General features: G+C 34.8%; 1 pseudogene; it reads right to left on the reverse strand.

The window, feature by feature from the left end:
- Nucleotides 1-39655: 39655 nt before the first annotated feature.
- LOC114496327 lies at nt 39656-43294 on the reverse strand (annotated as a pseudogene).
- Between the last annotated feature and the right edge of the window lie 28795 nt (nt 43295-72089).

Consider the following 72089-nt stretch of genomic DNA (forward strand, 5'->3'; position numbering starts at 1 on the left):
ATATTAACAATGGCCTCTTGAACTCTAAGTTCAAAATGAGATGATAAAAGAATGATTTACTTTTCTGAAATCTTCCTTTCTCCCTTCTTGTCATTCTTCAACTGGCACTCTCAGAAACATTATGGTCATTTCTACACTTCACAGTATGAGATTGATATTTAGCTAAAGGAGATAATGCTTGTATCAAATTCAGGAATGAGGTGGGGATGGAAATGCTACTTTTTCTAGTGTGGTGAGTTTTGTGGAGTAAAGCTAATTGTCATGGCTAGCCAACTATGTGTCAGGCGTTGTATGAAAGAATAGTTTTTTGGTACAAAAATATATCATCGACCCCTTCAACCTTTTTGTCCTAAGCCTTTCTTTTCTTCAGTACTAATCCAATTCATATTTTAGAGTTGCCAATAGAAGAGTTACAGAAATAATGACTAGAAAAAATTCAAGACCATGACTTGTTTTCTCACTTGTATCAACTCATATTTTAGCAGTTACACAGTACTTGAAGAATTTAGGTTTCATGCAGCAAAGGGGGATTTTAAACAATTTAAAATGGTTAGATTTATGCTGGGGACTGATAAAGTCTAGGCATACATATACATAGCATTTTTATCCTAATTTTAAAGGGTTTGTTAAAACTCAAATGATTTAGGGACTTGGGAATTCTCACAGTTTTAGAGAATAGAATTTCCTAAACCTAATAAAAATAGGGTGGTCAGGGTAGACCTCATGAAAAAATGATAAAGGCAGTGTGAACAGAGAATTGAAAGAAATGAGGGAAGAGTCATGGGAACATGTGACAACTGAAGGAAAATTTCAGCCAGAGGAAATCTCTAGAGAAAGGTCCCAAAAAGGAAATGTATCTGGCCTTTATAGAAGAGCAAGGAGGCTGAGATGGAGTGAATGATGCCAGAAGAATTAGTCATGAGGTCAGAGAGGTATTGGGGCCAGGATGGGAGTGAGATATCATGGGTGGGGTAGGTCATTGTGAGAAACTGTAAGGATATTGGCTTTCATTCTTAAGAAAATGTTTTGCTAAATGCCCTTGCATATAAATTACCAACAATATATCATTCATATACTTAGGCTTATCTACAGAAGGGTTGGTATTTATTTTTCATGAAGAATTGGATAATAAATATTTTAGGCTCCTAGGCTATATGGTATCTGTTGCAAGTACTCAACTCTGCTATTGTAGTGCAAAAGGAGTCATAGGCAATAGGCATAAAGTGGACATGGTTGTGTCTTAATAAAACTTTATTTACAAAAACATGCAAGCAACCCACAGGCTATAGTTTGCCAACCTTCAATTTAGAGGATTAGTCTGATTTATTTATAATTATTCTAGGAAAATTATGCTAAGGAAAAATAGAGAAGAAGTTAACATTGATTGATTATCTACCATGTACCAGCTTGCATTCCAGGTATTATATACACGTAGTTTTCTATTTCCATCCTTATTATTAGCTACTTGTCCAAGACAGCTTTATGTTTCAGGAAAGTAACATCTAAGGCTTCCTCCCTAATTCTGTCTTACTTGTATACTTCCTCAATGTATTCTCCCACCATAACCTTTTAAAACATAATCATACAAAGTTTTTAAATAAATAATAACACTGTTTATATAATATCTTCTAGAAAATAGAATAGAAGGGGTCAGATCCCAAATTGTATTATAAAATGATAAAGCCCCCCCAAAAGATTTATAGTTTTAATACAATTGCTATCACAATTCCAACAGGATTTTTTTTGAAGATACAGACAAGATGATTCTAAAATGGATATAGAATGACAAAAAATATTTTAAAATTTTCGAAAAAGAATAAAGTTAGAGAAGTCACAATACTCAATGTTAAGACTTATTTATGGCTACAGCAATCAAAACTGTGTAGTACTGGCAGAAGGATAGTCAGGTGGACCGATGGAACTGAATAAATAAATACATACAATTGACTTTCAAAAGAAAAGAACTGATCTTTACTCAGCCTTTCCTATGACAATTATTGTATCACAGTCATCCTTTTAGTTGGTTGTAGTGTAAGTGCCTGACATTAAGCTCTTGATTACCAAAGTATTCCCTACAAAAGACATCTATTGAATAAATGTATTTCCAGCTGTATGACACAGCAACTAGTAAAACAACCAAAAAATCTGCCTTCAACCCACAAAGTTGCCCTTTCAGAAAACCCTAGGCAACCTAAATAACTGACTGCTTGTGTGACCTTGCCTCCACTCTCTCATGCTTTAATTCTTGTTCTTTTGCTTCAAATTAACCAATAATTACCAACTCTACAAACCCCAGACTTCCTACCCTCATAACCTAATAAAGGCACATCCCCAGGTCCTTCCTCCTCACTCCCACCACCAAGATTGCTCTGTGGGCCCTGGGCATTCAGTTGGTTACCCTCCAGGACCTGTGAGTAATACACTTTGTTTTTCAAAGTTCCCTGTTGAAGTTCATCTTATGGTCACAATAAGAAGCACAAGGGCTGGCTCTGGTGGGGGGAAAGTGTGTGGAGGCTCACTGTGAGTATATGGGCCAGGCCAGTGCTTCAGGCATTCAGCTGAGAGCACTACCATCAATAGGCTGAGACTGACAAAACATTGATCAAACCCCAAACTGTAATAATCCTTGATTCTGCTGTTTCTCAAACCTGGCTCATATTACACATTTACTTACTCTATTGAACCTTTTTTTTTTTTTTTGGCTTAATGTGTCAACTCTTTCTTTGAGGCATATCCAGATACTGACAACTTCTTACTTCCTCTGCTGTTGTTACCTTAGTCTGGAGCATCATCATTTCTCATCTAAACTGTTGCAATAGATGTGTAACTGATCTCAATACTTCTACACATTCCTGCTCTGTGGTCTATGAGCCAAACAGTTGCCAAAGGAGTTATTTAAAAGGTAAAGATCCATTATATCAATTTTTGACTCAGTCCCAAATGGCTTTTCATCTCATTGAGAGTGTAATCAAAGTCATGACCATGAGCTTAGAAGATCCTGCATGATCTAACTGTGCTTCCACAATCACTCTGCTCTCAAATACTCTCTCCTGTTAACTCTTCTGTAGTCACAGTGGTTTCCTTGATGGTTCTGGAACATCTAAATACCCCTACCATCATAGTTTATGCATTTGCTATTTCTTGTGCTAGAAATTGTTTTTCTCCAGGACTCAGAAAGATTCATTCCCTCACTTCCTTCAGGTCTCTGCTAATATGGCATCATATCAGAGAGACCTTTCCTGACTTCCTTATGTAAAAGTAACCTGCCCATCCTGACATTTCCAGCTCCTCCTACTTGCTTTACCTGTTTCTCTACTTTTGGAATATGTAACTACAAATCAATTTACATATATATATATATGTAAATAAATAAAATTTAACTTTCATGAAGGCAGAGATTTTTGTCTTTTTGTTTATTGCTCTGTCTCCATAATCTAGAACTGTCCCTACCATATCACAGGAACTCAATACATAATTTTTTAATGAAAAATTTAAAATCTACAATTTCTGACTTTTATGAATATAAATTTTGAAAGTGCTTTTAATAAATAATTTAAGCTATATGAAGTATTTATTCTTTTTATGTCTTTAACATAAGCCAATATTTTAATCAATTTTCCCGAAGTTCTTTCTAGGGTAGATTCATTATGAAACTCATAATGCATATTTTCTATGATGTATCATTATTACACTGAGAGTCTAGATTCCATGCTCAATAGGCTGCTTATTTTCCTTTAGTCCTTTACCAAACATTAATAAATGCTACTTCTGGGCTTGTGCTGGTTTTGCCATGTGTTCTAACTAGTCAGTTTTAGCACAAATACACTTAATTCAAAGAAAAATCAATGAATTGATTTGGGGATTTCTCCCCATTCAAATGTCTATATTGTTGCTTGGATTGACAAGATCATGCATTTCCATTTTGAAAAGAAGATGACAAATATTTAATAACAAATACATCTTTCCTTTTTTATAAATTCAAAGACAAATATAAAACTTAAAGTAATGATTGATAGTTGTCACACTATATAGAACTTCTGTCAAGAGACTTCTAAATGGAATGGAGAGCCTTTGACTTTTTTTTTAAAGATTTTATTTATTTATTTTTAGAGAGGGAAGGGAGGGAGATAGAGAAAGAGAGAGAGAGAGAAACATCAATGTGCGGTTGCTGGGGGTCATGGCCTGCAACCCAGGCATGTACCCTGACTGGGAATCACCTTTGACGTCTTTATGAAAAAATCAAAAATAAGAAACAAGGTTGGAGTGTCTCAATAAATTTATGTAACATAAGGGCCAAGAATTGGTTCTTTTCTATTCAATGATAATGAGACTAAAACAGTAAATTAAACAAGACAAAATTTTAAATGAATGGGTAAGCATCCATTATATACATAATTCTGTAGGAAATTATGATCAGCAAAAAAATGCTTCTTAAACAAAGAAACTGTTTACACTTAAGTTGTCTACAATCTAGGTTATAGTACAAGCCAAACCCACAACTCCCACCACATGACAACAGATGAAAGAGAGACAAATTATTACTGAGTTTTGGGTTCCAAAGCCTCTTAGGGACATTGGGAATTTGTGGGGAATCTAAAGAAGGGCCGCAGAGATGATTAAAGAGTATAAAATGGAACCTTTGAGGATAGGTTAAAGGAATTGGGATTATTTAGTTTGGAAGTGAGGTGATTAAAAAGTGGTTTCATAATAGCTTTAAAAAATACAGTGCTAGCTAATTGATTATAGTAATTAGCTATTTTCCATTATGAGAATAAATGGGAAAAATATGCTACCTGACAGATCTGGGTTAAACATATAGTAAGGAGGAGTTTTAGAGCTTGGAGATAGCTTGGATGCTCAAAGCATGATATGATTTCTTTTTGGCTTATTTAATCTTTAAAAATAATGTAGGGATCTATACAGCTGACATGCAAGGGCAGAAAGTTAAAATCAGTCATTTTTAAAGGCTATAGCACCAGATAGTTTCTCAAAATATTTTCTAGATATGTGACCCTTTGACATTGTTCAACATTTGCCATGTTTTATAAGAGGTTCAGTGTCAATTTTGAATAAGAAATCCTGCACCTTTCCTTCTCATCTTTAATTTTCATACAACATTAATTATCTCTACAGATTGAAATTTTAAGTGATTAGTATTTTGTATTCACTATAATCAGGCACACAAAAATATCACAGAGGATTGCATTGTTTGTTTTGTTTAGGAAGTATTTCATAGTTCATTGGTAGATGATGTATAGTCTTTTGGCAAGTGAAGCCAGATTGACAATAAAAATTACTTCCTCAGGGATTGCAATTTATCTTACATTTATTTTTTCCAAATAGTTTTTATAGAAAAATATTAAGTATTCAGGCTAAGTTTTACTTTTTACTTATTAAAGCCCAGTCATAATAAAAGAAATGTTTAATGCAGGATTATGAAACTAATTTTTTTCCAGTTCAAAGGCTGTAGTTCAGTTGAAAGCTCCTAAGAGGGGGTGCTCTGACAAAAATCATCAAAGCTCTTAAAGCTTGAACAAGCAAGTTTGAATCCTTCCAAAGAATTTTGAAACAGCCTAAGCAAACCCAAATTTATTTAAAAACACAACTCTCATTGTTTGTTTTTTTAAGTGGGTTTTCTTCTTGGCAACAAATTGCCTGAAGTTTTAATAAAGTTGGTAACTTAAATATATTTATGAAGAAATTGGACCGACTCTAGGGAAACTATTCACTAGAAAATTTTAGAATGATTGCATTTTAAGTAGTGTTTTCTTTATGAGGTAGAATTAAATTTCTGCGGAGCAAAAGTGCTGTATATGCCTTATCATTGGAGTATGCTTTGAACAATCTTAAATGGGATTATGTTTCTCATTAATGAAACAAATAAATCTGAATTTATTTTCTAAAAAGACAAGATATTCCAGTAATAGTGTTTTAAAATACACTCCTGTGTACTTACCTACATTACAGTATCTTGCAGTAATAGAAATCTTGGCCATCAAACATATCTTTATTAATTTTCCACTGTGCACATACAAATAATAGCCATGCTCAGCACAAACTTTCTAAGTTTTTAAACCCCCATCACTTCCCTATTTTTTCTTTATTTACTATAATGTTAGAACCAGCACTTTAGCCACCTTGTTGATACAATAAATCATGCATGTTAGAGATAAAATTGTTTTTTATTCCATGAAACTGTTTATATTTAAACTGAAAAAAATTAAAGAAGGAAAGAAAATAAATCACTTTACTCTATTTTTACCTATCTCATATTTAGATGTCTTACTCTTGGGATTTAAAAATAATAATAAAAAAACACTCAGTATTAAAAGAATGATTTAGCCATGGTGGTGATGAGATAGATGGTATTCTGAAAAGGAAAGTTTAACTGACTTCTGTACCTCTGTTTACAAACTCCTATTCGGTAGCATTCTGTTGTCAAGTTGCAAAAAGTATATTTCTAAGAAAATTGGGAGTTTTGTTCAATGATAAAGATTCATGTTGGAGAAGTGTGATTCTTCCTGAATATAATACATGCAATGAGAATAAACTATTCTTTAGATTCTTTACATTCTACTCTACATTTGTTGGGATTTAAAAAGTTGTCCACCCAAATAAAATTATCACCAGTTTTTTTTATCTCTGAAGTTTTCAGGGATTCAATTCTACCTAAGGTTCCACTTAGGCAAAAATTAAATTTCCACCCTTGTCAGCTGGGTAGGCTTCCACAGAGTCATAACAGGAGAGCTTAATCCAGATGGCAGTATTAGTCATTCACAAATCTATTTTTTAAAATCTTTAGGTGTGCTTAGAAATAATAATATGGTATTTTTATATGTCAGGCTACAAATTGAAGGCAGACTATGTGGCAGAAAATATAAATTCACGGGTCAGGTGACAACCTACATTTTTTCTCTAAATTTACAAATAAGATGTTTCTAATATCAAAGGAATTATTTGGCTCACTATTGAATTGCTATTAAAAATGTATTACTGAGAAAACAGACACAAATCGAGATTCTTTAAGAAATAGAATTTTGCTATATTTTCTATTATTCACAGTAAGAGTTAGCACCATTGAATTAAATCTAATGAAAAATAAATTTTAAATGTCTTTGTTCTTGGGAAACTTATGAGGAAGAACCCTGATACACAAAGAAATACAAAAAGAGGTCAGGTACAATATGGCAGGGTAGAAAAAGACCCAGAACTCAACTTTTCTCATGTACAACAAAATATATACCTACATATAGAGCAATTCCTCCTGAAAACCAACTGAAGATAGATTGAACAGCTTCTGTACAAGAAATGAGAGAGTGACTCAATAGAGAAGGGGCAACCTACGGTAGGAAAGGATATCAAAAAGGGGTTTGTATGAAGGCTTTCCTGCCTTGAAGCAAAGCAATAAAACAGCATTTTAAAGAGTACCTAGACTATATTTGAAAAAATCCATTTACTAACTCCAAGGCAACTGCCAACTCTAGGGAACTATTAGAACCCAAATAAAGATAAATCCAAAGAGACCCACATCAAAAAATGTCTAATTAAAATGGTAAAATTTAAAAAAAAGAGAATGTTTTTGAAGGCAGCAGTAGGAAAACAGCTAATTGCATACATGAGAACCCCCATGAGTCAATCAGTTGATTTCTCAGCAGAGACCTTTCAGACCAGAAGAGAGTGGCAGAATATAATGAAAGTGCTAAAGGAAAATAATCTACAACTTAAAATATTCTACCTAGTAAGGTTATTATTAAGAATTAAAGGGAAGCTAAAGAGTTTCCCAGGATACAAACGTTTCAGGATACAAAATTAATATAAAGACATCTGCAGCTTTTATACACAGTGTATGAAATGGACAATTAGGAGAAATTGATAAAACAATGTCATTTAAAATTGAATCAAAAAGAATAAAATACTTAGGAACAAATTTAACTAAAGAGGTGAAAGAATTATATTCTGAAAACTATAAGATACTGATAAATAAATTAAATATCACACAAACAGAAAGTTTTACCCTAGATAGAAAGAATTAATATTGTTAAAATGCTCACATTACCCAAAGCAATGCATAGATTCAGTACAATGCATTGTATTGTATCAGTACAATACAAAGTACAAATGACTTTTTTTTTTACACAGAACTAGAACAAAGAATCCTTAATGTTACATTAGATCACCACAGACCACCAACTAGCCAAGGCAATCCTGAGAAAGAAGAACAAAGATAGACATAGCATGCTCCCTGGTTTTACACCATACTACAAAGGTATGCATAGCAATTAAAAGAAAATGGTACCGGCACAAAAAGAGACATATAAATCAATGAACAGAATAGAGAGGTCAGAAATAAACTTACATGTTCAATTAATCTATGGAAAAGAATGTAAAAATATACAGTGAGAAAAAGACAATCTCTTTAATGCATGGGGCTGGGAAAACTGGATAGGTATGTAAAAAAATAAAAATGAGACCACGTTTTCATTCTACAGGCAAAAATAAAATTCACAATGGATTAATGACTTAACTGTCAGACTTGAAAGCATAAAACTCTTGGAAAAAAACATAGGCAGTAAACCCTTTGACATCATTCTGAGAAATAATTTTTGGGTATGTCTCTCTAGGCAATGGCAATTAAAGCAAAAATAAACACATGGGCTTATCACAAACTAAAAATCTTTTGAAATGCAAAAGAAACCATCAACAAAACAAAAATACAACTTACTGAATGGGAAAAAATATTTGCTAGTGATATATGTGATAAGAGGTTAGTATATAAAATATGTAAGGGACTCACACAACTCAATTTCAGGAAAACAAATAATCCAATAAAAAAAGGTCCTCAGTAGATATTTTTCCAAAGAAGAGATACAGGCAGCTACCAGACATATGAAATTAGGCTCAATCACACTATCATAAAAATGCAAATACAAACCACAACGACATATATCTTACACCTGTGAGAATGGCTTTTGTCAAAAAGTCAGCCAACAATTGTTGGCAAGGATGCAGAGAAAAGGAAACTCTATGCACTCTTGGTAGGACTGTAAATTGGTAAAGTCGCTATGAAAAACAGTATAAACATTCTCCAAAATAATTAAAAATAAAACTACTATGAAACCCAAAAATTCTACTTTTGGATACTTATTCAAAGAAAAAACACCGATTCTTAAAGATATATCTGCCCCTATGTTCACTGCAGCATTATTTATAATAACCACAACAAGGAAGCAACCTAGGTGTCTATCAGTAGATGAATGTATAAAAAGATGTGGTACATTTATACAATGGTCTATAACTCAGCCATAAAATAATGAAATCTTGCCATTTCGACTACATAGATTGATATAGAGGTTATTATACTAAGTGAATTAAGTCAGAGAAACAGAAACACTCTATGACTTCACCTACATGTGGAATCTAAAAAACAAAACAAAGTAGAAGAACAAGAAAAACAAAACAGATACAGAGTAAAATATAGATAACAAACTGCTAGTGTCCAGAGGGGCATTAGCAGATTGGTGAAAAATGTGAAGAGGACTAAGAGGTATAAACTTTAAGTAATAAAATATAAGCCATAGTAATGTAATGTATAGCACAGGGAATACAGTCAGTATCATAATAACTTTGTAGCGTGACAGATGGTCACTAGACATATTGTGGTGATCACATTGTAATACATCATTTTGTCTATACCTGAAACTAATATAATATTATATGTCAACATACTTTAATAAAAAATGAATTAAAAAGAAAAGTAACCAAAGAAAAGGAGAAACATGGAGGGGAGAATGTCATTTGTTGTAATGTAGATAGTGAAGGGAGAGAAAAAGCTGTAGTAATATGTTTAGAACAAAGTGTTCTTGAGAAATTGCCAGACAGCCTTGAGATACAGTTTGATTTGGAAGTAATTCAACCAATACCTAGATTTAAAAGACAAGAGTTTAAAGCACAGGGGGTGTGGGGCACTGGAAGATTATATGGTAAATAGAAATGAAGCTTGGGAAATTGTCTTGCAATGACAGGAAAATGAGTGAAGGGGAAGTGAATGCATGTGTACATAAAAGCTGTCCAATCTTCTCCTCTGTATCCCATAAAATAATGCTCTTATGATGTGTGCAAGAAATGTCCTATGTAGAAGTATAAAGTAGTCATAAATATATGCTAAAAATTTTGTGGCAGTTAAAGAAATTTCTGATGGTTAAAACAAAAACATCATGCTCTTATTAACATCACTTGGGTGGAAATAGCTTTTGGCCATCGTTATATCCTTGCTGCTTTTAATTTCTGAATATACTTGGCACAAGCACATGACAATATCATGAATCTTCATAAGAGCAGTGTTTATAGACATCCAAAGAAGGCAGTATATATGACACACACACAGATAACACATAATCTGTAGTCTAAGCCTATGCCAAATTCAACCTCTATTTTTATTTTCATTTTCATTAAAATATATGTGTCATGTAGTATGACAAATATAGACATTTATTGAAGACACACAACTCAAGAAACATTGTAGAGAATACAATGATGCCTCAGTTCCCCTCAAAAGAGGCACCTTGGGACCTCACACAGTCCTCCCAGACCTCTCAGACCTCTTCCCTCTCTCAAAACATTCTGCAAAATCCTGTTTTGGAATTGCAATCAGCTGCCTCCCCATATTTTCTCGAATCTTATGGATAATCTGAAATCTCTTCCTTTCCAAAGGTGATCTTGGTTTTAGAAAAAGACAAGTCACAGGGTGCCAAATCTGGGCTGTAGGAGGGGCTGAGTCACCTGGGTAATTTGATGTTTTGCCAAAAACCTCTGCACAAGACATAATACATGAGCAGGCACATTGTTGTGATGAAGCTTCCAATCACCAGCTGCCCATAGCTGCAGTAGGTTTCATCATATTGCATCTCTCAACCAATGAAGAACATTGAGGTAGTACTCTTTATTAATAGCTTGGTCTGGAGGGGTGTGCTTATGAGGGACAACACCTTCCCGATCAAAAGACACAGGTATCATGGTCTGGATCTTGCTGCGACTTTGCCACACTTTCTTCAGCTGTGGAGAACCAGGCGACTTCCATTGGAATAACTGGGCTTTTGTTTTTGGATCACAGCTGTAGACCCACAATTCATCTCTAGTTATGACTTTCTGGAGGAAGTCCTGTTCATTGGTAGTGGTTTGAATCAAGTCATTACCAACTGTAACACGATGTCCCTTCTGCTCTGGTAACAGAAGATGTGGAATGAATTTTGCCATGACATGATTCGTGCCAAGATCCTGCATCAAAGTCTTGGGCACAGTAGTTTTTGGAATCCCCAGACCTGCTTTTAGTTCTTGCACTGCCAGAGTTGCCAGTCTTCGTTGATTGCAGCCTATATAGGTTCAACATTCTCAGGTGCCCTGCTTCTTGCAGGCCTTCCAGAATATGGATCACTTTCAACAGATTTTTGGACATCTTTGAACCATTTATGTCACACTTGTATTTGCTCTGCACTCACTGCATTGTGCCGGAAAGCCATCTGAATCATCTGAATGGTTTCCACAGAGGGGTGTTCAAGCTTAACAGAAAATCTGATGCAGATTCATGGCTCTACTTGCTCAGTCATTTCGAATGCAATGGTTACACAGTACACATGCTCACTCAATGCCATCTACAGCCCCCACTGAGTAGTACAGTGAAGTTGTCATTGTTCACGCATACACATTCCAGTCCACTCTCCTTGGCTGCCAGGTTATGTCAGTGTTGCACAAACTGTTCTCATTATATTAATAATGGCTGGACTTTTTCTGGGCAGACCTCATGTGTCACACAGTATAAAGTAGCTGAATAATTACACAGAACGCATCTATTTATTCTTACTCCTGTTATTATCACAGGGTCTATTATCTAATGCTTCCTTGATAAATATTTATTTGATGAATAAATAAATAAATTGCATTGTAATTTGACTGTTCCTCCATTCAGAAACTTATTTATTCAGGAGATCTTTCCCTACTTTCTCCCTGGACTCTTTTGACTCCTGGAGTCATCACACAACTGCTAAGCATCTCCCTGTATAATCTTTTCTGTAAATTGAATTAAGTAAATGTTTTCCTACAGAACAAGTCATTAATGAACAATTTAAAAAATGTCATACTCCACTGAACAATTGTATCTGTTATAACATAATGGACACATTTTTATGGAATTTTGGATATCCTGTCTTTTGGTCAAAATGCATCTTCATGGTATAAAACTATTTAAGAAACTCAACTGATTAAACTCACATGCCTTTCCAGGGAATCTAACTGGAACTGATGCTAAGGAGAGGTTTGTTAGACTTGCAAGAACACTTTTGATTATGAAGAATTTTTACAATATTTTATATTTTGAAATTAATATTTATTTGTTTAAAAAAGCTGGTATTTAAAAAATTATTTTATGCAGCAAGGCTGCAGATTGGATTTTCTGAGGCAGAGTTTAGTGTTCAAGATGCATCTAAGGGAGTATCAATGCTGTTAGCCCAGTCTCTGTGGAGGGTAGGGAAATAAAGCAGGTGTGGGCAGAGGGTAAAGTTGGTAGCTTCGGCCAGCTCTACTGGGAGCTCTGAAGTTCATTGTCATGTCACAACTGTCTTGCTTTGGCCCAAAAGGGCTAGTCTTGTATACCTATGCTTTGATCATCAATGCACATGGAGTCTCCCAAAAGAAGTGATCTTGAGGGCAGTACCTCTCTGCAGCAGCAACAATTCAGGGGGCACTGCCAGCCAAATGAAGTTTCCTGACAACATTTATAGCCATGAGGACAAACATCTGTCCTTGAAGGAGATCTGTATGTCATGTCTTCATGTCCATGACTTAGTAATTTATTATTTTGTTATTTTTGGTTTTTTTCAAATAAAAATTACTAATATTGAATACAGACTATGGCTAGATACTATAATGCATTCTAAGTGCATTATCTCATTCAGCAGTATAAAAAATTCTATAATCTACCAAAACTGGGCTCTATTTTACAGATAAGAAAACTTGGACATTTCACAAGTAGATTTCTGAAGGACATGGGAATAGAATTTGGACCCAGAGTCTCTAGCTGCAGATACAGAACTTTTTAACCCTACAGTACAAGCTACTTTTCAAAAAGAATGCAAAATAGCATGTGAGGCAATAAATCATCTTGAAATCTCAAATGCAGTTTTGGTTCAGTGTACTTGTTTCCATTTAGATTTTATTAAGGTGAATTACAATGGTATGAAAATTTTTTTTCTCTAATTGTGCTATTGGACATGAGAGGGTGACCCTTGTAATGATTAATGTTTGATGTCAGCGATAAGACAAATACAAATAAATACATACAGCCTCATATGGGAAAAAAAGCCAATATCTCCATTTAAAGTGTTACATGTGTAAATGAGAGATATAAGAAGGCAGAATGATGGAGAGTCCCTAAAATAATCTTTTATATTTATACCTCTCTCAGTGACTGATGGTAGATATAATGCTCTGAGTAAAACACACACACACACATATACACACACAATAAAATTGAGTTTTAAAGATCTAATTCTCAATGATAGGTCATGTTTATGAAACAATTTAAAACATATTGCCATGGATTTGGCAGGCATTTGGAAATATTTTATAATTCAGGAAATATACTGTGTATTTATTTCCCTAGAGATATTTTATATAAATTGTAACCAAAATTTTAAGAACTAATTTCTAATGTTATTAGAAAAGAAAATATCTAACCATTTAGAGCTATCAGTGTGTGGACTACTTTCCCACAGGATATAACAGTTGAACCAACCCTAAAATTATTGAAACCAAGAATGTACATAGCCCACATAATAGGTATAGAAAAAACAGGACAGAATAAGTTGCCCTAATGGTTCATTTCTATTTCTGATTTCCTACAATGAATGGTTATAAATGACATTAAATAAAAACAGAAAACAGTAAATAAATGCAGCTTATTAAATCATTGCAACCCATCAACAACTACTATGTTATTTTATTATAAGGGTTACCCATTTTATTATAAATGGTTTTATAAAGTTACCTAAGGAATTTAATATAATATAACAATCTTTAAAAATAGAATAAAATAAATGTATATGAAAGGGCTTATAAATTTTATATCCCCAAAGAAATTATGTCTAATATATTTACATATAATTGTACTCTACTCACACCATTTTTTTAAATACAAGAGGTCTGTCTGGAAAAAGTCCAGCCATTATTAATATAATGAGAACAGTTTGTGCAACACTGACATAACCTGGCAGCCAAGGAGAGTGGACTGGAATGTGTATGCGTGAACAATGACAACTTCACTGTACTACTCAGTGGGGGCTGTAGATGGCATTGAGTGAGCATGTGTACTGTGTAACCGTTGCATTCGAAATGACTGAGCAAGTAGAGCCATGAATCTGCATCAGATTTTCTGTTAAGCTTGAACACCCCTCTGTGGAAACCATTCAGATGATTCAGATGGCTTTCCGGCACAATGCAGTGAGTGCAGAGCAAATACAAGTGTGACATAAATGGTTCAAAGATGTCCAAAAATCTGTTGAAAGTGATCCATATTCTGGAAGGCCTGCAAGAAGCAGGGCACCTGAGAATGTTGAACCTATATAGGCTGCAATCAACGAAGATTGGCAACTCTGGCAGTGCAAGAACTAAAAGCAGGTCTGGGGATTCCAAAAACTACTGTGCCCAAGACTTTGATGCAGGATCTTGGCACGAATCATGTCATGGCAAAATTCATTCCACATCTTCTGTTACCAGAGCAGAAGGGACATCGTGTTACAGTTGGTAATGACTTGATTCAAACCACTACCAATGAACAGGACTTCCTCCAGAAAGTCATAACTAGAGATGAATTGTGGGTCTACAGCTGTGATCCAAAAACAAAAGCCCAGTTATTCCAATGGAAGTCGCCTGGTTCTCCACAGCTGAAGAAAGTGTGGCAAAGTCGCAGCAAGATCCAGACCATGATACCTGTGTCTTTTGATCGGGAAGGTGTTGTCCCTCATAAGCACACCCCTCCAGACCAAGCTATTAATAAAGAGTACTACCTCAATGTTCTTCATTGGTTGAGAGATGCAATATGATGAAACCTACTGCAGCTATGGGCAGCTGGTGATTGGAAGCTTCATCACAACAATGTGCCTGCTCATGTATTATGTCTTGTGCAGAGGTTTTTGGCAAAACATCAAATTACCCAGGTGACTCAGCCCCTCCTACAGCCCAGATTTGGCACCCTGTGACTTGTCTTTTTCTAAAACCAAGATCACCTTTGGAAAGGAAGAGATTTCAGATTATCCATAAGATTCGAGAAAATATGGGGAGGCAGCTGATTGCAATTCCAAAACAGGATTTTGCAGAATGTTTTGAGAGAGGGAAGAGGTCTGAGAGGTCTGGGAGGACTGTGTGAGGTCCCAAGGTGCCTCTTTTGAGGGGAACTGAGGCATCATTGTATTCTCTACAATGTTTCTTGAGTTGTGTGTCTTCAATAAATGTCTATATTTTTATAGTGCATGGCTGGATAATTTCTAGATGACCTAATATACTCACATAAATACCATAAAAATTTCACTTGAGATTAATGCTTTGAGGGTAAAAGGTACGTATTTCTTTGCACTATTTTACAGAGGGGATTTATCCAATCCTCAGTTGACCAAGGAAATGGAAGGTGATGCTGGATGAGTACCACTAGGGCATATGAATTTGCTACATTGTGACATAGTTATTTTGAGCCATTAATTGTAAATTCAATGACTGTATATTAAGTAATATCTGAAAACTAGTGAAAATGAGAACACAATTATCTAAAATCTATGGGACCCAGCAAAAGCAGTCCCAAGAGGGAAATACACAGTATTACAAGTGTATCTCAAGAAATAAGAAAACTGTCAACTAATATAACCTTACACCTGAAAATGAGCAAAAGAACTATAAAAAGAAAAAATAAACAAAGCTCGAACTAGTAGAAGGAAGAAAATAATAAAATCAGAGGCAAATGAACAAAATAGAATTAAAAATACAAACCAGCAATGAAACCAAGACATAATTCTTTCAAAGAAAATAAAATTGATCAACCTTTAATTAGATTAATTAAGAAAAAAAGAGAGGAACCAAATAAGTAAAATCAGAAATGAAAAAGGAAAAGTGACTACTGGTACCACAGAAATACTATGGATTAAAAGAAAAAACTACAAACTGTTATATTCCAAAAGTTAGATAATCTTGAAGAAAAATGGATAAATTTCTGGAAACATAAAATCTTCTAAAACTGAATCAAGATGCAATTGGAAGTAGGAACAAAATAATTATAACAAATCAATTTAGTAATCAAGAAACTCCAAACAAAGAAAACCCTGGGATGAGGTGGCTTCACAGTTGAATTTTACCAACATTCAAAGAAAAATTAATACCTATCCTTTTCAAATAATTCCAAAAAAAGAAACAAGGTGGTGATGTCCACCTTTACCACTCTTATTCAATGTACGATTAGAAGTTCTAGCCATAGAAATCAGACAAGAAGAAGAAATAAAAGGCATCCAAATTGGAAAGAAAGAAGCAAAACTGTCATTATTTGTAGATGACATGATACTACACATAGAGAACCCTAAAAATTCCATCAAAATAAAAAAACTACTAAAACTGACAAATGAACTCAGTAAAGTAGCAAGATACAAAATCAATATTCAGAAGTGAGCTGCAATTTTATACACCAACAATGAACTGTCAGAAAAAGAAACTAAAAAAAGAATCACATTTACAATTGCATCAAAAATATACTTTGGAATAAATTTAACCAAGGAAGTAAAAGACCTGTATTTAGAAATGTATGTACAAGATATTGAAGAGAGAAACTGAAGAAGATACAAGGAAGTGAAAGCATATACTGTGCTCATGGGTAGAAAGAATTAACTTCATCAGAATGACCATACTACCCAAGAGCAATCTATAGATTCAATGCAATACCTACTAAAATACCAATAATGTTTTTCACAGAACTAGAACAAATCTAAAATTTTGCATGGAACCACAAAAGATCTCAAATAGCCACAACAATCTTGACAGAAAACAACAGGGTGGAAATATTACATCAACTGATATCAAACTATACTACAAGGATGTGTAGTAATCAAAACATCAAGGTAGATGAGTCCAAACATAGAGGGTCCAAAAATAAACCCACACCTATTGGCTAATTAATATCTGAGTAATGAAGCAAGAATATACAAATGAGTAAAGACAGTCTGTTCAATAAGGGAAGTTGAAAGAATAGGAGACACATGCAAAAATTTGAAGTAGACCACCTTCTTATATCACATACAAGAATAAGCTTAAAATGGTTAAAGAGTTAAATATAAGACTCAAAACAATAAATCTCCTAAAAGATAACATAGGCAGTAAACTTTCTGATATTTTTCTTAGGAATCATTTTTTTCTGATATATCTCCTTGACCAAGGGAAACAAAAGAAAAAATGAACAAATGGGAGTACATCCAACTGAAAAATTTTGCACAGCAAAGGAAATTATCAACAACAAAAAAGACAACCTACTGAGTTGGACATGATATTTGCCAATAATATGTAGGATAAAGAGTTAATTCCTCAAATTTATAAAGAACTCATACAACTCAACAACAAACAACCAAAATGATTCAATTAAAAAAATGGGCAGAGAACCTGAATAGATACTTCTCCAAAGAGGGCACGTGGATGTCCCACAGACATATGAAAAGATGCTCAATGTCATCGGAGAAATAAAAGTTAAACCCACAACGAAATATCACCTCACACTTATCAGAATGGCTATCATCAATAAATCAACAAATGTGTTGGTGAGGATGTGGAGAAAAAGGAACCTTCATGCACTCTTGGTAGCAATGCAGATTGGAGCATCCACTATGGAAAACAGTATGGAAGTTCTTCAAAAACTAGTAATGGGACTATCATGAGCTACCAGTTCAACTTCTGAATATAAATCCAAAAAGAACCCAAAACACTAATTTGAAGATATGTGAACCCCTATTTTCATTGTGGGGGGTTATTTGCAATAGCTAAGATATGGAAGCAACGCAAGAGCTCCATTGATAGATGAATGGATAAAAAACTTGTGGTACCTATATACAATGAAATGGAATGAATCCTTACCATCTGAAAAAAATGGATATATTTAGGGGGAAATAAGTCAGACAGAGAAAGACAAATCCTGTATGATTCCAGTTATATGTGGAATCTGAAGAACAAAATTAACAAACAAAATATAACCAGACTTACAGATATAGAGAACAAACTCATGGCTAGAGGGGAGGGATAAAAAAGATAATGGGATTAAGAAGTACAAATTGGTAGATATGAAATTGTCACATAGGGTTGTAGAGTTCAGCATAGAGAATATGGTCAATAATATAATAACTATATCAGGTGACAAGAGGGTACTTTAGTTACTGGGGGAACCCTTTGTAAATTATATAATTATCCAACCATTTTCTGTACACATGGAACTAATGTAAAGCAATACTGAATGTCAATTTTAATTAAAAAATAAAATTAAAAAATAAAACACCGTTAAAAAAAGAAGTAAAATACAATAAATTTATATGCCAAACCCACTAGTATCATTTACCTTAAAACTCAGGAGATGTAATTATTTTTATATGGATTTTTAAAACTGCTAATATGCAGCTGTTTGGATCTTTCCTGTGTGGGGGAGTTGTGCACGTGTTGTAGAGGGTGGGGAAAGAGACATGAGTCAGCTGCAAATGCTGAAAAACAAATAAACATGTACCTCCCTTTGTGTGGTGGGTTATGGTTGAGAACAATGAAAATCTGTCACCAGCAGGAAAACCAAGTAATTGCCTTAACCTGCTAAAGATCCCTTCTTACTCCTTAATCTATTTAAAACGTGACGCTTTATTTCCACCCCCTGCAGCATACTCACAGGTGCAAATGGCAACAAATACCACATTGCTTGAAGGTTCCCGGCAGTGTTCATTAGGAAGCTAGAGAAAAAGATGCTGAATTCATTTGTAAATCCACATAAATAATCTAATATCTGCTGTACTTTCTTTTTCTAAGGAACATTATAACCCATAATGCATTTGTGAAATGCAGCATTGCTTTAACCCCTGGCAAAATAAAAATATTCCATAGGTAACCCACTTTGTGAAGTCACTTCAGCAGATACTAACTTTTATGATATTGCATGATGGTGATTTCTCCCTTTGAAATTTTTGTGGTTATTTTTCTTGGAAACTAATAAAATTTGGGATATTTTTCTTTATTTAAGTGACATAACCTTCACAAAGAGGTCTCAAGGATAAAGGAGGGAATACAATATTTAATTGGTGGTAGTTTCCCATAAAATGTTGATATTGAATATAATCTTTATTAATACTTTTACAAATAAATATGTATGATTGTCATCACAATTATATAGCAAGAGTCTTAAACTTTAGTTAGCACGGCAATTATCTAGAGAATTTGTGAATTTTTTAGACATAAGCTCTTCACTGTTTTGTAAAATATCTTAAATATTCCTCATTAAAAATGTTTGTTTTGTTTGAGAGTAGAAACACTGTAGGCAATGACTATATTTAACAAGTATGGCAACTTGACTGAGCAACACCCTGCCTCTGGTGTTTGTAGACTCACATAAACACACCCATTTATTCATTTAAAACCCCTTGTTGAGTGTTATTGTGGGCTGTTCAGGACACAGAATTGTTTTTAAACTAAACATTAGTCCTTTCTGTAATGAGTAAACTAACTATAAGGAGAGGAGAAGAATTCAAACAAAACATTATATATCTATACTATAAAAATTGTCATAGGAGTGTTACAGAAAAGAATATAGATTACAAAGGGATCCCATTAATCTGTTCCCTGAATTCTAGACATTTATTTCCAAGTGCTAACTTAACATCTGTATTTGATATCTGACATCTCACACTTTACATGTAGAAAACTGAGCCCCTAATATTTTCCAAACCTACTCCTCTTCTAGTCTTCTTCAACTCACTTTGACCAGGACAAAATATATGAAGTCATCTTCAGCTTCTCTCTTTCTGTTATGCACCACATAAATTCTTCAGCAAGTCCTATGGGCTCTACTTTATCCATTGTTACAATTTTATTCCAACTTTTCATCATTTTTTCACTTGAATGATTGCAGTAGTCTCCAAACTAGTCTGCCACTTGATTACCTTTATGTATTTTTAGTACAGCAGTCAGAGTGAAACCATTATAACTAGAGTTTTATCATGTCACTGTTCAGCACAAAACCCTCCAGTGGCTTCCCATTTTTTCTCTGGGTAAAAATAAAAAAAATTCCATGAAATCATGAAGTCTTAGACAATCTACTTGTTTCTTACTTCCATGACCTCAAATATCGGTATTTTCCTTCTCGATCACTCTAATGTGGCCATGCTTCCCTCCTGTCTGTTCCTTAAACACGACAGGTATGCTCATGACTCAGGGCCCCTGCTTGGAACAGAGTCTACATGGCTTTCTCTCCTTCAGATGTGTGTTTAATTGTCACTCTTTGGGGGAAAATTTCCTTAGCTGTTCTTTCTGTGTTAGTCAGGTTAAACTAGCTACTGTATTCCATAGGCCTGAACACATGTCCTGACTTACACACAGTGGACATTTAATTATTAAACTTCAAATAGCACAAGGCAGGTGAATCTGGTGGGGAGGATTTGTGGTTGATGGAGTACTTTTCTCCATGTGGTGATTCATTTCCCATCCTGTGTTCTGCGTTAACCACCCACTATCACAGGGTCTACCAGCTTGCCAAATCTGGCCCCCAAATGTGTTTCTGGTAGGCTCCATAGTAAAAATGCTTTTTTATTTAACTTTTTATATTAAAAGGTTGTAGAAAAAACAGAAATATATGCAAATGTATAAGCTCCACAAAACCTAAACTATTTAATATCTATCCCTTTACAGAAAAACAAAACAAAACAAAACAAAACTTGCTATCCTTTGTAAAGAATCTAGGCTGAAATTAAATGTGGTTATCTAAAAGTCTTAAAGTTGCATGTTTTTTAAATTTCTTTCACTAAACCCTTTAAAATTAAAAGAAAAAGAAATCCTAGTTTGTGAACCATACAAAAGGCGGTGTAGGGCTGGGTTTGGCTTGAAGTCACAGCTTGCCACACCCCGCTCCATTGTCACACTCCGCTCCAGGCCGTTTCCAGGCTTCCATCCCAATAGACACAATGGAATTTTTATTTTATTAGCATTATGGAAACTCAACTTAAACCCCCCTTGTGCTAAAAGAATGGGGGTTGTTAGTTTAGGGGAAGAGGAGAAAGGCGTTTGTTTACTTTTCAGCATCTTTCTGTTGCTTTGACTGGTAGTCACAATCCAGTAGGAGGCTGGTGACTGGTGGGACCCAGGACTGCTGTAGCCAAAGGTCTGGGGCAGGCCTTTGTGATAATTTTCACTTGAGCTAAAATTTTACTTTAGTAGCCTGCAGGGGCCACTAAAGTGCAAGTCAGGACAATGAACTCTGGTAAAAAAGGGACTTTCCCAAGTATGTCCTGATAAAGCATAAGGCACAAAGTGTCTGTCACTATAAATATATATCTCTCTTCTGTGGTCTTTGTATTCATGCCAGCAACATTCACTGTGAATTGTAACATTTCCTTACATGTATGACTACGGGGATAAAAATAACAACCATGTGCTAATAGAATTTATTTACTTTGTGTTGAATGTCTGGCATTCTAGCACACAGCAAATATATGAAATTATAACAGGCTAAACCAGTGACTGCTATTGTTTTGAAAACAGGAGAAATAAAATTTTCCTGAGTGTTGGCAAAAGATATATTTGGGTGGAAAAAGGGACATGGAAATTGTACTTGCCAAAACAAAAAAGTCATGAGGTGAAAGTTTCCTTTGTTCTCCTGTGAATTGAGTTAATATCAGGTGATGTTTAACCTAACAGTGAGGACATTGGAAAAGAAAAGAACCAGCCTGGTAGTATTAGGTCAGCTGACACCAGTCCTCATTTTCATTTTACTCTTTTGTACATGATGGAGATTATTGAAATACCTAGGATTATAATATAGTTAAACTGGCAAAGGTAGCATGTTTTAGTTTAATTCAACACATATTTGTTTAGGGCCTGCTGTGCATTAGGCATGTTGCTAGTAGATATGGACATAATAATAAGAGTTAGGCCATGGACCCTAGCATTATGATCCCATGGTGTATTGGAGATGACAGCACCAGGAAACCTATTGTGATACAACATGGTCATCACTGTAAATAAAATCAACATCACAGAAAAAGATCCCTCAGATGGGAATCATTTGACAGGGGTTCAAGATCCCAATTTCCTATAGTTGTTTTGGGCAAGGTGTGATGGACTTGCTCTGCTGTGTCATTTGTAGTCTTAGAGAAATATTTACCTTGCCAATATGAGAGAGTAGATTGATAATTCATATATATGTGTATATGTTCATGTGTCTGTATATATATATCTATATATATATACACACACACATGACTCTTCATATACATATATATATGAAGAGTTTACTAGATAAATGATGGGGTAGTTTCTAAGTCATAACTTTTATCATTGAGAGAGCTCAGTAGCAAAGTGCTTTTTCTTTCTTTTACCTAACTCCATTGCTAAACTAACCTAAACTACCTTGACATACCAAATAAAATATTAAAAGTACTCAGTAATGTTTTTTCATAGATAATATAGATGTTTGGTTTCAACACCACTTTATATTTTTAATTTACTTTATAAATTTCAAAACTATCACTACAAATATTTACCAACTTAGCCTTCTGACAGCATTTCAACAACCAGAAAGGCCTCCACATTTGTTAAAGGCAGTTTTCCACATTAGATTCTCATATTATCAGTCACAGTCTCATTAAATGCAATAAAAATATATTTTGTTTTAGTTTTAATGGGAAATATATATTTTTTATTTATTAAAATAATTGGAATGTGATTTTTTTCACCCTCTCTCTGCCTTTGGCTTTGAGTTTTTAAAATTCTTTGTATGATCATGCATTTGCACATATTTAACATCCACAAAATACCTTTTAATCAATTATTGGCTATTCATAGTACAGTAATTAGCATGTGTAGAGAAATATATGGTTGCAACATCCACTTGTTAAGCTTGTGACAAACATGCATCTTTTATTTATTGGAAATGTCAAGGGGTCCTTGCAATGTATGTCTAGTTATCAAACGGTTTTAATTTATATTTCAGGTGTATTTTATTATACAATTTAGAATACTTGGAAATGAATTCATTATGTAATCCCATACGATTTGAATTAACAGAATCCTTCTGGTAGCGTATATGAATGTTTTCTCCCGGCTGTGTGTTTACTGTGGCAGGATTAGACATGAGAATATATCTCACAACTGTCAGCATATTCAAAAGGGAAAAATGAATCATGTTAGTGTTAAAAAATAAATAAAAAATAAATTTTAAAAATTGCTTTATGTCATCCTCTAGACAACTATATGCCTAAACCACCAAATGAGGTACTTTCCTTTATAGTTATTTTATTTTCATGTGCAAAGGCTTCAGCAAGTCTGTGCAATTTTCCAGAGTATCAGAAACCTGGTCATCATAGAAGTCTGGGGTGTGTGTGTGTTTCTATCTTATTATCTTTTTAAACAGAGTGAGACTGCTACAAGTTTCTCAGAACTTACATTTCAAAGAATGAAAAGAAACAGAAGAATGTGCCAATCTTAAAGTGGGAGAAGCATGCCTGGATAAGCATCCAGGCATCTGGACAAGAAAGAGCAGTTTACTGTAGAAGGGGAGTCAGTAGCATGGCCTTCAATGATGCGGCCCCATGTGTGGAAGTGTTCCATTTTACTGGCATCGAGCTCTGCAGCATCTTCACCATTTTCTATGCTTATGAGCCAGTCAGTGAAAGGAAAATTGAGTCAGGGCAATTGGAACACAAATGTAAAGATTCTGTTTTGCTGTAAAAGAGTATTGGATAGTAGCAAGACCAAACATTTACAAACACACCATAGCAAGCAGAAACTGGTATTTCTGAGTGTTCTGTATTTCCATCAGCCACAGCAGAGAGCAGCCCACAGACTCTGAGAAACATACATGATCAAAAAACTATGGTACATTTACACAATGGAATTCTATGCAGCAGAAAGAAAGAAGGAACTCCTACCCTTTGCGATAGCATGGATGGAACTGGAAAGCATTATGCTAAGTGAAATAAGTCAGGCAGTGAAAGACAAAATACCATATGATCTCACCTTTAACAGGAACCTAAACAACAAAACAAACAAACAAGCAAAATATAACCAAAGACACTAAAATAGAGAACAGGCTGACAGTGACCAGAAGGGAGAGGGGAGGGAATTTTAGAGGAAAAGAGGAAGGGTTTACAGGAACAGTATAAAGGACACAAGGACAAAAACTAGGGGTGGGTAGAAATGGGAGGAAAGTGGGGAGGACTGGAGGGTGGAAGGGGATGGGAGTAAAAGACAGAAAACTGTACTGGAACAACAATTAAAATAAAAAAATAAAACAGTGATTTGAAAACACACATGCACACACACACAAAAAGAAAATGTGGTTCTAACATCATGGTGCTTAAGATGGCTTTGGATAATTTACAGCAATCCCGTTAGAATTTTCTGTGGAAAGCAAAGCCTCTGTATTCCAATTTGCTTAGGTCAGCAAAAATATCAAAAAAACAAACAAACAAACCAACATCAACAAAAATAACCCTGTGATGAAGCTCTGAAGCTAAAGCATCAGTATGTCCCTTTCACAGCAGGGAGGAAGGTGGCTTTCTTAAAACAGACCTGGGTGCAGACGATTCCTACTTCAGAGATGAAATTGTTGAGTTATAAAAGTGAACGAAGACCAAATGCTTTTTATTTTTAAGTAGAAAGATGTTATAGATTATCTAATATGAACTCCTAATTTTGGAAGAAAAAAATTGAGACCGAGAACTTTAAATTATTTACTTAATATCACAGAGCTAATGACAGATTTTAGATTATAGACTAAATCTCTGATGCTTGAAACAATGTTCTTTCTTACCCTGCCATGCCACTTCAAGTTATTTAGTGCATATTAAAAAAAGTAATAGATTTCAGAATTTATTTCTTGGTTATCAGAGACAAGTTTGAGTAAAATAGTAATTGTGAATAAAATTTGATTCAACTATTTTTAAACAGGTGCTTTCATTTGTAACAAGAAAAAAAAAGAACCTTTCTCTAGTCAACTGAACAAGAATATTATGTGAACAGAAATGCAAACTGAAGCATCATTCAGTCCCCTCTCTCTTCCTATTCTCTGAAAAACCTTTTGTTTCTATGTAGAAATTAGCTAGAGAAAAGAGCCCCTTTGCCTGAAAGGCAGGGCACTCACATTATCAAACTTACTGTTCTGCCTTCCTCTGTCCTCTGCTGCTCCTTTTAGTATTTGGAAGGTATAATTGCATTTTTCTATTGGCATTACATTTGTAATTATGCATTTCCCTTTATTTTCAATAACTGAAGGATGCCACATCCCCCCCCCCCCCCCCCCCAAAAAAAAGGGAAAGAGGAAGAAAGGATGAATAAGGGCAAAAGCAAGAGAAAAAAAAAAAAACAAGAGAAATCACCTTTTGCAAGCTGCTAATCATTGTACAAAGCCACAAAGGACACAGAAGATGGTAGAAAAGTGCTATGAAGCACAGAGAAATAAACACACTCCAGACTATATTGGGGATGGGTCACAGAATAAAAAGCTACCTGGTAGTAAAGCAAGTAGATTGAAAAGAGTAATGGAAATAAAACCCAGAGAGACATCTCACTAAGTCCCACAAGAGAAGGAAAAATGGATTTGGTCATTTCTAGCTGAATGTATTGGATGAGCCAATATGAAACAGAAAGTGCTTGTGGCCATTTTTAGCAACTCCCTCTGATTTCCTCCTGTAATTCAAGAGCTGTCTTTAGTATCACAACCATTCCTTTTCTTCCTCCCTTCCCACAACCTTCTGCTGTAGTTTCCACAACTCAAGTCCCAGAAGATCTTATTTCCCAAATGGACTCTTCAGTGCTCACCATGATTAGTACCAAGGACTGCAATACAACCTATCAACTTATAGGGAGAGACAGTATGGTAACTTTTATTTCCAACTTTAATCTTAGGTTCAAGCATAAAGCCTATAGCTACAATCTTAAGAATAGATCAATGTCAAGGTAGTAAAGGAGGTCAAACTGAATGCAGAGAGCTTGGGGCGGCTGAAAAATCATACCAGGGCAGTAGGTCATCGTAATTCCACTTCATGAATAGTTTACAAAGCAGGGACTGGTGGTCCCCAAGTCATTTAAGGATTTTATTGCTTTGCCAGGCAGCATGTATAGAATCTTGACTGTCAAACATTAACACCTTAAGGGCTCTCTAAGGTTGGTGGAATTTTCAGTTCATTTGTTCTGTCTCTATAAAGGAAATAGAGTTTATAATAGAGAATTTAGTGCACTAATATCTTCATTCCTGGTATCAGAGTAATGTTTGTAACTCTGATGAAATAAGTACAAGATCTGTGTTACAGTGGAAAACACCATGTATATATGGCTAGCATTCAATACATTTCAATAAATTCCACATGTTCAAATATTTACTGATTAAAAGTGTAAAAATGGTAAAAGTAAAGGGATACAGGAAGAATGAAGAAAAAGAAAAACAGGAAGGAATGGAAAAGGGTGGGAGAAATAAGAATGGCATAAAAGAAGGGAGAAAATAAACTAGAAAACAAACTAGATAAGAAGATGAAAGCAGTGGATCTATTAGATTCAACTATAATGACACTGTTGCAGAATTCAATTGTTCAACAGTGAAGTTATTTTTAAAGTTAGTCATCAAAATAAATGACATTATTAAACTTGACGTCACTATAAAATTAATCTAGTCCATTTTGGCAAGCAGTTGAGCTTTAGCTTGTAAGGAAAATGCATAGCTTATTTTCTACAGTTAAAAATGTGGTATGGGAGAATGCAGAATAAAGAGGTGGGAGGGCCAAATGATGAACAGATCTGATCCATGCGCAAAAAGAACTTCACAGATGTAACAATACACACCAAAAATATTTGGCATAGCATTTTGAATTTAGAAGTGATATTTTATAACAGCATGAATTGTTATGGGATGTCTTGTATTCCCGATGACTGACCTTTATGGTCCTACATTTATTTTTTGAGTTAAGTTTGACATTCCAACAAAAATGAAAGATCCCCACAATGAGTGTCTTGAATGTGACACACATATACACACAGAACACACACACGTGCACACAGAATAAAGCAAAATCCAGTACTTAATGAGCTAGTGCCTTTAACAACTGTTTCTCTCATTTCTATTTCTCTCTCCCTCTATCATTATTTTTGAAATTCAACAATCAATTATCTAATTTTCAATGGCATGGGAACTGCCTCCATAATAATTTCAGTGGAAGAGCAGAATATCCCCCTCTATAGTTTTCAGAATTCTGTGGAAATTATGCATAGAAAACACTGGAAGCAGATATAGAACGCATGATATTAGTAGATGATGGATTAGGGGTGATATTAATATTTTCTTAATGCTTCTATGCATTTTCTAAATTTTCTACAATTTGGAAATTACTTTTGTGATATATCATTGTTTAATGAGGATATATTGCTGGTGGCATTATTGTCATCCAAGTGGAAAGGAAAGTGAAACCTGCATTTCATGCAACAGTGACTACTTTTTAAAGCTCTTTGAAATCTTAGGTTTCAGTGAGCATTCTCAATTTTTTTAAAATTTTTTGCCCAGCTGAAAATTTTATCTTACAAATGTTTTAACAATGCCTCCAAGACTGATCAGTACTCTCTAGCAGCCTTCAAGAAGGTAAAGTTTCAGTACTAATTTTAATTACAAAATGTGTACAGATTCAGACACACATACTACTCTTACAACTAGAATTCTAATATACTTTTTATTAAGTTTATTGGGGTGACATTAGTTAATAAGATTATATAGATTTAAAAATAAACCAAACCCATCTGAAGTATGCCAAAGTGTTGGGCCAAATTGAAAATCCATATTCACAATAATTTAATTACATGAATTGCATTTAAAAAAAACACTGTATTGATCAAAAAGTTAAAAATGGAAAACTTTGCTTCAGCTTTTTAGCTGAATTTTAAAATGATAAAAAAATGATACCTGATGGCTAATCCATATGAACATTACCTCACACAGGAAGCTGGCTATTATCTTTTAAAGTATTCATAATACTCATTAAGGTGAAAGGGAAAGGAGAGATAGGAAATGTTTAAACATGTAGGAGTTTAAACAATTTTTTAAATTTGCAATATTATTTATTAATGAATTTAAGATTAATTAATAGAACCGTAAATTGGTAAAACCAAGTAAAATACACCTATTTTTTCCCTCTAGGTTAAGGGAAACTGTTGTAAGAAACTCTTCATCTTCGTGAAAGATTTATCCTCACTTTGTCCTAACACGTGCAGCAGTGTCCTTTTGTTAAATTTTCCTTTTAGGGAAGCTCTCAAATTTCATTCCAGCTGAAATATATATTTAAGAGAGTAAGGAGGAGGTGCGTCTAGTGTAATTTTCCTTTAGAATATCATCTTTGGCCGGAAGCCATGTGTTGAATTAAAGAATCATAATACAGACCCTGCACCTAAGGCACTGCACCATGCCTGAAGAAATGTTCGCTCCAACTGCATCTCTTTCAGAGCAAAAGGTGGAGAAAGAAATGATGTAAAATCATGGTAGGACTTGAGATATACAGTTAGGGAGAGGAACATGCGGACCTCCTGTATTCATATCACAGTCTGTAATATCCCTTGCCCACATGAGGCTGATGGTCCACAAAGCTACCAAAAGAGGCTTTGTTTGTCAGCCTCCTACAGGAATATTCCACCCTAGATAATCACAGAAGAGTGTCTATACTCCAATTTCACACCTAACTTTGTATAAGACAACAAGATGTTGAACAACAGGAATCGCTGACAAATTTCATTATATAAAATATTCCTTTTTCTATAATTTTTCTATAACTTTTCTATAACTATCACTCAAGATAAATTAATAACTAGTAAAAGAAGATAAGTGGTGCTGATACTTTTTTTTTTACCAGAGATTCATTGAATAAGGTTTTTTTAAATAAAATATTTAAAAGCATGAGTTAAAAGCAATGAAAGTAACATACAAGTTGGTGACATTCTGGTGCTACTGTAAAGTCCAGGTGTCCTTGACCTGGCTCTTTTACTACTGTGTGGAAGAAAAATCACCAGGTATGTTTAGAAATGAATTGCTCTGCCAGGCTGCTGTGTCAGGATGATGTAGACATTGTGCATATCTTTCTTTTCTTTTTAAAAGAAAAAAAAACATGAAAAATTATTCTCTAAGGTAGAGATTAGGGTCAGTTAAGTGGGCATTCTAGTCCAGGTTTCATAAGCTTTTCTTCAGAAACCAAGGGATGGCATGCTTCAGGTGAGATGGAGTGCATCTGGGACTTGGGTCTTGCATAGGTTTATCTGCTGTGAGAGCCATCCTCACTCCAAATCTGTCTTAGCAATTTTCTTTTAGAATAGATGCAAACATTATTTCATGCCAATGGGAGCTCCACAGGTCCTTATTCTCTCTTAACATGAACTCCAATGTTTATAAGAGTGGAGAGTCACACTTCATTCTGCCAGCAAATCACTGCTACACAACACACTCCATTACTCGTGTGCATGAACACAAGTGCAGTTTGTATGTGTGTGCACATGCATATCCCCACCTACTCCAGGAATGGTTCCCGATAAAAACATAAAAGTACAACTTTCTGCCTTTATTTTCACATACTCCTAATAAATCTTAAGTCTTACATATAGAATGTAGCATAGAAATAACTCATCATTGTATTAACAGAAGAGAGCTTAGAATAATGTGGGTTTCCAAATGTATTGTTTAATTATGAGAAATCAAACAGAAATAAAAAGAAATAACTCTTTTTTATAGTATCAAGAGGATAGGCTTTGGAATAGTGTATGTATCCAAATGAACTCTTGTAACTATTTGTCTTCCACAAATCATTATCTGAGCACATATTTGTCTTTTGGGTTGACAAAAATCCTTTGCCAAGTCATACGGTGTCAGTAAGAGATTGGTACCTTAAAACCTTTTGTAGTCTTTTTTAAAATTCATGATTTAATACATGTGAAAATAGGAGGCTGCTATCCTAGCAAGTTCCAAGATTGATTTCTTCAAGTTAATTGTTGCCAGCCTCACTTGACATGTACAAACACAATCAATATAGTTATACCACAGATAATCACTCATTAGAAGGAGTCCATCCATTTCAAACACTTATGTGTATCAATTTATCATCTCATTTTTGCGCACACCAGAATGGTGTGTTTACCTTTCAGTGGCATCATTTGAATAGACAAGGTTAATACCAACTTAATTTTACTTTAATGGTAATTTAAATGAAGTGCTTTGATAAACATGAAGCCCTGGATAGTCTTCTGAGGAAATTCAGTACTTCAAATACTTTCAGTATTTGTGATTGAATAAACAGTATAAACAGTTCTGATTTTTTTGATGGATGATTGTTCACACTATTTGACTTGGTCTCCTCCCTTTTATGTGGTATAGTAGCTGACTAACTCAGAGGCGTCAATGAATTACACCCACACTGAACTGCATCTTCTTTTAGTCAAAGTCTGTTGCAAGGGATGTTAGTTTTGTTATCCAGGACTTTTAATATTCTGTTTTTGCATATTATAATTGGGTAATAGAGCACATAAATTGTTATTCCTATTGCCTCTTCCCTTATTTCTTCTCTATGTAACTCTTTTCATTGTTAAAGGATTAGTGTTAGCATTATTAGCTATAAGGCCTTCACAGGCTATACCTAGGAGATCTAGTCTCTCCACTGTGACCCCAGAGCACTTTCCCTATATTCCTCCCATATCACTTACCACATTGCATTAGAACTATCTGTGAAAGTGTCTGTGTGCCTGACTAAATACTGGTCTGCCTATCCTACAATAGCTGAACGATAGTCATGTCTCTTAGGCATGTGAGGAACTTAGTGGGCAGATAAAAAGCACTCTACTGATATTAATAATCATTCATAACTTATGTTTAATACATTTTCATCCTATTGGTAGGCCTGTGCTGTTTTTCTCTTCTATTGTTTTTCTGGTGTCCATAAGTTTCTATGTATCAACCATACCCTTTGGTTTCAAGATCTGAGTCGTGGGTCATCACCTGTGGAATCTGTTATAATTTAAGAAGTGTTTTCAAAATAAATTAGCTTACTTAGGGCTGACATCAACCTAGGAAGATAGGAACTATAACCTCCATTAGGAAAAAGCCAGAGAATGATAACAATGTATAATGTAGATAGCTTACTTATATATTGTGCTTCTTATTTAATCCCCCAACTCTGTGTGAGTAAAGATTTGTTGTTTGTTTTTATTTATTGGTAATTCTCAATACCTGGAACAATCCCTGGCATAGTAGATGCTCAATAAATAATTGTTGAATAAATTTATATCTATCGACATACACACACAATGAACAAATATTACTACATGCTTATTAAATCTACCTCAGTGAAGTCTCCTATGCTTTCTTGATTAATTTCCCCTGTAGTTTCTCTCAGTGGCAGCCCAGACCTTAACCATTCAAATCAAGTCTTTCCCCTCTCTCACCTTCCTCCAGCTGGAAAGCACCTTCACAGAGAATAGAGGTCTTTAGACAAAAACTCTCTGACCCTCTTACCTTTACACATCAAGACAGCATGGTAATTTCACCTTCATCCTTTCCTGACTCCCTTCAAGGCTGATATTTCCAACTACAACCTTATTCTATTCCTCTTCAGCCTCTATTGGAACTTTTTTCATTAAGTATTTCATTTTGCCTGTATTTTAATCCATTTCCTTTCTTCTGAATTGTTTCACAAATGCTGAACATGATGAAGTCACTCTTATAATCTAAATACTATTTCTCCTCTTGGTTTCAGCCTCCTTCTCTTCCTTCACACTCTCCTCCATTTATCTTTGTCCTCACCAGAGGTTTCAATGTCATATGTTTTTGCCATCAGTTTACCTAGTTTCCATCCTCACCAATGGAACTCTATTAATAAACTATGATCTCTTAATTACTAAAACCAATGTGTAGTTTCAATGACCATGCTTAGTTTTTGCAAAGTCTTGAATTCATTTGACGTGCATTTTAGAGCACTTTGTCTTTTGTGACTGACTCTCCTCTTTCTAATCCTACCTGTCTTCCTGACCATCATACTCTCCCCTGTCTATGTCTTTGGTGCTTCCTAATATTTGTTCTCGGTTATTTATTTATTTATTTATTTATTTTTATTTGCCTCCTTGACAATCTTATCTATTCAAGTGATTTGGTTACCATACAAATGTTAATGACTCCTAAATCTAACTCTGATGACTTTACTTCTAAATATGAATCTCAAATCATACATTTTGCAAAATTGAATTCATTATTTTCCTCAGAATCTGTTTAATCCTAAAATTTTACATTTTTTAAAATGACTTCTACAGTTGAAACCAATTAGTTTAGCCATTATTATTTATCTTTCTCCCTTTTTATTATTTATATATCATTGGTTATTAATTCCTCTCGAGTTATACTACAAATAATTGTTATTTCCTTCTCTTCTACTTCTACTGCCTCTCTATTTCTACTTCTGCTGCTTTCATGCAAGCCTTTATCACCTCTGCTCCAGACTATTGCGAAGGTAACATGAAGGGTAGCCCTGAATCTGGTTTTTGTTTCTTGCCATTCATCTACCCTTCATATTGCTGCTGTAATTTTATTGTTAATACAAAAGCCTGAATATCAAATACCCTGATTTAATCTTTCAATGCATTTTATCATCACAGCATAAATATTAAATTCCTTGGCCTGCCTTACAAACCTAAGATCTAACTTGTTCCCATCAGCTTCATCACTCAGAGGTCATTGTTATAGCCTTCCTCTTTTCATTCCCTGCTCTCTTAGTCACATCTGTTCTGCTATATTATATACAGACCCCTATTCATGTCCTGTCTTCACACCTTTAAAAAATAGTTTTCATTAATCCAGAAATGGACTAATGAAAAAACTAATGTCTTCACTTGTCAGTCTCTTTTTCATCTTTTAAGCTAGTCTTTACTTTTTAAGACTCAATTGTCAACAACCCTGTTATCCTTCTCTGACTCCAACCCAAGCATACGTGATGACTTAGTCCTTTGAATATCTACTGTGATTTGTGTATCAACTTAAACCTCTTGAACCAATGACTATCATTTTTCATCTTCATATTTCTAGTGTCTTACAAATAACACACAGTAACTGATAGGTAGCTGTTATTTAAAGACTAGAAATAACCTATATTATAGTATGAGTCATGTCTTATTATTTATTTTCATGAATGATTACTAATTAGTAGACAGTGTAATTCATAATTAGTAGGTAAGTTGAACTTCCATGATTGATCTTCTTCATTGTATTATAAAAATCTTTTTTTCATGTTTTCTTGTGGTAAGAACAGTTAACATGAGATCTACCCTTTTATATTCATAAGTGTACGATTGAGTATTATTATGTAGAAGTGTAATGTTGCACAGGAAATCTAGAAATTAGCTGCATAACTGAAATTTTATGCTCACCGATAGCGACTTGGTTTTCCTCTCCTCCCAATGCCAATAATTATCTTCTTTGCTTCCATGAATCTGTTTTAGATACTTTGTATAAGCAGAATCATGCAGTATTCAATCTTTGGTTACTGGTTTATTTTATTTAGCGTGATGTTCTCTAGATTTATCCATGTTATCACACATTGCAGGATTTACTTCTTTGAAGCTGGGATCTCAGAAAAATATTAGCATTTCCATATTCCTTCCAGAACTGGACATAATTACAAAATTGTAAAAAGAATGTAAATGGCCATCGACAGATGAATAGATAATTAAAAATGTGGTACGATGCATACAATTGAATATTACTCAGCCTTAAAAAGAAGGAAATCCTGAGATATGAAAATCTTATAAAAGCAAACACCATGAAAATTATGGATTTGGGTATATAAAATTAATTTTTAGCTGTAATATAAACTGTTATTCCTCTAGCCAAAATGAGCTTTTAGTAATTATAAACATACCAATGTGATAGAAATAAGCCCCCCCAAAAAAAAACCTAGTAACACACAGATTTATTTTTAGATAAAGTTCAGGACATAAAAGTACAAGCAAAAGTGAAATCAATCAGTAAACATCTTTCTATTTGGGTTAAACTCACAGTGTTTGAAAATGGCTGTGGGTATCTTGGCCAACACTCGGCTGCCCACCTTGCTTGTCCTCGCTTAGATTTACTGTAATGTACACCTGGAAGCTGGGACACAGCATGCTTGTGATTATTTGTGTTGTTATTATACAAAATTAAACTGGTGTATATCTCTAAAAGAAGAGTTCTTAATACCCCAACATTACTTGTATATTTCAAAACAATAATCCTGCAAATAATCCCCTAAATCTTCCAGAACAGTAAAAGCATATTTAAATAAATTACAGGGTACAGTCAAAATCACCAGGCTTATGTTTTCTTAACTACTTAAGTGATGAGAGAAATCTTGATACCAAATATATTATTTTTCTTACACGATGATAATGTTATTCTCATATTTTACCTAAAGTTTCAACTTCAGTACTGCAAAAAATAAGGAGCAAAGCAATACCTACCTTCATACATATTTCTGGAAGAGTCCTACCACACAAATCTGGTATACTTATCTTGGAAAAAAAACAATAGGGACATATTGAGTCTTCATCAAAATGTCAGGAAGTTGGGGTCATATTTCTACCTCTTTTACTTATTCATTATGTGCCCTTCTGTCACCTCATACACACTGCAATGACGTGAAACCTGTTTCTAATATTATGAGGTCTCAAGTGGTAGGTGAGGTGGGGAGCAAATGTGTATGCTGGAAATATGATAGGGCTATCAGAAATATATGCAAGCAGCTACACAGGCAGTGAAACATAAGTCAAGTTCATTCTGCTACAGTGTAAAATAGAATTTTTTCATAAGATGAAAAAAGTAAAACCATGAGAAATTTGTCATATTACTCAACTAATCTTAACATCTCAGTTTTAAATCTTTCTTCTTGCCCTCTTGAAATTATTTATTGATAATAAAAAATGTATACCTTAGCATTGCTCAGCACATACAATGCTTAGCTAGTATGTAGCTGAGTAAAATTTAGTAGTTCAGAACATATGACTTATAGTGAAAGAATTATGGATTTGAGTTTTATTTCATACCTGAGTTGTGTGCTTATGAACAAGATACAATCTGAGCTTAAAGTATCATGAAGCTAAAAATGCATATCATAAAAACACCAGTCTTGTAAGTATTTTTTGTGGTAGTGAGTGCAAGTGTTTAGTACATTACAAAACCCATGGTAAATATAACATGATCTTTAGGTTCTTGTTATCACGATTCAGTTGTAAAGATAATTAATTACCATTCATTAAAGATCAAAATCAGGGCAGAGATGATTCTGAACAAAACACAATGGTACATACACAGTTCTTTGTTGTAGTCAAACTGCCATGATCCATTGGTGAGAGAGTTGCAATACAAATGTGCAGAATTTCTCTTTAATAGAAATTGAAAAAACTTGAACTTGCATCACCATGAGAGGGACAATTTTGTCGATTTGTGGAAATTGTGGAGGTAAAGCAGGTCTGGATTTCCTTCTGAGCCCATGGAGATAGAGGTTGAGATGTACAATTTACTAACAGGTGTTGCTCAGAAATTAGTTACAGACAAAAGGCCTCAAACTACAGGACAATCTGTTAAGTTGAGGAGAAGAGAGCCAGAAAGTTCACTTACTTGAAGATTCATCTTGATATTCATTTTAGGGAGTTACTTAGATAAATTTAGTTATTGAAGAGCTAGAGGCAAAACAACAACAACAACAACAAACCAACAATAACAAAAATCCCCTCCCTGTGCAAGGAAATGGACTGGTAGACTCAGGAAGGTGCAGTTTCCCTGCAACCATTCTCCTTCCCCCAAAGGCAGAAAACCAGCTCACCCAGGGCTCCTCTGAAGACTCACCAGCTTTCCTGCTTCCATGGATGCACATGAGTTATATTCTTGTCTGATAACATCTGCATGCTTCATGTCTTGAAGTGATAGAGGAATAATTAATGGTATGAATTTTGTCAAGCATGTCAAGACCCCCAAAGATATGCAGCATAAATATCTCATGGTTGTATACATTATCCCTTCAGCTTGGTTTGTACCTGGTATATGGAGGAGAAAAACTTGCATTTATCTAATAAACTTACTGATATTTATTTTAAAATAAAATCAGATTTCATTGACTGCATTCCTTGGATTTTGAGAAAAGTAGTTTTTTTAAAATGGTTTTTCCTTCATTTGTCCTCATAAGTGATTTACATGATATACATATTCCTTTACAGAATACTTTAAATCCTTGGAATTGGCCATGATAGCCATTATGTCTCAACATCATTTTTTTGTTCAAGCACATGTGTTCTCTCCCTACAATCCTATAGTCTTCCACTCCTTGAGAATATACAAGAAAACAACCTGTAAAAAAAAGGTGGAAGTACATAAAATAAGGCCTATAAATTCCTATAGGTTCTTAGTTAAACCATTGTATTTTTCTTTAGTAAAAGAACATATTTTATGCCCAGATAATTGAGCCAATATAATGTCATTAACTTCAGTTAAAGAACAATAGCAGCAAGATATTTTAATAAGATGATCAAGCTGCTGACCACAGGGCCAGCTCCTTTCTGATGTACGCACTCCGTCCTGATTCATTTTGAAGGTGCTTACACACACAGAAGACATGCTTCTGTATACCTGTGTTAAGCTGTTCTGTTTATGAGACAGGGAAGCTTTCTGTAGCAGTGTGCTGTGGATATTTCTCCCTGTGCAGCACCACTGAATTATTTAGAACTTGATTTGTCCAAGAAAAGCTTGGCTACACTACAACGACAGAGTTATGCTGTAGAAATGAAATATTGTTTAAGGAATTATTGGTGCAAAAAAGGCAACTAAAGCAGAAGGCACAGTTGGTTTTCCAAATATACATACACAGCACTCACATTTATCATAATTCAAGAGCTTTATGGGGAAAATCTAGCATGTGTTTTGCCCTTATAAAACTGTCTTTATATTCTATGTGCATCTGTTGGCTGGCTTTTCCCCCAACCCCCTTCTCTGCAGCCTTCTGTATTAATTTTTAAGGGTTCTTCTTTTGTCACTTATATTCAAGATAAGAAGAATATTTCTTTTATATTCTTTCCCATTTCCTCATACTCCTCAATATCATAGTGCATGGAATTATCTGTATGAGATGCATTGAATAACATTTTACTTCCTTTAATATGTTTTATAGACCTTTATCTTACTGGTTTTAAATATCATTTCTTCTCCCTTTCCCCATGTCTTTTTCAAACTGGTCATTTTAAGTGTTTGGCCTTCTTGTATACTCACTGCCCCTACAGATAGTCCTTCTTTGCCTGGTTGTGATATGCACAGATTTGTTACATTGTCTTAGTTAAATAACACTAGGCCTCAACTACCCTGGAATATTAACTATGAATAATTGCATAAAGTACAAACTTCACTGCTAGCTATTCAGCCCACAAATCACCACATCGATAACAGATGAGAATCAGAACTGATGATCAATCACATCACTTCTTTCAGCCTGCTGATGATTGACTCCTGCACAGCTGTTGTTCAGTTCACTCACAAAAAACAAAGCATGTACTTGTGTTTCTAACTCCTTTCTCTGAATGCTAAAATCAGGTGGCTTTGTTCAACACTAGGTGCTTGAAGATGGGAATAGACAAACAGAGATGGAAGTGCAGCAAAGAAACCAACATGGTAACACTGGAAATAAAATTTGAATTGAACATAAATGGAGTTCTAGCTGATCCAGGAATCTTGATCATGGTGCCCTAGATGCAAGACTCCAGGGTAGCTGCCTAGATTGTAGAGGTGCAAGCAGAGGAACTTCATGAAGGCCAACTTACTGACATAAATAAGTGTTGTGGTGAAAAGGATGAAGATGTCCCAGAGCAAATGGCACTCATGTATAACTTCACATACAAGGAATTTCAGAGCTATTTCATATCACTGTGAAAACAAAAAATAAATTGTTGAAAGCTGATGGATACTTAGAAAGGAGTGTGACCATTCACCAGACATAGGAAATATTCTTATTTTCTTTTTTATACTGTGAGGAATAAAGCAAGTACTGTTCAAGTGAATCTTGATCATCACTTTATAAAGAACAAAAGCACCATTTTCAATGTTTCTAATGCTTGAAATTACAATGTACTAAATACACATTTGTTTTAGTAATCTTTGTTTTGCCACACATATGTAGTTGGCATTAGGGGAGTTTTTAATGTTTTGACACTATTTTTAAAGGCTGCAGAACACTTGTGGTTTTTCCTCTTTGCTTATTAAAATCACATTGCATGATTTTAGCTTACACAGTCATTTCTGCAGTGCAACACTGCTGTGCAAAGCAAAGGCTGCCTTGCTTAAAAGTTTAAGATATAGTCATGAGCTTCTTAATTACTGAGATATATTCTGAGTAATGCATCATTAGGCAATTTGGTTATTGTGCAATCATAAAGTGCCCTTACACAAACCTAGATGTTGTAGCCTATTACACACCTAGGCTATAAGGTATAGCCCATTGCTGTTAGTCTACAAGCCTGTACAGCTTGTTACTACACCAAAGAACATGAGATTAAATCAAGCACAAGAGAAAATGATGCAATCAAGAGGCATGGTAAACACGACAGATATGAGGCCCCTGTAAAACTTTTTTTAATAAATAGAAAAGGTGCATTCTAAAATAACAAAAGAAAGCTTAGTATAGTAAATACATAAACCAGTAACATAGTCACTTATTATCATTATTAAGTACTATGTACTGTACATAATTGTATGTGCTATACTTTTATAAGATTGGCAGCACAGTTGATGTTTTTATACCAGCAACACAAACATGTGAATAATATGTTGCATTACAACATTACAACAGCTATGATGTCTCTAGGTGATAGGAATTTATGAGCTCCACTATCATCTTATGGAACCCCCACTGTGTATGTGGTCCTTCAGTGACCAAAATGTCTTTAGGTAGATCATGACTGTATAGGAAAGTTGTAGTTCTGTCAGTTCAGTCTCCTAGAGCAAGATTTTATTAATTATTTGAAATATTTGATGTATCGTAATGTCACCACATATACTTAATGACAAATTGACTGATACAAATGGGGAGTATGATTGGGTTTGAGGCCAATTGTTAAACATGTTCTATGTGACTGATGTTTCAACAAATTCAGATTAAGAAAGTTACTGTCCAGGTGCCAAATCTTACCCCATTGGAGAATAAAGTATTTCTATTATTGAAAAATAATATTTTTATTGTAATGTTTTTTATTTTTTTTTGTTATGAATAACAAAGAGATGTGAAATATAAAGTTTCCTCAGGTTTCATTTATGAGTTTCATCCTTTCTCTCTTCATACAGCTTTCTAAAAAATACTTTAAACTTAATCATATAAAGAATGTCTTTTTTCTGAACAGGTTTTATTACACAGAGAGGCTGGGGCTCAGCCCTTCTCGGCTGCTGCTTCCCTCATGGCTGCCAGGACATTGCTCAGTTCTCTCCTCCTCTTGTCATGTATGTGTGTTCCCACTCTTTACTTGATGAATTCCAGGGCCCTCTAGTCCTTAGGGACGTTGAGCTGCTCCATGGCACCCCGCTCACAGAGGGCAAAGCCACACACCCCTCGGATCATGTCCCACATGAACTTGGTGTGCTTAGTGAGGTGCCCACGGGGGCAGCTGTGCCTCGGCTTGCTCACATTCTTTGTCTCTTTGTGGCCCTTGTTGAGGTTCACGGCCATGGGCTAGCAGAGAGCCACAGCTGCCGTTCCTCAGTGAGATACAAACGCCATGTGGTCTCACCTATAGGTGGAACCCAATCAACAAAACAAACAAACAAGCAAAATATAACCAGAGACATTGAAATAAAGATCAAACTAATAGTAACCAGAGGGGAGGTGGAAAGGGTGTCTTGGGGGAAAAAAGGGAAAGGGTCGTTAAGGAACATGTATAAAGGACCCATGAACAAAGACAAATGAGGGAAGGATTGAGGGTGGGATGTAGAGGTGGGTGGGGAGGGGGAGTGGTGAGGGAAAATTGGAGACAACTATACTTGAACAAAAAAAAATAAAAATAAAAAGGAATGTCTCTGTAATTCTTTTGTGCAATAATGCAATTGGGATTATTTTTCAATAAGGTACTTATTTATCCTTTACAAAGTTTTTATATGTAAAGTTTTATCATACAGTTAAGAATGAAGGAAACCCCAAAACATTTTTTTCTATGAACAGGTTTGCACCTCTTTATCTGTATTAGTTCCTCATTGTTACTGTAATTACTTACCACATAATTGGTAGTTTGAAACAACACAAAGTTATTATCATACAGTTTGGAAGTCAGCAGTCCTTCAACCAAGGTGTCAGATTCTCCCCTTTCGAAGAATCTAGGTAGGAGAGCATCCATTAGCTTGCCTTTTCTAACTCTTAGAGGCCTCTTTCTATTCCTTGCTTGTCGGTATCAGAAATAGGGTATCAAATCCTCATGCTGCCATCACTCTGCTTTTCTTCAGCTGGGAAAATGTTTCCTCACTTTTTAAGGACTCATGTGATTAGAATGGGCCCACCAAGACAATGGCCATCTCAATATCTTAATCTTAACGAAAGTTGCAAAGTAAGTTTCCAAGAATCACAACATGGATGGCTTTGGGGGCCATTATCTGGCACAGCACAGTATGTGCCAATAGGAATAAGGAAATCACTATGATTCTCCTGACTCAATTGTTTGTAAAACTCAGAGCTACAAAATATTCTCAGTCATCAGAATTTCAAATTACGCTTTCCCTTCCTGATCTTTCTTTCCCATTACTCCTCAATTGTTTTCTGATTTTATTGTGTTAAGGTCCTTATTGTACCTGCACTTTTACTACAAACTACTAGTTATTTTCTTTTTCCTTTCACTAATAAGAACTTAAACAAAAATAGTACTTGGGATGACTACTTAATACACTTTTTAATTTTCCAAGTAGTGATGTTAAAGGACAGAACTAACAGCATATCAATTGCAGCACAAAACAAAGTAGAGGATGGGCATGATCACAGAATAAAAGGCATCTCTTTCAAAGGCAACAGAAGACCAAACACAGTATGGCTACCTCTATGCTTATTTTTCTACTTTTATTAAAATCCAGATAAAGAAGTTTGCATTTTGACTTAACATATGTGTAATTTTTATGTGAATGTGTTGACTTGATATATATTGAATAACTCCACCTGTAGTGAAGACTGAATGACCAAACTATTTTGGTGGTTTATATTTATTCTCTTTCACATGGATAACTGATGAAAATAGAAGTAATACACTTCTGCATCACTGAATTTGAAATATTTGCCCTTCAGCTAAATATTTAGTTGATTTTTCCCTAAAATGTCTAGAGATTTTTGTACTGTGTGGATACCATTTTGGAAGTGTTTAAAATAGAAATTACACATGAGGATATAATTGGGCTGGAGGTACAATTTTCTGTTGCACCTAAGAAGTAGCAGAAAAATCTAAACTCCCAAGGAAGAGAAGACTGAAGAGATGCTTAGAGGAAATCAGTGGTGATAAAACAGGTGACTAAAGAGAGAGAAAGATAATCACCTGTGCTTGCAGGGACCACTCTAATTTGTTTCCAGTGCCTGGTAAAATCCAGTTTTATATTTTCAAGCTTGAGTTCCATGTGTTTTTTCTTTCTTTTTAAATTATATTCTATTGAGTATGCCATTTCAGTTTTCCTGATTTTTCCCTCTTTGCATCCCTCGACCCAGTCCCTCGTCCTCTCTCTCAGGCAATCCCTACACCATTGTCCATATCCATAGCTCATGCATATGTGTTCTTTGGCTGTCCTATTTCCTATACAGTACTTTGCATCCCCATGACTGTTCTGTAACTACCAAATTGTACTCCTTTCATCTTTTTTGTCCATCCTCCTAACCCCCCTCCCATCTGGGAACCATAAAAAGGTTCTGTGTATCTACGATTCTGTTTTTGTTCTGCTTGTCTCTTTATTTTGATTTTTATATTCAATTGTTAATAGATATGTATCTGTTGCCATATTATTGTTCATATTTTTATCTTTTTCTTAAAGAAAACCTTTTAACATTTCATATAATGCTGGTTTGGTAATGATGTACTCTTTTAGCTTTTTCTTATCTGAGAAGCTCTTTACTGTCCTTTGATTCTAAATGGTAGCTTTGCTGGGTAGAGTAATCTTGGGTATAGGTCCTTGCTTTTAATTACTTTGAATATTTCTTGCCAATACCTTCTAGCCTGAAGTGTTTCTGTTGAGAAATCAGCTGATAGTCTCATAGGGGCTCCCATAAGCAGCTTTTCTCTTGCTGCTTTTAAGATTCTATTTTTGTTTTTAACTTCTGGCATTTTAATTATGACATGTCTTGGGGTGGGCCTCTTTGTGTTAATCTTGTTTGGGACTCTGCACTTTCTGGACTTGTATGTCTATTTCCTTTACCAAGTTAAGGAAGTTTTCTGTCATTATTTCTTCAAATAGGTTTTCAGTTCTTTGCTCTTTTTCTTCTCCTCTGGTACCCCCATAATGCAAATGTTATCATGCTTGAAGTTTTCCCAGAGGCTCCTTAAACTATCTTCATTTTTTGTTGGATTCTTTTTCTTCTTGCTGTTCTGATTGGGTGTTTTTTGCTTTCTTATATTCCAAATTGCTGATTTGAATCTTGGCTTCATCTATTCTACTGTTGATTACCTGCAAATTGTTCTTTATTTTAATTAGTATCTCCTTCATTTCTGACGGTTCTTATTTATGGCTTCCATGCCCTTTTTTATGCTGCTTAAGTTCTCACTAAGTTCACTGAGCACCTTCATAACCAGTGTTTTGAACTCTGCATATAATAGCTTGTTTGTCTCCATTTTGTTTAGTTCTTTTTCTGGAATTTTGATCTATTCTTTCATTTGGGCCATGTTTATTTATCTCCTCATTTTGGCAGCCTGCCTGTGTTTGTTTCTATGTATTAGGTCAAGCTGTGGTATTTCCCAGGCTTTGTAGGATGGTCTAATATAGTTAGGTACCTGTAAGGTCCAGCGGCACATCCTCCCCCATTACCTAAGCTGGGTACTTGTGGTACACCCACTTTGTAGGCTCTGTACACCCTTCTGTTGTAATTGAACCTTAATTGCTGCTGGTATATCCAAGGTCAGCTACCACCTGTGTTCTATACAGGGCTACACAGCATAAGCTACAAAGCAATCTACAGATGGTTGCCACTTATGCTAGGCTTAGAGGTACTCAAGTGAACCAAGGCCTGCTGCCACTAGTGCCAGGCTTGGGGCAACTTAGCAAAAGGTAAAGGGCTTGCTGAAGCCTTTTGCTGCCAGTCACACTGTTGTAGTTTTTTCTTTAATTCTGCAGTTGTAGGACTTCCATTCAGCACAATTTCTGATGGTTCAGACTGGTGGTTGTTCTCTAGGTTAGTTGTAGTTGTGCTAAGAGGTGAACCATGTTTACCTACACTACCAGCTTGAGGGTCCATGTGTTCTTTCTCATAAATTCTTATTTTAAAGAATTTTTTGTCATTTGAAACCCCAAATCTTTCTAAGATATTAATTATCCCATGTGGAATCTCCTGCTACTAAAATTATAAAATAAAATACTTCTTGGATATATTGGAGTCAATTAGGCATGTCTGATATAACAGATATTTAATGAGTGCCCTGTTATGCATCATACTCAGAACTAAAGCTATAAACATTAATAAGATGTGGTTTCTACTTGGTGAATTATCTTTTTCTGGGAAAATGAACATGGGTCCTACTTTGGGTCAGACAAATGACCCTTCACTGGTCATTTCTTACATCTGATAAACTTTCAGTATTCAATAGCAGTGCATTTCCATATTAATAAAGCTTAGATGTATGGTGGCAGTTTTTATGATTATTCTCAGATCCTTCCAATTTTAATTTAACTTTTTATTTAAATAAAGTAGAATGAGCATAGTAAAAGAGTGATGGAAATGTGGTAGATTTAATTGGAAGCATTTTTCTTTGAGGAGGATTTGTAAGAGTTCCATGAAATCCAGGTATACTTAGGTTCCGAGGGAAAGATCATTGGAAATAATTATGCTGTTTTCTCTGTGTCTGATGCCAAAGACCTGCTTTTTAAACTATAGCACACTAGTTAGAAGTTGAAGCTCCAGAGACAGACTTACAGGTTTTGAATTGTGATCCTACAATTTTCTTAGTGAATGATTCTAGCTAACTTATTACTTATTAACTTATTCTTCATATTTAGAAGGGGATATAATATTATCTACCCATATAGTCATTTTACAAAATAAATAAAATAAATATACAAAACTTTTAAAACAGTAATGGATATATATAGATTGTTGAATACATAATAGCTGTTATTATTACTGTTTTAAAATACATACTAGGAACATACCAAAGCAGAGCAAACATGCAAACACATTCAGCCCAAGTGGATAGAACCATAGGCATCTGAATTCATGACATAATTTAGGACCTGAGATATGAAAAATGCTACAAACTATGAATGTATGCACAGACACTAAATTATGCCCAGTATTATAGAGTCAAGTTAATGATGCAAGCCAACCCTCAGAAAATAGAAACAAATTTTTTATTCTTCCTTTATCCAGCTTTGCTATTCAGTAAAAATCAGTTTTATTGTTATTCACTTGAACATTCATTTTCTCTGTTGTAATAATTAATGGCAAAGAAATGTTTATGGCTTACTTATTTTTCATCAGAAAAAAATGATTGGGATACAGAGAGTAAATACAGATTTATTTCTGACAATAGTAGTTTAGCTAGAAAAGTTATATGCTAAGATATTCCTTCCTTATGAAAGTTATACAAATATAACTGAGTTTATTTGATGGATTGAGGTTAAGTGAATGTGATATAAATATTTATAAAACACAATTGTATTATATACATAATTTATATATACATATATATTTTATATGTATAATGGAAATGTACTGAGGAATAAATTTTGCACACAAATAATGCTGAGAAGTTTAAGCATCTCCTTCACAAATATAAGAAAATAAAACCAGGAAATATACCTCAAAAATCAGAGGCAAACCTAAGATGTGCTTCTAGGATTTACTTTATGAGAAGGGTTGAAATAGTGCAACTACTAAATAAATATAAAAATAATAATCTGTAGGGTGATCAATAAAAACTTAACCCAGATATAGTATTATACTGTTAATATATTATATTATCCAGGAAACATATCCCTGTTGTTATTTTAACTCTCCCTCCTCGTATTGGAATATTAATAAAGTGTTGATGACCTGGCTTAAGGCCTGAAAATACTGTGGTAGAAAGCCTTGGCAGAGGGAAAGCCAGATTGTACCTGTGTAGGGTTATTTATCATGCTGTCACTGAACCCTAGGGAAGTGCAGTTCCAGCTAATTTATTACAATGTTGTTTTCGTTTTTACTGGGCCTGGGAAGGACTTACACTGAGGCTATCATGCTGTGATCTGCACTAGAGTACCATCAGTGACAACGAGACTTCCCCTGCACATTTTTTATGGCACCCACTTTTCCCTGACTCTGCTCTCTTTCCTCTAACATTTAAGAGCATTCATTAAACTCAATAGAAGCCAAGAGCTGTATCTGTGAGGTGAGGACAGAATGTGGAGGATGAGGAGGTTGAAACAAATGCATGCTGCCCCAGAACTGCATGCATGCTAGTTGCAATTGTGACCTGTCTAAGCCCCTAATGCCTTTTAGGTAGGATGACTCAATAAACAAGATTTTCAAAAGTTACGGCTCTCTGTGGAGGTGAAAGAAAAAGGTTGAAAGTGATATTGAGCTACTAGAATTGCCAAATTTCTTTTCTAATATGGATGCACCTAAAAAATAAAATTGGGGTAGCGAAGCACGATGGGTTGAAAGTCATGAAGCTGAAGAAACTCAAGACTTGGTTTTAATCTTTTCCTCTCATACAGTCTGAGAGTAGCTGACTTCAAATATTCATTTAGCATTTAGTGTCCTTAAAAATTATAAGCCAGAAATCAATTGTTATTAGTTGTGGATATTTCCTGAAATATTCCATATAAATATATATGCACACACACACACGAGAGGACCCCAAAAACCAGAATTTATGAAAAACTCTGTATTTACTCTTACATGTTTAAACTTCAGTCACCTTTAAAGTACTTTCCATTGATGCAATCAATACACCTATCAAGATGTTTTTTCCATGGCTTAAAACAGTTTTTGAACACATTGATTTTAATAGCTTTTTTTTTTCAGTTCTTTTTTTTTAAGATTTTATTTATTTATTTTATTTTTAGGGAGGGAAGGGAGAGAGAGAGAGAGAGAGAGAGAGAGGGAGAAACATCAATGTGCGGTTGCTGGGGGTTATGGCCTGCAACCCAGGAATGTACCCTGGCTGGGAATCGAACCTGCGACACTTTGGTTCCCAGCCCGCGCTCAATCCACTGAGCTACGCCAGCCAGGGCTGATTTTAATAGCTTTTAGTGCTTCTGCCATTTTCTTTGTTTCAGCTCTTCCACATTGGGAAAATGTCTCCCTTTGGGGACTTTTTTACCCCCGGAAATAAAAACAAGTTGATTCTGGGGTGAGATCAGGTAAATAAGAGGGTGGTGTATGGGAACCATGCTGTTTTTCGGTCAAAAAATGCTGAACACTTAGTGGGTAGATGCCTTTATAAAGCACCCATCATGAAATGGGCAAACACAATGGAAGGTTCTTAAACATAAAAGTCACTGAAGCTCAAACGCAGTCTTTCACAGTAATGCTAGCTGGTACACCGATACAGGTGGATTCCTAGAAAACTTGCCTAGTGGAGGAAGCCTGTACTACAACAGATCTGCTTCCTAGAATATTCTGGATTTTTTTTTTATGTGTCATTTATATGTGTGTGTTTGTATATGTATCAACACCAGTAAGAGATGCATACTGAATATTTAGCTCAGCTGCACAAAAAAAAAAACCACAAAAATATTTTCATTCCTGAAAGGGCAGTGTATAGCTTATGTCAGTGCTCTCCCACTTTCTACCTATGCACTGTTATAGCCTTTATGCAAATGATGAGCATTTGCATGGGAGAGTGATGTTTTTGTGCATTAAACATCTGTCTTCTAAGAACTTGAAATAATATGAACAATACATGTTGTGTGAATATGCATTTAGAAGTTGCTGTCACATCTGCTATTCTATTTGATATGTGGTCCAACAATTCCTTGAAACATAGTAAAGTGGCTCATCTTTAGTAGCTAAAGTAACCGATAATAAAATTAAATGACCACTTTAAGTTACTACTTAACTAGTCATAGTCACAACTAGAACCCAGGACTACGGTGGCTAAATTGTGTATTATACAGATACTGTAATAGGAAGTTTGGATCTATGGAGCTATTAGTGCAAATATTTGTCTTTGTGATGCTTCACACCATTCAGCAAACTCCTTGCCTCCAGGATCAAGTCCAAATTCCTAAACAAAGAAATATTTGGACCTTCAGCCTAATCCATCATAGCTCCTGCTTCACACTAGAATCTAACAGAACTGAATCACTTGTATTTTATCCCACATAATTACCACTCACAAATCTTTGCTACGTAAACTTCTTGGAAAGCTTTCTCTTTCCTTTTTTCCTCCTCTCCGTTGCCCATCATCTAATCATTTTTCACATCGTACATCCCACTCCCCAGTAATTGTCCCTGATGCCCTTAACCACTTGCTTACCCTCTGCTAATCTCCCATAATTGCTCTACATGCACACATCTTTCTATTTCTCACTATTGTTCAAAAATTAGCTGTTAATGGGTATACTACCTGCACTATACAGTGACCTCAAGAAAGGCAAAGAAGAGCTTCATTCTTTTCTTACAGCTTGAACCCATAGCCAGGTGCCTTAACAAATATTAAAAATACTTGGTGACTATATCTATAAATTAATAAACAGGTTATTCATGCAATTGTTTAGCTAGTTAGAGGGCATATACTGACATGATTATAAGTTCAATGTACTTAGGGCCCAGTAAGTTATACCACCCAAGGCAGTAACCTAACTCTAGTTAGGTTTCTTCTCCACTGGGATATAAGAATCAAGTTGATAATACTTATGGAGTCCCTCCTAAGCAGTCCCACCCAAGACCTATAGAATCAGAAACTCTGTGGGGTTCAGCCCAGCCAGTTTTAGTATAATAAGTTCTCCAGGTAATTCAGATACACAGTATAGTTTTCAAAGGTCTAGGTATTATGCTAGTTTTGGCACTTCAAGAGTATAGGAGTATTCGTAAATAGAAGGATTGTGAAGCTAGGTGGTTTTTGTTATTGTTTTGAAAGCCCTGGCAAAAGAAAATGATAAACCAAGCTTAGTTAAATATTATGTTTTAAAACCAAAGTGCTTACATGGTGTCATTTATTAAAAAAAAAAAAACATTTCATGCAGTCAAGGGCTGATTGCTGAAAATATAACCCATGATCTAATTGTAAGTGTGGAAAATCTTGCAAAGTAACTGAAAGCATAATCTCCATAGAGAGAAACTATGGTAAAAGTCAGAGCTTTTAATAAGAAAAGAATGTGACCCTGAGAATTAAAATGGCCATATTTAAGTGAATGAATCTGAGAATCTTTCTCACATACACACACACACACACACTCACATATAGAGATATGCTGGTAAGTATAAACATGTGAATCTAGATATAAATGCATGTGTTCATGTATGGATGAATGTATAGATGAAGAAGTGATGGATAGAGGATAGATTTCATCAGGAAAAAGTGATCTCATAATTCATTCTAAAGAACTATCTCTATTTGGGGGAGCAGTGAGTGAGGATTCTTGGTCATGAATGAGCCCAAGCTCAACTTCTTGAGGCATGGATTGCAACTTCTACTTCCTGTGTTATTGTAGATGATACCTTTGTCACTCAACTCCCTCCAGAGGCATTTATTTTTACCTTTATTTGGAAAAATGAAGTTCCAATCCTAGGCCTATCCCCCAGCACAGATAGACCATTATTTTCATGTTCCTTTTCTAACATTTTCATATCAAGTATTTTAGCATAGACAGAGACCTAAGATGGGAACTCTCAGGAAAAAGATCATCTTGCCAGGGCTATGCTTTCCAGCATGGTGGTCTGTGGCTGTGTGCCAGCTGAACATTTGCATGTGACGGAGCCAAATTGAAATGTATTGTAAGGGCAAAGTACATATCAAATTTCAAAGGCCTAGTAAAAAAATAATGTAAAATGTTTTGTTAATAATGTTATATTGATTACATGTTGAAATGATTTATGTTGGACATATTGAGGTAAAATACATTATTAAATTACATTTATTTTTATTTTATTTGAACATTTTATATGATATGTGAAGATTTAAAAAATATACCTGTGGCTCACAATATATTTCTATTGTATATTGTACTGATGCTGATGATTTTCAAATATTTGGAAATTAAGCAAGGTTACTTTTTAAATAATTTATGTCCAAGGAAGAAATCATGAAGGGTATTTAGAACTATTTTGAAATGAATGAACATGAGAATATAGCATGTCAAAAGCTGTAGAATAATGAGTCAGTTCTTTGAGCGAAATTTTTATCTTGCAAGTACATTTATTAGAAAAGAAGTCGTAAGAACAGTTATCTCTGTTTTTACCTTAAAAAGTGAGCAATGATAGCGATCCTAGCAAGTGATAGAAAACTTCCTAACTCATTTTTGTATGAGATTTGAGTAACTCTCAAACAAACCTGATAATTACAATTCGGGCTAAGAAAAGAATTTCAGAATTTCAGATCACAAACTCTCATGATACAGATGCAAATTTCTGTAAAAGCAACAGTAACCTAAATCCACCAAAACATAATAAACAATAATATATCATAACCAGTGGGGCTTACCTCATAAATGTACACTTAGTTTAACATTGGAAAACTAAATTGATGTGATTTACCAAAGAAACTGAAAAAAATATGATTATCTCAACTGGTGGTGACAAAAGCCTCTACAAAATTCAATCCCCTTTAATAATAAAACTTCTCAGAAAGCTAGAAAATTAGGGAAACTTTCTCAATACAATGCAGGGCATTTATGAAAAACCTACATCTAACTTCATAATTGTGAAATCTTGATAGATTTTTCAAATTTGTTAGTAAGAAAAGATATTTACTCTCAGACTTCCATAATGCAGGGATATACCATGTACGTGGATCTGGAGACTGAGGATTTTATTGAAGATCTCACATTTCTTTAGAGATCCAATGCAATCCCAATCAAATTTTCAGCATGCTTTCGGTAGAAATTGATAAGCGGATTCTTAAATTAACATCAACATGTATACAACCCAGAATAATGAAAACACTTTTACATACCTGATTCTAAAACTATTCCAATGCCACAGTAATCCTGAGAGTGTGGTAATGGAGTCAGCATAGACAAATAGATATGTATAACAGAACTGCAGACCACAAAGACCTATAGAACTAAATTATGGGTGTAGCACCAATGCCATTTAGTAGGGATGTATGCACTTTTTAACCAGAGGTACTGAAACAACTAGATATTTTTATTAAAGACAAGAACTATGACCATTATGTCACTTCATACACAAATTTAACTCAATAAGAATCATTAAACCTAATCATAAAAGTTGGAACAATAAACCCTCTAGAAGGAAACATAGGAGAGTATCTTCACAGTATTAGAGTAACTAAATGCTTTTACAGAATGCAAAAGTACAAAAATGAAAAGGACATAAAAGTAAAAGTGATAAACTGGACTTCATCAAACTCAAAAATTTCTAGTCACCAAAAATGACTAGGAAAATTAAATTTATAAAAAGAACTCCTACAAATCAACAATTAAAAAAATGTATGACATGGCCACCAAAAGATGCTCACCTCGTGGTCACTGGAATCTGAGATTATGTTATTTTACACACCAAAAAGAATTCACAGGTGTGATTATAGTAAGAGCTTTGCAAGGAAGAGATTATTCTGAATTATCTGCTTGGGATGAATCTAGTCACAAGGGTTCTTAAAATCTGAGAATGTTCTGAATGCTGAGTTGAGAGAGAAAGGGAGATGTGACGACAAAGAGTGGTTAGGTGATGCACTGTTTTTGGCTTTAAAGATGGAGGAAAGGGTCATGAGTCAAGGAATGGGAGCAGCATGTAGAAGCTGGAAACAGCAAAAGCAAGTGGTTCTCCCTTAGAGCCTCCAGAAGGAACACAGCCCTGTGACACTTTGATTTTAGCCCAAAGAGACCTGTGTCAGATTTATAACCTACAGAACTCTAAGGAAATAAATTTGCCTTATTGTAAACCACTAAATTTGTGGTAATCTGTTATAACAGCATTAGAAAACACAACCAGTTAAAAATGGCAAAGTCTTTAACAGACATTTCACAAAAGATAAAAGAATGACCAATTAAGCACCGCAAAAGGTGCTTCATTTCATTAGTCTTTAGGGAAATGCAAAGTAAACCAAGTAAAATTCCATTCTACACCCATTAGCATGAGTATTATAACACAACAAAAAGAAGAAAACAATATACAAAGTGGATGCTGTGGATTGAATGTTTGTGTTCCTCCAAACACATATGCTGAAGCGCTAATCCCTAATGTGAGAGCATTTGGCAGTAGAGCCTTTGGGAAATAGTTAAGTCATAAGTGTGGAAATGACCTCTCTCTCTCCCACTCTCTCCCTCTGCCATGTGAGGATACAGCAAGAAGGTATCAGTCTGCAAGCCAGGAGGAAAATTTTCACCAGACACCAAACCAGCTGACACCTTGATCTTGGACTTCCTGGCCTCCAAAATGGTGAGAAATAAATATTTGTTTTTAAGGCACTCAGTCTATGGGATTTTCTATAGTAAGCAATCCACAGTGACTAAGATAATTGGCAAAGATGTGGAACAGCTAGTGTGACTATAAAATGCCACTCTCATATGTAGAACATCTCAACATTATGATAAAATTAAATATATACTTTATGACCCAGCATTTTCATTCCTAGGTTTTTTACCCCAAAGAAATGTAAATATATGTCTACAAAGAGATTTGTACAATAATTTTCATAAAACTTTATTCATAATTCCTAAAACTAGAAAACACAATGCCGTCAGTAAAGGAATGGATAAACAAACAGTGGAATAGCACAACTAAAAATATTAACCAACTACGAAAACAAATGTAAAACTGATTTACATAACAGCATGGATAAACTTCAAAAACATTATGTTGAGTGAAAGACATCAGATAATGGAGTATATATTTTATTATATTTACATTGTTATAGATCAGATTAATTTAAATTTAAGTTAAACTCCCAATTTAATGTGATAGAAATAAGAAAGTAGCTGCCATGAGGTTGAGGAGAACTGATGAGAACGATGCTTTATGAAATCTTTCAGGGTGATAGTAACAGTCAAATCTTGTTTAGAGTGATGGTTTCACTTGCATATAAAAGTGTCAACACTCCTTGAAACAAACACTTACGATCTGTATGTTTCATTTAATGTAAATTATACTCAGTACACTGCTCCCCTTGATTGCTATATTTGGACAGCATGCTGCAACCCTCTCACTCCCCGTCCTGTGACTCCTCTGAGATGATGAGTGGGCCACTTTGGGAACTTGTTCTGCTCTCAGCATGTGAAATCCAGGAGTGGAAAAGGATGTGAGTACCCATTTGAACATCATTATCCAGTGAGGGATGAGATTTCATCCTCCACGCAGAGAGATCTGAGATCCATTCTGTTGGTGTTCTCAGGAGCTTCTGTTGGGATCAGATGGTAATGAAAAAAACTTACCATGTGGTCTTATTTTTCCCTAATAAACTTTTATTCCACTTTTTGTATACCTGCTTCTTTAGAACACATTTAAACATAAACTAACTGAATACAAGACTGTCTCCTGTTCTGCTTGGGGAGAAGGCAGGATAAGACATCATCTTAAATATAAAGTGCCTCTCTTAGGATATATATAAATTTATCCAAAAGTAGAATATTAAGTATATATTTTTCTTAACATTGACTCTTATAATATAGTACTTTTAATAAAAGAGTTGTCCTAATAGTGTAATGGTTATGGGTAGTACTTTGATTAAAATTTATGTATATATTTAAGATTTATATATATAATGTAAATAGTCAGAAATCACTAATGGGTTTTTAAAGGTCATTTAATTCAGCATACTTTATATTTGATCCTGTTAGGGTAACCACAGCATTCTCTGTTTTGTTTAATGGCATTCATTTGAAACTGGCAAATATCTCCTATCACATTATACTGTTGAAGTGTTGATTTGTTATAACACATACATTTCCCAAGTGTTTTATATTTACCTATTAAAATCAGTAGCACAGTTTACATCTTCAGATACCATAGCGATAGTGGTTATCAATTTAAAACTTAAGAGTTTCATATTGAAAACTTACTTCATCATGGGTTTACTTTACAAAAATATATTCAAATAATATTTCAATCCTGCAGGCCAGGCTGGTATGATGCTAATTTTGTAATGTAGCTCAGTGCATTTTACTTTTTGTCATTTTATAAGCCTTTACTTTTCTAAATATGCCATACCCCTCTCCCCATTGAGGGCGACTTTCATTTAGCTGGGGTTAATATTTCCACAGTGTTGTGTAATTGAAAGAAGGAAGGATTTTGAGTATGAGAAAGAGGGATTGGTTCTCTGCCTCACTGCCTGCCAGACATAGATCCCTTAACTATTCTGTACTTAAGCTTCCTTACTGGAGCAAATTTTATTTCCTGAAAATGTCATAGCAATATTTCTGGTTCCTTATTCTCTTCCAGAACCCTATGAAGAGGGAAAACCTCCCGTCTCCCTCCCCTTCTGCTTAAACCTGGACAAGTTTCTGACTTTTCCAATAAATAGAGTATGGCACAAATAATACTGGGTGACTTCCACAGCAGGGTTAGAAAAGGGAATACAGCTTCCATTTGGCACTTTCTTTCTCTTGAGATATTTTCCCTTAAAATCCAGCCACTATGCTGAAAGGAAGCTCAGACTAGCTCACATAGAGAGGTCAAATGGAGATTCCCATCAGCGGAGCAAGTAGGTTCTTAGCCCACCGTCAGCATCCATAGCCAGATGTTCTGGTGAAGGAACCTTCAAATGATTCTAGTTCCAGTCTTCAAGTCTTCCACTGAGGCCCCAGAACACATCATGGAGCAGAGGAAGTATACCTTGTCTGAACTCTTGAACTATACAATCTATGAGTGTAAGAAATACTTACCGTATTCCACTAATTTAGGAGATGATTTAATTTGTGGCCACAGTAACTGGTAGAAATTTTGGTACATAGATGTCCCAACAGGTCTGCTATTACAAAACCTAAAAGCGTGGTTGTGGTTTTGAGACCAAGTGGAAGCTTCAAGTTGGAAGAGTCTTGGAGACTCTGCTTTGTCTTTTCCTACCCATAGCCCAGAACAATAAGCAAGTGCTCTCAAGAGTCTGTGGTTCTGATCATGTCTTGAAGTGCTTCCTGGTTTGAGGGGAAACAGGAAGAAGGAAGTTTGGGCATTGTGTTATGGTTACTGAGAACACAGTATTCTCACTGACAACATTAGTGCTAGGCTCCCACTTTACTGTGTTTCTCATTCTGCTGTTCTCTGTTTTGTCTGCTTTTGGTACAGAGTTATAGTATTTAATAAAACAGGAGAAGTGACATTAATGCTGTAAACTAATCATTATTTAGGAAAAATGAACATAATATTTTGAATACCTTCTCAAATGATAAGAGATCTCTTCCCATATGTGATTCTACCACTGTTCCAATAATTTTTTCATCTCCTTCAAGTCTTCTGTATTCTCTTATTCTTTAAACAAATCAACTTCAATCCCAGAGTTTATAGTAAATAAATGCCTGACAGTGATATAAAATAATTGATCAGCTTTACCATTTTCTGCACTTAAACGTTTCATTTTTCTTTTTCTATCAAGGTAGTAACTTGACCTGATTGTTCCACCTTTAAAAGTTGAGAAAGCAATGGATATAAAACTCCCCCCCCCCAGTTCCTGGATCCTGTCTTGGTAAAGGGCTAGCTGAACATGACATTATTATGACATTAGCAATAACTCAGTTTGTGAGATATGTCGCTTGTTTTATTACCCTCTTTTGTTTTGATTTTTCTTTTCCATCCTTTTTTCTGTCCCTGAAGTAAAAATGTAATTGTGTACAGGTAAAAAGAAAACGGTTCAAGGAGCACCCAAATGATGCCCCCTGCCTTTCATACAAACGCAACAGTAGCCCAGAGAGATTTATCATTGTACTTTGTAAAAACCTTTTTGGTCCATTTATTTATTTATTTTTGTTATGCCCACCCTGCCCCCTCACCCACTTCTTTGCACTCTGTGACTGCTGGTTCCTGTTTATCGGTGGTACATTTTCATCCATTTACGAAAAGGTGACACCACATCCATTTCAAGTGACAGCTACCAAATGGGCTAGTCTAGCCTGATTAAGTGCATAGGAGAGTTTCTTTTCTTTTTCCTTAAACAATAATTATTCACATAGACTAGGGGGTAGGGGGGCATATTTACTTGTAGGAGTTAAAAATTTAGTTAACTTCAAGGCCTCATTGATAGGGGAAATATTTGCTTAATTGTCTAAAAAGTAAGAGTTGTATTTACCAAGGCAATCATTCAGTAAACAAAGGTAACAATGAGCTATCTGCAAGGTTATAATCTTACCATTAAATAAAACATACATAGACCATTGGCCATGCTAAAATTAATAATCTATGAATCAGTTAAATGAAGATTCAGAATTAGCATGGTATGGATTTTGGCAAATATGTATTTGTATATATTTTGTATATATTGTATACATTATGTAATGCCCAAACTTCCATCTTCCTATTTCCCATCAAATCAGGAAGCACTTCAAGATATGATCATACCCACAGATGCTTGTGATTGCTTGGTTATTATTCTGGGCTGTGAGTAGAAAAAGACAAGGCAGGGTCTCCAAGGCCCTTCCTCTAACTTTAGGCTTCCACTCGGTCCTAAAACCAGTGCCACATTATTAAATACTGGCAAACATATACTCTCATTCAAGCAGATTTAAACAGCATAGTAGCAGTGATTGCTTATGTCCTTAAAAAGTAGAATACTAGGCCTTCCTCCTCATAAATAATTATATTAATTAGCTAACAATGATAAGAAAGCAAAACAAAATGACAACCTTATTTTCTGTGCATCTAATGGTTAGATTTGTTCTTTTAGAAAAATCAAGATGAAAATAAATAGTGAATGTCACCTAGAGAATGGATGCATCTTTCATGATGTCAGGTGGTTCTACCTGGTTAGCTTTTTTGTACTCAGAGCAATAGTGATGAAGAAAAGAACAGCTCTTTGGGGCCATTGGCTTTCCTGGCTCTGCTTTATAGCTGGGGAAAATCATGTAATCTACATTACTGGATGTATCACCTTGAGGTTCCAAGACATTGTTTTGTTGTTGTTTGAATTGTTTACTTTTATTTTTACACCTTTAATAATTAATTGTTATTGACAGGCAGTCCAAGATCTCCTTCTCAAGCCACTCACCTGAAGTGTCAAGGACCCTTAAAGTCATATTCAGTTTAAAGGAGTTAGGCCTGTTTTCAAAAGCCAAAGGAATGCTGTATATTCTCACTTATAAGTGGAACCAAATCAACAAGACAAACAAGCAAGCAAAATACAACCAGAGACACTGAAATAAAGAACAAACTGACAGTAACCAGAGGGGAGAGGGGAATGGTGGAAAGAAGGGGAAGGGTCATCAAGGAACATGTATAAAGGACCCACGGGCAAAGCCAAAGCAGGGGTAGGATCCAGGGTAGGAGATGGGGGTGGGTAGAGTGGAGGTAAGTGGTGGCAGGAAAATGGAGAAAACTGTACTTAACAATAAAAATAATAAAATAAAATAAAATAAAAGCGAGAGAAAAGGAGAAAATGAAATTGGAATCCATGGTTAGTGGTCTTGCTTCCACTGCTTTCATCGTGGTGCCATGTGTGCCACTGTGTGCCTTACCATGCCTTTGACAACCCGTAGTTCTGCATGGGTCCCAGATGTGCCTCAGAATTGGGTAGGACAGAAGCAGGTCTTTTTGTTCATGTTCATTGGCCTGGCTGTTACTTCCTGAATGTGATATTATGGTAGGGTAGTTGAGCCCTGAGCGGAAGCCAGCTGCAGCCACATACTTTACTGATATCAGGCCTTCTCCACGAAATGCTCAGAGCTGTGGGAAAACCCAGAGAGCTCTGCTCTCCTCACAGTGTCTTTTTCTTCAGGGTTTTCCTTGCTCTTTTCTGCCTCCAGATTTCAGTCACAGCTACTCCAACCCGTTCTCCAAATGTGAGTCAGTTTTGAAGCTTCCCACTCAGAAGGTCCCTTGAATCCAAGAAAAAATTACGTTGTGCCTGTGGAAAACTGTGCCAGTGAAAGATAGTTAGGAATGGTAGTAGCACTGGCTAAGCTACAGACATTTTATGAGGGCAAATGATGCCTTCTAGATTTACATTTTCATAATCAAAAAGGATTATTTGGAGGTTTAGAGTGAGTCAAAGAAGTTTGCACCTAAGTGATTGTCAATCATAATGATAAAGAGAGAAGAACTGGCAGGATTTTGAAAATTTACCTTTCCATGAGAACTATTTTATTAGCCTAGTAGAGGCTCTGTTTCATTTTAAAATTTTATTTGTCAAGACCCTCAACATGTGGTATAGATAGATGCTTCTCTCTTTACAGACTTCAAATTCACAAATTTAAAAAAAATCAATATGTGAAATAGGGTTTACAAATACTTTTGCAGTGTGAACCAAATATAAAAATAAATAATCAGAAAAAACTAAAAAAAATACACTAAATATTAGCAGCACTTAGTTGTGGGATAATCCATTCATTGTTATTATTTTAAGAAATAAATTGTTTATTATCTTTAGAATTAAAGAAAATACTAATATTTTGGAAAAAACACACAAAAGAGTAATTTCTTTATTGTTTTGTTTTGAAAGCAGAACTCATATATTTCAAAAACAGAAAGGTACATGGACTAAAATATAGAATTATAAGGCTTTTAATATCATTTATATTATTCCTATATTTAACTATTAGAGCAGCCTATCTCTAAATATTAAAAAGATAGTTTTATTTTATTTTAATTTTTATTATATTTTCCATTACCATTTAGTCCCCACATACCTCCTTTCCTCCTGCAATCACCACACTGTTCTCCAGGTCCTCGAGTGCTTTATTCCTTTTTCCTCTTTGCTCAATACCTCCACCCACTGCCTATCTTCTTAGCTAACATCCCGAGTTCCATGAATCTGTTTCTATGTTGCTTCTTACTTCAGCTTGTTCATTAGATTCCATATATCACTGAAATCACATAGTACTTGTCTTTCTCTGACTGGCTTATTTTACTGAGCATAATGTTCTCTAGGTCTATCCATACTATCACAAAGGGTGACATTTTCTTTTCTATGGCTGAGTAGTATTCCATTATGTAAATGTCTCATAGTTGTTTCATCCACTCACCTACTGATGGACACTATGACTGCTTCCATATTTTGGCGATTGTAGATAATGCTTCAGTGGACATAGGGGTGCTTCTGTTCTTTCAAATTAATGTTTTGGGTTCCTTCACTTATATTTCCAGACATAGGATTGGTGGGTCAAAAGACAGATCTGTTTTTAATTTTTTGATGAATCTCCATACTGCTTTCCACAGTGGCTGCACCAGCCTGCATTCCCACTTACAGAAATGTTCCCCTGCCTCCACATCATTGTCAGCACTTGATAAAAAAAGGTAGTTGCTCTTCACACAATTTTTCTCAAATATTTTTAGCTTGTATTTACCCTCAGATTTGAATGTATAGCCCATTAATATATGTCAAAATTCTTAAATTTATGTTTTCAACCTATAGGTCTTTGGGATATAATATATTTTAGGTTTTTTGCTTGCAAGTATTCAAAATTTCACTTATTTAAAACCACTTCCTTTGCTGGGCTGCAAATATTTTTAATAATCTTGGATTTGGTCACCTAACATAATGTTTTGTGCTGCTATAATATTGTTAACTTATGTTTGACTTTACAAAATGGAATGTTTTCCTTTCATTTTTCTGTGTAATTTCTTATTGTTCAAATCCCTTCATAATTTTATTTGCCTTCTCTAGGAAAATTTAAAGAACCCCAATAGGAGTGCTTACCACACCTCTCTATAAAGCATTTGTCTGTTGTGTTTGTCTTACTTTTTCAGATTTGGGTAAGATAATGCATTTAGTGTCATTTCTAATGCTTCTCTAAAAAATGCCTCAATTTAAAAAATAAAGTTAACCCTGGCTGGTGTGGCTCAGTGGATTGAGTGCTGGCCTGTGAACCAAAGAGCTGCTGGTTGGATATCCAGTCAGGGCACATGCCTGGGTTGTGGGCCAGGTCTCCAGTGGGAGACATGGGAGAGGCAACCACACACTGATGTTTCTCTTCCTCTCTCTCTCCCTTCCCCTCTCTTTAAAAATAGATAAATAAAATCTTTAAAAAAAATGGAAGTTGATTGTCTCCCAGTTGCTTCCTGTTCATCGGGCACCTGCAGACTAAAATGGTGGTCTGTAATACATTGTGACAGGCAGGTAGGTAGGTGAGTGGAGCCAGGGCCAAAAGCAGAAAGAAGGCAGCAGCAGTGGCCCTGGCAGTTTGGGATCAAGTGCAAGGAGTAGAAGAGCCATCATGATTCTTCAGAAGCTGTTCAAATTCTCTTCTATCATTCCTTTGGCAGTCTCTGTTAACTGGCAGAGTAACATTGGTTATAGCAGTGGCATTTGATAATAACTTGAAATTATATAAACAGTTTGTGGACTACAGAATATAAATCTAAGCAACAGGCATGTGGAGGACCTGCTGATCTTGTTCCAGCCTATATAGATGTAAACCTAATAAATGTAAAGCAGACATGACAACATTCTCTAACTTCATATTTGGAGATCCCAATTTTGAAATCATGGAAAAACCCCAGTCTTGAATAAATACTATTAATCTTGTAATCTGTCCATGATGAATTGTACAGCTAGTCAGAAGTACCAAAATACACATACATTTTACAACTGTCAAATGTTCCTTTAATTCTGATTCCAAATAAAGTATTTGGTTGTGTTGGGTAAAAAAATAAAAAGGGGTTTATAGAGAGCCTTGACTTATAGCTCTGCTTCTGAGATGGTTCCCCCCTCTCCCAACCCCACTTTCATTTCCTGTACAAATTAATAAACAATCTGGATAGGGCTTGAGAAAGTGAGAAGTGGAGATAAACAATCCAGGTAATTTTTGAGAAATTTCAATGTGGTATCAGTATTTTCTCAACAATAGACTGGTATTTGGTAGACACTTGATTTCTAATTAGAACTGGTCCACCAACAGCATAGCTCTGGTCCCCATGTCTTTACCCTCCCCATTTTCATCTGTGTACTAACAAACAACTAAATGTGGTTTTTTTGGCCTCAATATTTTAGGTTATCTTAGTGTAGATAGTTTTATGAAAAAAATAAGAACTTTATACTAATATTTTTATTTGGCATATGTGGGTCAATGTATCTGTTGTTAAACTGTGTCAATGAATTAATTGAAAGCTTGTAAACTAAACTTTCTTTTGACAAAGACAACTACCAGTTATCAGTTGATACAAAAACCATTGAACAAATAGTGTCAGGATATTACATATTCACTGGGTTTAAATTTTCACCCATCCATTATTTACTCATAATAAATTAAATGCACACCTGTATAGTAGATACACTTTGTAGTGCCATCTTAAACAAGTGATCAAATTTAGCATTACTAACAGTGAAATAAAACTTAAGTGCCATTTTATGTGAAGCAATTAAAAAAATAACAGCACCCCTTATGTGATGTTTTTGCCAAAACAAAAAAAGTTAATATCAATATAATCAGTCACGAAGAAACAGTCAAAGAGAGCTAGACTATGGGACAATCTACATGAAAATTGGCCTACTTCTTTTTTTGAAAAATCATATCACAGGTCAATATTATGGATTAAATTGGGTATCAATTAATTTCAAGTTACATGTTTTAATTATATTGTGATTATGTAGAAAAAATGTTTTCGTTCTGAAAAATGCATGGTAAAGTATTTACAGGTGAAATGTCATGATGTCTACAAATTACCTCCAATGGGTTGACTGTCACGATTAACAACAAAAGGTATTAAAACATACAGATAAAAGGAAAACAATACTGGCAAAATATCAATAATTTGTGAAAATAGTGAAGAATAGATGAATGTTCAGTGTTGAATTTCAACATTTTATTTACTAGATCCTGGGAGATGTCTCCTACCCATAGCAGAAAGGTTTGAAAACAAATGAACTGAAGCCAGCTCAGGAAATCCTCCTTCCAGGGTTTCTCTGGGAAATGTGTGTACAATTCATTCATAGCCAAGGGTCTATTAATGGTGTCAGGGTGTTTAGAAGGTAAGTACAGAGCAGTTATGGCAGTGAGCATCTGGGAGTGAAATTTGTGGCATCTGTGACTATAAAGTATGAATATAAATGTGCACGATTGGATAAGAGAAAGGATATATGTGTATATGTCATTATATGATGTTTATAACTCTAGTAAATTTGGAAGGCGCTATTTATAACTAAGAACATATTGAATAGCTTTAGATCATCTATAAGAGTGTGCACATTCTTACTCATACATGATTTCCAAAGGTATGAGAATGATAGGAAGATCAATACCACTCTAGTTGATTATGAGTCTGAAAAGATTGGGTTGAACATTTTCACAGACTAAATGACAATGTAACAAATCAAAAATGTAGAGGTCAAGTAAAAGGCAACCTAATTCCTACATCTTGTGGATAGTGTTGAGATCATTCCTAAGGCTTGACATAGAATTAACAAACACAGATGCTTGCTTGCATATTTCACTTCCTTATGTTGCTAGAAGCTATTGTTCTTGTTATCTCAAAACCTCTCTAAGACTAGCAGAAGAAAAACTTCTTTTATTTTTCAGTTAACGTCCTGTTTCAATTTATTTTATATTAAAAAACTTTATATTACAAAGTATCAGTACAGAAATGAAACTGAATTTGAAATTTCTTTGGATAAAGAATCATTGCCTTGGCCATCTGTTAAATATATTCGAAGAGGTCTGGCAGAATATTGCATATACTCTTGTCTTTCTTTATAGCTTTATCAGTTTTAAAGGTCAATTGTGATGGTGTTTATTAAAGAAAAGGACAAGGGAATTTGCTTCACCTTTAAATCTTTCACATACTTTGCATTAAGCTATCTTCTCAAGACATATAGCCCATTAAAGCAAATCTGGCCACATTTGTGGATTATAAAACATGTATAGTTTTTCTTCACTACAGAAAGACTATTTTATCTTTAATCACTACAGTTAAAGTACAACTATAATTGAAAATTGAGAAAATATTTAAGTGAATGTATCTTGAATTTGTTTAAATAATTAACCATCAATGATCTTCTTAAATGAATAGTTAACCAAGATAAATACTTCAAAATGTTGCATATATTAAACATCATTCAATCAAATTCAGTAACAAACACAGAAAATGAGATTTGATTTTTTCCTTACATACTTTTTATTTAAAAATACCATCCTAATTAATGTTAACCTTCAAAGTAGAAAAATTAATTACTTCAACTTTTACTGAGTGCCTTGTATGTCCCAGACCAAATACTAGATGCTTTTCTAAGTCAATCATCTCTAAACCTAAAGAAAAAAATAAAATGTTGGTATACGTTCTGTGTGGTACAAAACATATTTGGAAATTGTTGTTATTTTTCTTTTTGAATTGAAGTGGATATACTGACAATGGGAACTGAGAAGCAATGCCCATAGACACAAACATCTGGGAGAAAGGAACATAGAAAACAGAACAGAAGAAAAAGTAGAAGAATCAAGCAAACAAATTGGCAATTACAGAATAATCATAGAGAGGTAGACTATAGCACAGGAAATACAGCCAATACTATTGTGATAAATATGTGTGGGGCCAGGGGTGCCTGAAGGAGCAGGAGACCACTTTGTGAAACACATGATTTTCCAACCACTTTGCTGTACATTTGCAACTACTTCAGAGTCATACTGAATGTACACTAAATTGGGAAAAAAAAAAAAAAAACCCAGAAGGAACCTTCCAGAAGTCAAGAACTGGAAATCATGACATCTGGGACCAATGCTGCTGAGTGAATAAGATAATTCTGGCATCGGTCCATTAGATTTACTGTCATAAGGGTCACAGGTGGCCTGTTTGGAGGAATTGTGAGGACAAAACCAGATTATATTATCCTGAGGAATAAGAACAAAGAGGTTTTGTTTCAATATTGAGAACACCCTATCCTTCAAAACTGTCTGACAATGAAATGGACTACTTAGGAGATAATGTGTTTTCTGACAAAACAAATGCTCGAGGTGATTTTCAATTTTAGGGATGTTATGGCATAGACTTAATTAGGCGCTTGTTGGGAGGTGAGGAAGAAGAATGTGCTATATTTAATATCTGAATTTTGGGGGTAACAACCACCTTATGTAAACTAGGGAAGACTTAGGAATAATTATATTTCTATACATTTCCATATAGGTATCTTATTATTTAAATATTAAATTAACAGTTACAGTTCAATATTAAAATACACAGATTTTTTAGAGTATCTTGTGAGATTACGAAAATTAAACTTTCAAGTAAATAGAAGGTGAATAAGAAATAGCTGAGAAGTCATAACAGAAACATCACCTCATCAAACTTATTGGGCAAATGATATTTGGATTGAAAAAAGTTTTTTTCCAAATATAATCTGGGATAATGACATCTTCAATCTAAATTAAATAAAAGTAAGGAGAAGAACAAAGAAAAAGAATGCAGAAAAGACCTTTGGCCTGAAGAAATGAAAACACATCAATCAATAAATAAGGTACTTAGAGTTATAAAATTAAACATATCTCTATGTAACCAAAAGGTGGGTGTAACATCTGAACATTGGATAGCAAAAATGTTAAGGTTATTCCGAGCAATCTCACAATAGGAGATCCTACCTGAAACCAAAATATTTGGAGCACCTTGTCAGAGGATCCCCCATATCCCAGATGGCACCTATTGCTAATAGGGGTATGATTACAGAATTAACAAGTGTCTGTGAACATCTACTATGTCCATGGAAAAATTCTGGGCACTAGGAAAATAGTGAAGAGACAAAATTCCTTGACTTAATGGTGCCAGTGTTCTCATACAAGAGGACAGTGATGCTGGACTTATTAACTAAAATGTATGGTATGCTGGACAGTGATAAGAACAAAGGAGAAACAGTAAAAATAAATGGGGACATACAGGGTCAGGGGCCAGGACCAACCATTCTCTCTTTGTATGTAATTTGAGTGTCAAGTAATGCCATGTACAGGGTAGGATGTTCAGCTTTAACCTTCCAGAATTTCTATTAGTCCTTCTGCAACCTTCCTTAATTAGAAATACAATAAATTTATGAAGATGTGCACATTATGGAAGCCCAGCCTTGAATCTCCTCTTCATTTCTACACTTCTAACTATATCATAGCCTCTAATATCTTCTTATATTGAGATTTTGAAGTGCTCATGGAATATTGTAGATGTGTCTGAGAAGCAAAAACATAATGAAATGTTGCTTGGTGAGTATATATTTAGAAGAAAAAGATTTGGATGAATTACATATTTAATATATATATAGCCCAAGTATGTGAGGCTGAGATAACCAGATATACTCATTTCAAAACAGAAATAATGTTGTTCATGACCTCAGAATAAAATTAATCTTAATTTAGGTTTTCTACATCTGAGACAGTCCTCATGTGGGTGTTATCATGAATTCATTTTGGGAGTTTTTCCATGCTTTCATCAGACTGACCATCTCTGCTTCACTCAGCTCAAATGGATTGTGCTTAGCTTTTGCATTTTAATTGAGGGTAAATTATTTTCCATTTTCTAAGTTCTTGGGGAACGGGATGATCTTCTTGTATAGACAAATACTTTAAGCTAATAGTCTTTGGCCTCTCCAAGCTCTTCAATAAGTTCTTTGAGTAATGCCCAGAGATCAATGATGCCAGCTTCTATGCCATGGATTTTTGAAAGCTCATTCTTCTACAGAGTTTTCTTGAGAAGTAATTACTGTGAGCTCTCAAAGTCCATGCCGGTGGCCAGTTGTCATCTTAGTCTCCTGCTCTGCAAAATCGTTTGATTGTGAACCCTTGTAGATTAACTCTTCCACATTTCTGCTACTTGCTCTGCCAGAGATTGCTTTGTCTCCAGCATGGATGTAACTAGTACCTCAATTCCCCAAAGCATAGCTTTCACTAAGCTATCTATTCGAGCACTTTAAAGGTGGCTGGGGAATAACAAAAGTAAAATACAGAGGATGATTATAAATGCTGGGACCTGTCCTCTGCGTCTAGCCAGGGGAAGAGGTGATTCTCCAGGCCACCAGTTAAAGCTGACCTCCCTCTCCGCTTTCTGACCAGATGATTGACACGAGACTAGAAATTTCCCAAAGGGGAAGTTTCCCCAAAACAAAGAGCTTGGAGGTGGCCTTCAAATAGAAACACGTGTGTATTCCACATGTCTGCCCTCTTCTGTCTAAACTTACACCACACACCTGATGCCAAGTCTTTAATACATTTTGTACTACACTAACTCTTGTGCAGTTTCTTTTTGCAATTTTCCTCCAACGCGTAATTAAAAAATAAGTTCAAGTCACCAGGATTTTTATGTACTATACTTTTTTTCCAATTCTACCACATAATTCCTCAGAACAGGGAGTATTAAAATGTACATTTTTTTCTTCAGCTTCCACTGTTGTCTTATTTCAGTTGGTAGGCTGCCAGGTTGCTGGCATGACACCATGACCCTTTCATGCTGTCAATCTAAAAGTGTTTGTCTGAGGTCAGGCCCATACTAACAAGAGGTCTATCACCTACCTGTGATCTTCCCCATCTCTCACTGTCCAAAGATTTCAATCCATACCTCTTGGAATATTAAGTTTATTTAAGGAGAATCAAAAAATATTAGGAAAGCCATAGACAGTAAATGCCCTTATGCTTCAAGTACCACTATCAAAAAGGCATGTGTTGTATGCCTGCAAAATGGAATATAATTTAATATTTCTTTAAAAGGCAAAGCAAGGGAAATATTTTAATATCATTATACTTTACTGGTGGGGGTGGGAAGCCCTGATTCCCTTAAATGTTTCATAATGTTTTGTTTAAAATGGGGAAATTTACCAGAAAGGTACTATAGTAATTTGGAGTCCACATACTCATAGATTCTTCTAATTCTAATTTGCCCTTTCCTGGTAGTCAGCAAGATCCTAATGTTTTCCTTGACTACTCAGAGAGGTGATTTCTTTTCAGTAAATTAAATCAATTTCCATTTGTTCTTGGTCTAGGAAATTTTATTTTCTCTTGTCTTTATTCAATTTTCAATTCATTCTTCCCAGAGCATAAATCAATGTCTGTCTTTGATTTCATGGCAGGTATTCCTATTTCTTTTATATTATAGGAGAGCCAGAAAAAACCATTACATTAAACATCATTCCAAGCTTTGAAGTTTTAGTGGTGCAAAGTAATCAATATTAGGGCATTTTTAACTCTATGGAAATACCCAAAGCCTAATATTTAAGCAGATGAATGCTTTAGGAGCAATAATTACAGGTCTTTGGGTAGGTTTACCATTTCAGCACAATATAATTGAGCCAATATAGCATAAACCAAAAAGAAAATAATTATTAATGTCTTAACTGTCAGAAGAACTTAGATCATAATGATGATTTTGTTAAGATTCCATTCTTCTTTTCCTGCACAAGTCTACCTGCCTTGGTTAGATTCAGATTTGGCACTGTATTATCAACAGGTTTCTAGGAACTCTATAACAAAGTACCACACAGGGTGGCTTAAACAACAGAAATTTGTTTTCTCACAGTTCTAGAGGGTAGATTGCTAAAATCAAAGTACGCAAGGTTGGTTTCTTTCCAGGTCTCTCTCCTTGGCTTATAGATGGCCATTTTTCCTTCCTGTGTTTTTATATAATGAACACTGGGTACCTGTGTCCTAATCTTTTCTTATAAGGACACTAGTCACTCCGGAGACCTCATTTTATTTAACTACTACTAGAAACACTCTATATCCAACTACAGTCACATTTGGAGGTGCTGGGGGTCCAGGCTTTAACCTATGAATTTGGGAAGCCACAGTTCATCCCACGGTGAGCACAACCATCCCTACAGAGCATTCTATGTGTTCTGGTGGAAATCATAACATTTTGAGGGGAAAAATTCTGAGGTGGAATTCAGATTTATTTTGTGCATCTTCTCTGATAAAAGGTAAATGTACAGAAAATAGGAATTTATAATTGTATGTATCAAAACACTGATGAATAAGACAAAACTTTAGTTGAAGCTTCTCTGCTTACTTTATGTCAAGTAGTTGACTTGTCTTTCCACCCCTCTACTCTCTTCCACTCTCACACTCCCCTGTCGACATCGGGAACTATCTGCAGGAGTACTGTGAACGTTAATCTGGAAGTTTGTCCTATTATTGAAAATAGTTATTTATTTGGACTAATTACGTCAATAGCCCATCAATTGTAAGTATTATCTTATTATTTATTTTATAATTTAATCCTCGTGGTACATAAATTTTAAAAATTATTTTTATTTTATTTTTAATTTATTTTTTATAATCCTCATGATGCATAAATATTTTTTAATCCTTCTTAAAATGTATTACCTGTTGCAAAAGTAATGGATTAAAAAATGAATTTTATTTTAAATTATTATTCAGCACCTAACAACATGATTAAAAATTTTTCTTTAATCAGAATTTATGTATACAAGCTGTTATGTTCAGGTAGTGCTAGAAGAAACTAAGTTAATGACTTTATGTCAGAGACCTATATCTGTGGGTATTTTGAACTTACAGGTTTAACCCAGGTGACAGGGAGTAGTGATGAAAGGGACCAAGAACTAAAACATTTGCACGTGGACTTTAGTATTTTAAAGAGCATGGAAATCCTCTGAAATAAATTTATAACTGTATCTTTTAACTGAGACCCTTAGAGGAATGGCACAAAAATGCTTTATATACAATTCAGTGAAATTAATAGAAAGTGTAAGAATACAGTGAATAATTTCTAAACTCCAAAGGATAAAGATGAAAAGTATATTACAAGTTTATATAATGTAAAATATCTACATGTTTAAGAAAATCTAATGAGCATTTAATTAATGCTTAATAATTTAATTGATTTTCACTTCAGTTTGTGAGACACTTTGATATTTAACATTATATAAAATATAAATGATTGGTATTTATATATTTTTTAATTTATTAACTAGAGAGAGAGACATTGATTTTTTTGTTCCACTCATTTATGCATTCATTAGTTGATTATTATAGACACCAAGACCAGGAATCAAGCTTGAACCTTGGTCTATTGGGACAATGCTTTAACCAACTGAACTGCTTGGCCAGGGCTATGACTGGTGTTCTCAGTCAGCAGTTCCAGCTGCCCTTTGTGGATTGACTGTGGAAGGGGAGGGTGGGCTGTGTGGAGGAGGGCAAAGGGGGAAAAATTGGGACAACTGTAATAGAATAAAAATTAAAAATAAATTCACTTAAAAATTTACTATTGATTATTGACTTTACTTCTACAGTTGCCTTTGGTTTTCTTTGCCTATTTTTTCTTTTTAGATACTTACAATGGAGAGAAATACAAACTATATGGCTTTATCAAATGATGACAATGAAAGACAATTATGGTTTAATTCAACTTGTCACCAAGAACACTTTTATATAGTTATTGATGTCAAGAAATATAGCAAACAAAAATTATCTTATAAAACATGCTACTAAGATGCCAAGATATTTAAAAAGATAATTTCAGTATAACTCTCATTTAAATGAGGGTCAGTGTCAAACTTTAAAGAATAGAAAGTTAATACAGCAAACCAAATGGTTCTAAGCTTTCACAGCTCAATTGTTAGACCTGCTTGAATGAAATAACCATGTCAGATCAAGACGTTTGTTTTCACCCAATGTATGTAGCTGAGCACCTGGCAAACAGTTTTACAGTGCAGATACTCACAAATGTTTTATTTTACAGCTTTTGAAAAGTGTTATTTTTCAATGCTGTATTAAAATAATACATATATAGATATGTCTTTGAAAGATATATAGAAAGGTATATCTTCATGTATGTACTTAATTTACATATACGTATGTATAAGACATACATATATACATAAGTATATATCCTTATATATAAATGTAAGTTATCTAAATAATAAATATGTATATAAATATTTATTTATTCTTACTCTAGTAATTTATAATCTTGACACATATAGAAAACTACAAATGATAAATCTTATGTAAAATATAAAGAATCATATAGCTTCTCATTTAAAATGGTTTATTTTTAACAAGTACAGTATTTACTGAGAGTACATACTTCCTACAACCATAACAGCATCCAGAATATTACAGTATACATTTTAGACACATGCAATATATAGTATATACCTGTTTAATTTGAACAGATGGACATACACATTTTATAAAATGACAGAGGATATGTAGCTTTTTTCTTAAAAATCTTTCTTACCACCCTGGCTGGCGTAGCTCAGTGGATTGAGCATGGGCTGTGAACCAAAGTGTCGCAGGTTCGATTCCCAGTCAGGGTACATGCCTGGGTTGCAGGCCATGACCCCCAACAACCACACATTGATGTTTCTCTCTCTCTCTCTTTCTCCCTCCCTTCCCTCTCTAAAAATAAATAAAATAAAATCTTAAAAAAAAAATCTTTCTTACCAAAACAAATCAAAACAAAAAAAAATAAACAAAACCTTGAGTGAGGAACAAAAAAACAACCAAAACAGATGAATAAGAAATGGTTTTATTTTTTAAATAAATGGATGAAGCTGAGTTAAATTACTTGGGTAATTTTTGGAAGAAATAAAGAAAACTCACTCACAGAGGTCTATACTTGTCCTCTTGGGGGGACTTTCTCACAAAAAAAAGTTAAAATATGCAGTAGTGTATAATTATTGAACATAATGTACAAAGCATTGTTCAAGGTATCAGACAAAATTCTGAAAGAAAATCAAGTAACTGTATAATATACAATACAAAATATTCTTTTTATAAGTATGCTGTGAAATTTAACAAATGGGCTATAAATTTACTAGCAGATAAACATCAGGGACTACTTTTAGGTTGTAACGTTAATAAATTATATTCTCATATTTTAATCTCTATATCACATTCAAGGAACACAGTTCAACAGTTTAAAAAGTAATTTTAAAATAAAGAAAATCCTTGAATTTTTTGAAAAATAAAGGAAACATATAGACCATGACACTATCTAGTTTCTTATCTCTTGTTTTCCTGAGAAATCACAACTGCCTTGTAATTTTCACTATCAATCATCTACTTATTGACTAGCAATGCATGCCATTTTTCAGGGCCTGCTCCAGGAAAGTGAAATGTATGCTCTTCTCTTCTGCCTTTCTCAAAAGCATCTGCCCATCTAAGCAAATGACTGCTTCTTTCTACTTTTAATCTCTACTTAAGACAGGCTCAAGCAATGAGAATGAAGGTGTATGGCCTACAGACAGAAAGGGAGATGGGGCATGATAATGTAGCACAGAAACAGTAATCCTAAGAAAATATCTGCCCATGATGTGGGCCTTCTTTTTAAAGGAATAAAATGGAACAACAACAAAACAGATTGGATCTCTTTTTAGAACCTGGCTCAAGAAATTTAGGCAACACTGCCTGTCTTTAGATAACTGAATTGATTAAGCAGAAGAAACATATTCATTCTTAATTTCTTTACTATGACATATTTCTTCAGAGTCCAGACAACAGTTAGACTTACTGACCTGGTTGATTTACAAGAGGGAACTCTCCCCTAAAAGGATATTTGTTTATAAACAATTGTATATTTATTCTTACATGTTTAAACTTCAGTCACCTTCAATGTGCTCTCTCCATTTGAGGCAATACACTTATGGAGACATTTTTCCACTGCTCAAAACAGTGGACTCATAGATTTTGAATGCTTTTTAGTGCTTCTGCTGTTTTTAGTTTCACCTCTTCCACATCAGCAAAACATTTCCCTTTGAGGATATTTTTCATTTGGGGAAACCAATAAAGTCACTCAGGGAGAGATTGAGTGAATAGGGAAGGTGGAGTATGGGGGTCACGCCATTTCTGGTCAAAAGCTGCTGAATATTCAGTTAGGTATGGGCAGGGGTGCTCATAAATTAATAATCACGAAAACACATTGAAAGAGTCTTCAAAAAACATTCACTGAAGCCTAATGCAGCCTCTCACAATGATGGCAGCTGATATACTGATACAGATGGCTTTCTAGAACATTCCCTTAGCAGGGAATGCTTGTAGTACAAGGGGTCTACTTTCTGGAAGATAATTTTGGGCTTTGTTGTGTCTTTCTCATATTTTGTAAGGAAACTTCTCAAAGCAAAGCATGAAAGACTGGTCACGACAGAGTGAGGTTTGTCTTTTTTGCTTTTTCATCTGATGAACAAGCTTGAATATCTTTTTATTACAACTGTATTAGCCATCTCAGATAAGAGAGAAATTTGATTTTATCCTAATGTCTCTGAAAATAAATGGATTAATTGTCCATAAAGGTGTGAGTTTATTTCTGGGCCCTCTATTCTGTTCCATTGATCTATGTGTCTGTTTTTATGCCAGCATCAGACTGTTTTGATTATAATGGACTTGTAATATAGTTTGATGACAGATTATTGTGATCCCTTCATCTTTGTTCTTCTTTCTC

The sequence above is a fragment of the Phyllostomus discolor genome, chromosome 5 (assembly GCF_004126475.2).
Source record: "Phyllostomus discolor isolate MPI-MPIP mPhyDis1 chromosome 5, mPhyDis1.pri.v3, whole genome shotgun sequence".
NCBI lineage: Eukaryota > Metazoa > Chordata > Mammalia > Chiroptera > Phyllostomidae > Phyllostomus > Phyllostomus discolor.